The sequence below is a fragment of the Achroia grisella genome, unplaced genomic scaffold, assembly GCF_030625045.1.
Source record: "Achroia grisella isolate CSIRO2021 unplaced genomic scaffold, CSIRO_AGI_Agris_v1 utg900, whole genome shotgun sequence".
NCBI lineage: Eukaryota > Metazoa > Arthropoda > Insecta > Lepidoptera > Pyralidae > Achroia > Achroia grisella.
Window position 1 is genome coordinate 2,792,270 of NW_026713059.1, and position 60,948 is coordinate 2,853,217.

General features: G+C 30.5%; 1 protein-coding gene across 1 annotated transcript; it reads right to left on the minus strand.

The window, feature by feature from the left end:
• Nucleotides 1-38,708: 38,708 nt before the first annotated feature.
• Nucleotides 38,709-49,760, minus strand: LOC131853350 (trimethyllysine dioxygenase, mitochondrial). The gene is made up of 8 exons (XM_059204217.1): nt 49,754-49,760; nt 48,774-48,873; nt 47,416-47,528; nt 46,631-46,851; nt 45,631-45,806; nt 40,530-40,757; nt 39,781-39,914; nt 38,709-38,882 (listed from the first exon to the last, which is right to left on the minus strand). The coding sequence occupies exons 1-8, from the start codon at nt 49,758-49,760 to the stop codon at nt 38,746-38,748; spliced, it is 1,116 nt and encodes a 371-aa protein (XP_059060200.1). The 3' UTR covers nt 38,709-38,745.
• Between the last annotated feature and the right edge of the window lie 11,188 nt (nt 49,761-60,948).

The following is a 60,948-nucleotide window of genomic DNA, read 5'->3' on the forward strand; positions in this document are numbered from 1 at the left end:
CTAAGCTTTTCTCAGGTTTATTAAGTTGCTCAAATTTCAATTGGAATGTATTATTAAAAGAGCTTATTGACTAATAAAAAAAAAAATCCGCAGCTACAACGAAAATGCCGAAAATTTTTTAATATTGTTATTCATAATGTGCAGCGAAATATAATATAATATTAAAAATATATCCATTACTTTAGTTTATCATATATATGTGGAAAGTCCATTAATAAATCTAAGATTAAAATAAACAATCTCTATTTTATACGACTTGATATTTACCATGATTTTATTTTAGTTATAACACGACAAATAAGACAATATTACATAATTGTAATAACTGTTCATATCTCTAAATACCACTAAAACATTACTCGATATGAGAATGCTTATAACAGTGTCGAAATATCGAAACTTGATAAAAACAATAAGTCAGACAAAGTTTATTCTTCTTGTGACTTTTTGTTTTTGTGAATTTGTGAAGTTTATTATATTTTTGCAATATTGTAGACAAATATGCAATATTTTTAATTGCTTATACATAAAAATTAAATTCGAACATTTTCAGTATATTCCATATGTACTCGTAAATTTTCGATGAAGTAACAGTAAATCACAATGAGAAATCACCCCAGTCTGCAGCAGATATGCGGACATTTAAATATCGAAATAACTAAAAAACCGAAATAAATCACATGAAGAATAAACTTTGACTGTTTCAGCCAAATTCAAAATTGCTCATAAATACGGAACAAACATTTTTGATTTTCCATATATACTCGTATGCTTATGATAAAATAACTTTGTAAGAAGTTAATAAATGTAAACGCAAAAAATCGTAATAACACCGTCTGCAGCATATATTATTTATTTTATGGACATTTCATCAAATTTCATTCAAAACTTCTGATAATATCAGTTTCCTATATCCAGTAACCAAGACATCATAATCAGAACTACATACAACCAGGTTATCTGTAAGACACATAAATTAAACATATATTAAACATATTAGACCACCTAATATTAAACATATTCTTACTGTGTCTACAGTACTTATCTGGATTTTGTAAAGAGTTCTATTATTATTGCTTATTATTATTAAAATAGCAAAACTTTTAGGAATGACAACTAATGCCAATAATTTTAGTAACGCGAAAATTTGTAAGTATGGATGTTTGTTACTCTTTCACGCAAAAAAAAAACTACTCAACGGATTTTGATGAAACTTTACAGTAATGTAGATTAGGTATCAGAATAACATATATGCTATATTTTTTATTGAAATTTAACGCGGGTGACACCGCGAGCACAGCTAGTGATTTATGAAGAGAAAACACAAAACCCGGATTAGGTATACAGTGCAATGTCCCCACATCCAAAGAATATATGAAAGCCTTATATGACAACAAAGGAAACGTCAGTGTGGACGTCGAACTAACGACATAGTCTAAAAAGGTTTGCGACCACATCACCCTTCCATCTCCAAAATGTCGTCAAATAATAAGCAATACCATTACCGTTATCCCCGAGACGTCTGTGAGGATTACAGGAACGCACCTCACACTGTGGTATAACTCATGTTGCGTATACCACTGTTCGGTTAGGAATATAGAGCCTAATCATCCGAATAAATTACGATTTTAATAATTTGGAGATTAATAAAATAATAATATTTAGTCCCTCAAATGTACCACATATAAAGTTACAGTAAAGTTGATAGAAATTTCAAAGTGTTACGTACGCTTAGATATTTTTATACACACACTAGTTTATAACATGTATATAAACTAGTGTGTGTATAAAATTATCTAAGCGTACGTAACACTTTGAAATTTCTATCAACTTTACTCGAGATTTGTTTGTATTTTGTTTATTATTTAGTTTATAACATATATATATTGTATATTTTAACAACCCATATTCATAATTATGTAGACATTTACAAAATTAAAACTTCGATGTTAATGACAAAATAAAAACGACGTTGTAATCCGACATTTAAGAACTAAATCACGTGAAGAATTCGTATAAATAATTACAGACGGGATCAATTTATAAATATCTAGTATTGCTGTAACAACTTGTTAACATAATTCCGTATCAATTAAACTATAATTTTGCTATTGAACTGGGTTAAACTATTAATTGCCTGCAGACTGTCGACGGAATTACAGATTCCTTTTAGTTTGCTAACAATTCGCCAGAAATGATTTTAATGAAATGTAAAATACATTTTCTTTTTGAATCAAACAGCAAAAAATTTTGTTCTAATTTTTAATTGTCGTTTCTGTTGTAAAAATTTCATTAATTTTAATGAACATAAACTTATTCGGATAATTATTTGTATATTTATAGCAATTATAGTTTAATTTTAGCACGAAAATTGTTTTAGATTTGGAAAATAAATTTTACTGGAATAATATTATTTCTATACTTAATACCAATTCGAATATAAATCCAGCGCCAGAGGATTCAAATAGGTAAATGCCTATAAAATATAACTCTGGTCTAAGTTTTCCTTTCCAACGTGTTTAATGTACAAACATTTGCACTTTGCTGTGCCATGTTAAGTTTTACACATACGTCAAAGCTTTTTGAAGTTCAAATTTGTACGTGTCGTGCTTTCAACTCTCTGAAGCCGCGACTAGTGCAGGGGTAATAAAAATAAATTTGTACCTTATTGTAACTTATTGTTGCATTATTTTCGACTTTCTTAAAAAACTTTGTAGTCTCTGAGGAGAACTTGAGTACAATATAATAATATCGTATGTGTGAGTAACTCAGTCTCACTTAATTCAGCCATGAAGTAACTTTCTTTGAAAACTGTCATTCGCTTCAAAATAGCGGAGATAAAGCACTGAAATTACAGGCTAAGTGACACCTTAGTCATCCGGATGATCACGGGGGTCACAAAGTAACGTGAAAAAAAATTAAATTTATTTGTGAACGTTTTTAAGTGGCATGGTTCATATATATAGGTGACGGTTGCCACTTACCATTAGGTGGGCTGTTAGTTAATTTGTATAAATAGAACATCGTGCCCCAGCCTGGAAGACGTCCACTGCTGAACAAAGGCCTCCAAAGATCTCCACGACGATCGGTCCTGCGCTGCTCGTATCCAATGCCTTCCAGCGATCTTGACCAGATCGATAACATATTAGTGCAGTTTTAATGACATAACAGATTTATTGCTAATAATACAAGGTTAAGTTTCAGCAAATGGACATTACGCATCGGTGTCACACAGGATAAGCGCATTAAACGCGGGCGAGACGTGCGCAGCGTTCGGATAGCACTAAATGTTTTCCGATAACTATAGATTCTTGATCGGAAAACTTGCCTGATATAAAAAGCTATATTATACCTGTTTAAGGGAAAGTCCTCACCAATCGAGCAGTCCCATATTTTTAACCTCATTGTGGAGGTAAGGATAATAACAAATCAAATTAAAATACTTGTATTTTATAGATACGTGAGTATATGAGCAACTGTATTCAGTCAATCAGTATGCAATCTTAATATTTCGGATATATTCAAAAATGTGTAGTACTTAATGCTTTAAAGGAGTTCATCTACATAGATAAATTCGCTGGAAAACCCGCAATTTTAAATTCACAAAGCATTTTATAAATATCGCTTTTCCTAAATAGCGCCATCTCGTAGAGAGCAAGTGAAACTTATTGGATGAGATTCTTAATATTTAATTGTACTTGATAAGTAGGTACACGTAATTATGTATACTCAAGATTCAAGCAGGTAACATCTAAGTATTATTTTATGTAGCAGTTAGGCTACTGGAGTAAGTTTGCATTTGTTTGAAGTTAGCGGGCGTCGGGAGAGAGGTAACGCAAATTGGATTTGCATACTTATTAAAGAGCCTTTTGTGTTAATGTTTAGGTACTTTGATCGTGTTCCGATTAAAATAAAAAATGAGGCAACTTTAATTAAGTTTTAAAAAGGTTGTCGACGTGCGAACCATCATTGTCAGGAAAAACATTTACGAAGAAAATACTACGTTTTTCTAATAAAAAGACTTACTACTTACTTACGTTACTTTTAATGATAAAAAAAATAATTAAATATTCTATAAATAAAGAATCTGATTTTGTACATAAATCTGTCAAGTCTATCGCCCAGTATTCAGGCCTACTATGCTGCTTTTTGTCTATCACACTAAAATGTCTCTCGTGTTCAAAGAGGCTTCGATAAGTCTGTGTAAATAAGTAAATAAATAAGTATAAAGTGTAAAAAAAGAAGAAACCCCCAAATAAAAAAAGTCTCATGAATTAAAGCTCTCCAACTCGATTACGTCAGATTTCAATCAAATAATAAAAGAAACATCCATAATCAGTCGGGTAAAATGAATGGCTAAAACTAACACAGACACATGAAACTTACAATCTAAATATCTTTATGGTTAAATACAAGTTCTAAATATCAATAACAATAAACTTAATTTACATCAAATTTATGAAAATTGTCATAAGTTTTGACAACGGATTATATTATTAACTATCTGTTATCCGCGACTTCATCTGCGTACAATTAAATTGATGATTTAAAAAAAATAAAAGTAGCCTAAATTACTCCTTATAGCATTTAGCTATTCAAAATGTGAGTGCAAATCCCGTCAAAATCGGTCCATCCGTTTCAGAGATTAGCAGGCACAATTAGACACGTTTTTTTTGTAATTACTTTTTTATGTAACTACCATCTTATATATTTAGTGAAAAGCTGTTTCAAATTTGAAATTACAGACAGACACTTCAATTTTATTTATGTGTATAGATAGTTGTTATTAAATAAACCGCTATGAATCAGATAAAATGTCGGCAATGGCAATAAAGGCTTATGAACTCGGCTGTCTGAAATGTAAGTGGGTGTGAATGTTTCTCAGATCCCTTAGAGCTGTGAAATGTTTAATGAATTTCAACAAATTACGCCTGTTTCATATCATGCTTCCTGACGTACCATGCTTCATTAACAATATCACGTCGCGTAAATTGAATATGGCGAACGTGAGATTAAATTTTCTGTTTATTTTTAAGCGAGGCGATTGAAATAAACTACATATTTCAATTTCAACAGAGAGGATGGCTTACAATTATTTGCTTTTTTTTATAACATACGGACAAACAAACATGCGGCTCACTTGATAGTAAGTGATTACCGCCACCCATGAGCACCCGCAACACCAGGGGAACTGCAAGTACGTTGTCGGCCTTTTAAAAAGGAATAAGCTCTTTTCTTGAAGGTTTCAATATCGTATCGGCTCAGAAATACCATTGCTGGAAGGTGATTCCACAATTTGGTTGTGTGTGGCAAAAAGTTTTAAGTTTTTTTTGCGTAGAATCCAGTCATAAATAAATTCAAGCAAAGTTCAGTACTATTCAAGAGAATCAATATATGTTTTTGAATTACCTAAGACATGATAAATGTAAATTACCTATGTAAATATGTATTCTATTCTATTCTATGTATTCTTTTACTATTTTAATCATAAAAACGGAAAACGTCCTATCTTTTTTATGATGAAATTCGATAATTAGACGTAAACCATCGTGATAAAACTGAAACTATTTGGATAATAATTTTTGAAATTTGTTGTTTTGACACCTTTTTAAATAATCCGTAGTAATTATTTTATTTGTATAAAGTGCATTTTGTTACAAAATGTATTTGTAGTTGTTATGGTTTGTAAAATGTTGTGTTCAAATTCAGTAATTAAATTAAGAACTCAGTTTCATCGATTGATCTTTCGTATTATTTAATGATGATAATAATAATCTAGGTGTATTGACTTCGAATATTATTATTACCATTCGCAGCGCCACCTAGTCCCATGATAGCAGACCTTGTTTCATGGGTACTAGACAACTAATAGAAATATTAAAATACATAGAAAGCACCCAGACCAATACAAATAATCATACTCATAAATAAAAATGTTTGTACCATGTGAAGAATAGAACCCGTGATCATTGGAAATAAGACAGGGACTTAAAGTGCTAGATCATTGAGGCCGTTAGTGTACAGAGTGAAAGCTTTTACAGACTTAATATTGGTTATTTTAGTCGGTAACAAGTATTACATATGTAACGATTTGAAGGCAGTTTATTTTTAGATAGTAACTATGTATATACTATACACATAAAATAGGGCCATTTAAATTTATCATATAGCAATACGTCAGTGAGTGTACTTCATAAATTTCATGCAGCAATTTTTGCGGGATTCGTGTACAGTCAGATAAAATTTCTAAAGTTATTGGTCGAATAAAGATTCCTGCCCCTCATGTTATGTTTTCTAGTGGATAGATGGACTGTGTGAAAGATGATATGGATATAGGAAGAAAGGGAGTAAATAACGAGATGACAGCAAACAGGGATGAATGGAAGAGAAAAATATATTACACTGATCCCTAATAACTGGGATAATGAAGAAGCAGATCATGATGATGATGACGTTATGTTTTTTAGTATATCCAATATAATATACAAATCGGTTTACAATTTCATAATCGGTATGTATAGATTTGGCATCAACGTCGAGCATCGATTGTCGCAAAAATCGTAAACGTATTTAGAATTGTATGCCGAGTGTCATTTGTGTGGCGTGACCATAAAACCTCCTGTGTTATCGCATTTTCGATAAAGCGTCCGAACCATTAACGAATATGATGCTTTCCAACCTTTGTAAATCGGTATTTGGAGCCGTATCGTAATGGGCACTTAAAAATAATCTGATGGGGCCCTTGTTCTGTCTCAATTTTCTCTTTGAATTTGTATGTAAAATGCTATATCTAGAATATCTTATACGTAAAAGAATCAAATATTTTTATAAATGTATATCTAAATATTTATATATTAACATATCAGGTTCTTCTAGATATAAGATATGCAATTGGAAGTCTTGTAAAATGAGTAAAAATATAGAATCTATTTTCAGTATTTTAGTTTTAATGACATGTAAAGGATTTTACTTTTAATTTTTTCTTTCAGTTTCGTCTATTAAAATACAAGTAACATTGCTTGTAAATGAAGCTGATTGACGGCAGAATTAAATGAAAGGGATAACTTTAAATATAGGATACACACTCTCTGAGTCCGCAACGACTTCGTTTCCGTGGTATTTGATGTAATGTAGTTTACAGCTTTTATGTTTAACATATGAAGCGACTGGAATAAAACATACCAATAATACAATTTTAAGAGAAGCTTTCCATAATCTAAGTCACTTAATACACTATTAACTACTGTTTTGGGATACGTCACACTAATAAAGTAGCTCAACAATAGGTTTTCTCATATATTTTCCACGTATTGACACCGCTCGCTCACGTAATAAACATAATATTATATTTAATATACACAGATTAATAGATAAACATATGATATAATAACAAACACAACAGCACATACTCGTATGTTGTGTGTACATGAGAACTCAAATATTGCCATAAAAACGATCGAGAATACCTCCACTTGTATTACTTATTCTCATAAATTCTTTCATATTGACACTGAACCGTGCCCCCAACATGGGAAACCCTCGTATCTTCTGTTGAATGTTTCCCTAATATTAGGAAAATTCCTAAAATGCCTCGCCAAGATTCAATATCGAAGGCCCAAGGGTCATTCCGAAAACGCATTGGACACAAGAATAATGCTCGCATTATTGATTTATCACTTACCATCAACCGTTTTCGTTTGTTACAACTGCCAAACACTATCGGGTTCCTCAATAAATATAGATTTTTAGAATTATGCATTTTGTACATATAAACTAGCTATGTCTTGTTAATATTTATGATTTTAAAAAATTACTTCAAAGTAATGGTGAGTATGTGAGTACGTGAATACATAAGGGATGAGGGCGAACCCTTTTTACTCACCTTCAGACTAATATTAATATAATATTCAAAGTTTAGTAAGTAGTTAGTAATTGTAAATTTAACAACGTTTCTATTTCTCTCAATCTCATTTTCATTGTTTAAACAGACGTACCAAAACTGTAGTCAAATCTATTAACCTTATATAAATGATAACCTGTCACCTAAAAATTGGTTTTTGTAGAAGTCATTTTTACGTATATGAGTAAATATTTAAAAATTTTAACTGTTAACCTCACATTATCCCATTCGACGATTATTGACTGAAACACAAATGTCAAAGCCCGAAATCCAGAAATACAACCGTCGAACCTTACTCAAATCAATTAAAAAAAATATTTCTTCATATCCGACCTTGCTATACTTATGGATACGTCGATTTTTTATTCTACCTAAGGGCAAACCATTCTGGAAAAAGTGTCTCGACTGTTGCACTTTTTCTGTAATATATTTGTTAAAATCACACTGCCGCAAGAAAATAGGATTGTCGTGGACTTATATACTTATTTAAAATTTCAGCTCGATAAGACGCCAGCAAGTGCTTGAAAAATTGATTACAAATGGACTGGAAAGACAGACGGCCGAAAAAATTATATGAAAGCAAGTACAATAAAAGTTTTTTATAAGATTTTATTCATACAATTACCTTTTTCTAGACTCTGTTTTTAGACTTATGTTCTTCATTAGTTGTCTATGAAGTGTATTAGTATTTCTTTTTTATTTTTACTTACAATACAATTATAAGGTCTAACGAAGCGAAAACATTTTGTTTGTGTGTACCTCTAATTTATTTAATAAGTGTATTAATAACCATATAGGCCAAATAAAAAAAACTGAAAAAAGTTTTCTCCTAAAGGTAAAAATAATTATTTCAATATAATTTTAGTAATAATTATCAAAATGACATCAATTAAATTATTCATAAGTAGATATTCTCATATATAATAGATGTTTTATTTGTTGTTGACGTGTGATTATCATCTATAATAAAGTCTACAAATGTACACATGCACGAAGTCACGGCCACAGCTTGTATATTATATTGTATTAAATTAAAATTAACAAAACTATACTAGTTTTGTTACTATACTATACTATACTAGCTAAATAACTGATAGTTATACTTGCTTACTAGTAAATTATTGAAAACTTAAAACAACCAGAAAAATACAATAATTGATATCTCTGGTTCCTATAAAAATTCTGTATTCATAAATGTATTCCTAACAATTGTTTGTAGATTGATATGCATATTCGTTGATTGAAATACACGCATACATTTTGAAAATGAGTCTTACAAATAATACCCTATGTCAAATGTAATATTAAATTATTGATGGAACTCATGTCATTTGATTTATACAGACGATAAAACAAATTCCATCAGTAAACAGGAAAGTGAAATTGAACGAAAGAACGAACTTCTGCGTTCAATATAAACTCGAGCAAGATTGATTGTCTACCTTCAAAAAAGTTACGAAAAGTACATTTTAGGCAAGATTATTTTAGCTTGAGGTATAAACTAGATTTCTATAAATAAACACTAACTTCACTCTCTGACAGTGGATATTTCACACATTTACAATCAGAGGGTGAGTTTAGTATTTTGAATATAGAAAATCCGTCATCTTCTTTATTATTTTAACATAAAATAAAATCGTAAACTAAACGAAAACGATCTATTTCTTTATTCATATAATTATCTTCAAAAGAATTCACGTAAAAATTATTGGAGAAATTAAGATTATTATTTCACAAAATAAATGAAAATAAAAATTAACACAAAAGCTAAAACACCTGAAACCATTTAGGGGGTGAAGTATTTTTTTGGGAATATACACCACTTAATATTTAATTAAATAAATCATTGGTGGCATCATAAAATTTTATATATAAACAAATAACATTATAATAACATTACATTAAATGTATAGATAAAGAAGATAGATACATAATACAGATAGCTATAACTAATGTCAGTGATATTTATGGTACATACTATATGATTGCTTCCAGCGTGTACGAAGGAAGAAGTACATAATAAAATCAAACAAGGGCGTGTCTTATTTCCATCATCCGATAAACCACTTTCCGTTTATTGTAGGTAGGTACGAAGAAATGCGAACCAATAATTCAATTTTTCATCATATCCATCGAACAGCCTGAGTACATATTTTCCAGGATATTGACAAGATAATATTGAAAATCTGCTTTTTACAGCATTTATAAACTTCCAAGTGGTATCTGCGAGACTATTAAAAGGTTGCTGATTGTGTATTCTTCGTCTTATTTATTCAATAGCAACTGTGCCCGCGAATTCGTCTGCGTGTTGTAGTAATCTTGACCAAATTATGAAAAAATATTAAATAATCAAATTAATTCAATTAATTCAAATAAATAATAAAAAAGTTTCAACATTCAGCTTCAAAAATGACAGATTTAATTTTATCCCCTTAATGTAAATAAAGATGATATGAATAAAAGAAGAGTATGTTTAGATATGACGACTGATAGAGAGCAGTGGAAGAGAATGACATACTGCGCCGACCCCAAATAATGGGATAAAGGCAAGGCAATGATGATGAATGTAAATTTTTAAAAACTTTGAATGTCATTTTTATACATATCCAATCAATAAGCTTAGAAAATAAATTTCAATCTTCTAGCTTTCAAAATACTTTCATATAAACTTTCATCCCTCATTTGAACCCTTTTTTCGCATTAAAAACAGCCTATGTCCGTTCCTTCAATTTCATTGCAAACAGTTTAGTAGTTTTGTGAAATCGAGACAGACAGACAGAGTTACTTACGCATTTATAATTTCATTAAATTAAATATAAGCACATTTGTTAAAAAAAAACTAATCACAGCGTACAGACTGTTATTCGGATGTGTTAGTCAGAAGCGTAGTTATTTGTCGACATCATAGTGAAACCAGCAATTAATATATTCATATTTGGAATTTGGAATCTGACGTGTCAAGGAGCGAGCTCATCGGCGCCGTCTCTCTGATTAATTTAGTTATTGTTTTTAATGTGTTTTCTTCACCAAATAGTCGGTTAGATATATAAAATGACACAAGAATTTTTTTTGGTATCGACCAAAGAACTCACGATCTTATTGGATGCAAATCAGTGTAGTAGACAACATTAATCTACAATGAACACATTTTTAATTTATTTTTAATAGTTTGTAATCAAAATTGTTTCCGTCTGTATTGTAATATCTACAAAAATTTGATTAATTATTTTAAACAATGAAGTAATAAATAATTCAATTAAAGTTGCAGTAGTAAAACTGAGGAACTGTGAATATTAAAAATGTGCTTTACATAACCGCGTCGTTGTCGTATCAACGACAAAGTAATTAAATTTAAAAAAATGTTTCTCTTACTTTCAACCCCATTGGGAAATACACGTAATTTCATTTTGAATAATGCCACTGGATTTTGGATTATTAAAACCTTTCACTAATAAAAGACCAAGTACAGATTGTAATTTTATTATATATATTTTCTACCATTTGTACTTTTTTTATTTAACTATATAAAAATAACATATAGAACTCTTCTAAGTTTTATTTTTTTAACATTTTAATATCAAACTGCCGAATATAGTCATATATATGTAATTACAAAGCTTATGAAGGTTTGACTAGTTGTTTATTAGTAAACCACCACCAAATTATAATTTTTAAAAAACCACAGTCATATTTCGGTTGGTGATAGAAAAGTGAAATTACAGGATAAAAGGCATGACATCGTAGTCTTCCGGAATAGCAACGCATGAGTGGTATGGCCGGCGACACATAATAACATAATATTCGTAGTGCTGTTATGTACTCGTATGTAGGTGACGGTTAACATTCACAATCAAGTGAACTGTCAAACAAAAATATCTTTTAGTATCATATCATATTGTTCAAATTGGACAGCATATAACACTAGCAGTTGGCAGCATAAGTATAGTACGTACTTAGTTCAAAGTACAGAATATTGTCCAAATTGAACATAAAATCGTGTTGCCAGTAAAATCTTGTTCGCTTCAAACTAGAATCATAACATCATAACGAGAGCAGTTCTGAAGACATCTACGTTCGAAATCGGGACACGCTCATAAGTTTCTCAAAGATAGATTTCATAAAGTTTACTTCCGGAACTTCGGGAATTCCACCAAGTTTCCGGCAGCCAGGTGTTTAATATTGACGTTAGTAAGAGCAACTATCTGAAATTAATTCACCGCTCTCGAGAGCTGAATGCCGTCCTCCATTATCTGGCTTGCTTTAATATAATGGTTGCTTTATTGCCATTGTTAGCGGAGTGGAAACGAACAGTAATAGGGGTGATAATTTCTTCCTGTTAACATTTTTAACCGTTTTCAAAATATGTAAAAGTGACTGATTCGTATAAAACTGTTAACCTATCCTTATACCGTAGTACTAAATGGTTTTATACAAAAAATGTGATTTGACTAAAATAATAATGAAACAAAAATATTGATCGGTTTTATAAAATTATATCACCTGTAAAAAATACTACGTTTTTTAATAAATCATAATGCAATGTTTCACCCGACTGACCCAACAGATTTAAGGTAAACGCTGGCGGGGAATGAGTGAAAAATGAAAAAGCAATTCACCAGTTATTCACTGTATGGTTATATAGTTAATACCTTAATTTCTAGACTGAACCACATGGCAGTAGACCGGACGTAGTATGTATGTATATGTACTATTAATAGGTTTTGTAATCGAAGTTATTAATGGTAGAGGTATAATTATATATATGTCACAATCACAGAAGTGTGAATCACATTCAGGAATAGTGTAATTCCAATTCGTGGTGAGATAAGTTTGCTTTCCAAATAAACGGTAGAGTAAAGAAATTACATGACTATTTTTTTTCTATTCTATTCTGTTCTGTTCCAATTATAGAACAGAAAATAGATTACAATCCTAAAAGAAGCACATACAATATTACAACCACATTCTTACAAACTGAGCGTACCTGCGTGCTTGAATTCTACATGCACCGTCATAACATAATATAGAATTTATTAACTTGATTTAGTGGAAGCACGTCGCGACGGCATCGCCACAAAGTTCCATCTTTATGCCTACTTTACATGCTACGAGGAAAATATGTCTAGATTTACTGCTGTCCATAGATACGAATACTGAATAACAAAAGATTCCTGATATTTCAAATCGAACTACCAATATACAGGGAAAATAATATAAATTCTTATTATATTTGTTTTATTATATCAAGGTGAGAATATTACAAACTACATTAGGTTTACAAGTACCCTTGAAACATTTTATTCATTTATTGAATTAATAATTTAAAATATAAAAAGAAAGAATTGTATTGCAATTCTACGTTTTTGTGATTTTAATAATTTAAAAGGAACTCGAGGCGTAACTTTATGTTCTTTATAACTTTAAATACTATTTTCTTGTTTACTTAATGATTCGATGAATTGAACACTTTAATGTTGTTGTTTTTATGTAGAAAAATACAAAAAAATCAGGTAGGCAGATTTCTCAACTCTTAATATTTGTTTACATCCACAGTCATCTGCAGTCGACCCGTGATTAATTATTTTTTTCTATTAAAAATATCTATTGAAATAATCTAAAATTTTGCTATACGTATACCTACATTTTATGTTTTTTGTCTGACTAATAAATGTTAGCTATCGTATGACTGAGACCTGCGTAGACTGTCATTCAAATGTATACGTTATTAAGTTGACTGAAGTTATTAAGCTCCACTGAGCGTCTTATAGTGTGGAGAAAAATTGAAGACACTAGACCCCCTGCGAGTACCTACGAGAGAAATCTAGAACGACCTCCACTTTTGTAATATAGAAACTGAGAATGTAATATTAATAGCATTTAAGTAAGGAATTAATGAAACAGTACTTTTTGTATTTAGTAGTGCAAATACAGCTGATAGTCTTCCTAATTAAGACAATTCTTATTATTACTGATACTTGACACACTCTATCCTGAGGAGATGAAAACGACCGTTCGTAAAATCCTTCAATTCTTATCCCTGATGGGTCTAGGTAGCGGCACTCATGGCGATTCCATTTCGGAGGACTATGACGTCACACCTCTTATTCTATAATTTCACTATCTTATTCTACCCTTGAATCGAAACCGCTTATAAAACAAGCTGCTTAGCGCTGTAATGGGTAGACAGCGGTACCTCTACTTTTTACACAGTCCACCTCGGGCAAATATATTGCCATAATAAATCTAACAAAGTAATTGAAACTATAAATTGTCAAGTGGGAATACTAATGTTACCTAGACTACTTAGGTCACTTTACTTATCTATTAATTCCACCACAGGTCAGGGCGAGACAGATAGCGCTCCCAACTGTACCACGAACTTAAATTGTAATCCTACCATTCTTACTATTAATATAAATGTTAAAGTTTGTGAAGACATGTAGGTCATTAAGTATTTAGAGCTTTGTTACTTAGTTATTTACTTAGACGATTGAAGACATACTAATGCAATATTAATAATATGAATGAATCTTGTTATATCATAAGGATTTTGTCTAATTAAATAAGAGGCGTCCTGGTGGTAAGGGTTTTTCGGATGTTTTTTTTATGATGTACTGATGCTTAATTTTAGCTGTCATGTCATAGATATAAGAGCATTATTGATCGACTTTCAGTATAAGTAGGTCAGAATTTTGATATTATTAGTAAAATTGTTTAAAAAACTGGACCGATTTTAATAATAATCAGCAAATATTCTTGATTTTACTATTTTTTTATCACAATAATATTATGTAACCTTTACAATTGGGAAAGAATAATTAGGATTAAAAGATAGTAGAGTTCATAAGTTTATGTAATTATATTCAAGATAAAACTCAAAATCTGATTGGTAGAATAAAAAAATATGACTATTCAAAAATGCTTATATTAAGATTATTTCAACAAACATATATTTTCTATGTCTACTGACTACGGCACCGAAAAATGTTTTGTTATCACTTCCACATATATACATAGATATTACATGTACTTAAAAGAGTCATCGTGGGTGAGCGTACACAAATTTGCGGAATACGACTTGCGTTGTAATAAATATTGAAGCACTAAGAGATAGATACCTAAGTATGAAAGATACTTTTATAATAAATAATACTATAAGAATATATACTTTAAGATATCACAACAAAATATTTCCATTTCCTAGTCTTAAAATGATCTGTTGATTCCGTAGATATATCTTTATTTAATATTTAAATACACCTAGAATAAAATTACTTTATTTTTCTGATTAAACGAAAACATTCTTAATTTCATCAGTACAAAGTAACTTTTAAAACTCGGTCGGTTGTTTCACTAAATATACTTCCATTCGACACAAAACGACAATTTCACTTATTGTTTAACTTCAAAATTTCACAACTCCAACACTCTTACCATTTATGATAATGAGAAGTTACGCATATAACAACAATATTTTAAAAAAACTTATTATGAGACTCTACCACGAAAATCTTAAAATGACATAAGGTTAGGTTTTTGTTGTAATTGTTTTAAGTGTATGTGTATACGAATAATATATGTCGTCTTTCTGACGACAGGTAAAAAGTTTCAAATTGCGGCTAACACACCTTACCTAACTCTGCGTTAAACTTCTATTCATAAGGACTTACCTGTTTCTTACATAACAACTTGGTTCGACTAATGAGGCGTATATTCCAACGCGAACTTTGCAGATTAGCGGTGGTTCAGACTTCAGAGGGGCAAGTTTGTCGGCAACTTTCTACAGTTGTAATTTTTCCTCGGGCAGGTTAATGCGGCAACGGTACCCAAAAAAGTTTAGCTGTGGTAAACATTCGATGCCAACTACATTACCTGATCATGTTGTTTTCGTGGGAAAACTATACACACATAGTTTTCCCACCAACGTTTTGTTTGTGATGACCTAAACAAATATATTATTGTAAGCTTCTTAAATTCTTATAATTAAAAAAGGTAGTATTATTTTAGTTTTACTACAAAAATGTTAATTACAATCTGGTTAAACCAAAAAAATATAAAACTAAATTAATCTGAGAGACAAGTATATCCTCTACCACGATGTATTCAAATGTACTCAACGAATTGAAGCTTTTAACTATATAATGCCGAAAAAGTACAAATATGGTAAACTATTTATTCACATAGGACCTTTCTCCTTCTTGAACAAGCCATATTGTTTATCCCTATCCCTACTATTCAGCTCGACTAGCTACTTCAGTTGAAAAGAACTAGCAACAAATTAGTTCATTTTTTAAGGTATTATTTTATTTTAGTCAGTTACCATTTCTTTATATCAAGCAGACCGTGTGAATATGTGTACATAATATTTAAGTTGATTTTATTAAAGACATTACAACTTAAAATGAAGCAATAATGTCACTACTAAATATATGTGATAATTTAACTTATAATTCATATAGTATATATATAGATATTTTTTATCAGTAAGTCTTTCTTATTAATATTTAAAACGCGAAATTTTTTGAGTAAGGATGGATTGATATATGGATGAATATTTTTTACTCTTTCACACAAAAACTACCGAGCGTATTTTGGTTAAAATTTACAGTAATATAAGCTATATTACTCTAAAGTTTAATTTAATTATGTTAAAAATACATCAGAATAACACATAAATCACAAATTTCATGCGGATAAAACTTCGGCCACAACATAAAATATTTCAAATAATCATAGCTCAAAAGTAGGTTACTGAATAAGTAAAACAATGAGGATATTCCAAAATTAATGGAAGCCTTAGGGGCAACAGGCATTTACGTGTGATATATACGTGTAATTATTGGGTTGTGATTAATTACTTCCTACTAATTCCGGGCATTGACATAAATATTGATATATCAGCCAACAACGTAATGGGAATGACGAATTGTGGAGAGAGCTGTAAGCATTTGAATATAAAACCTTAAGAGAGACTTAAATATGTACTTGTATTTATATACGAAACAAATTAAGTAAATAACTTTGTCTTCAAAAGAGTTCTTCAAAAAACTAATGTACCTAAATTTACTTTGAAAAAATATTTCGAATTCTTGAGGCGGTGGCAGTTTTGAGGGTCCGTGCGACATCTTGTTACACAACTTTTAAAATAAAAACACAAATTTTCTTGCAAAGGTACGGAAGTGTTATTACACAATTTCAGATGCAAAAACACTTTTGATCTGCTTTTCAACGGATTCGACAATATATTTTTAGGGAACCATGTTGAAGTAAAGGCGTATGTTTTTTTATAAATAAGTTATTAAACACTGAGATATCGCCCTATAGTTCTGTTAATACCCATTGTATAATAATAATACACTATACTAATAGTACATATAGTTATTGAAGTGTTAGATTAGATGTTTAGAACGTTGATATTATTAATTTAAAAGTTTGTTATGTTGTAACTTTTTCATTACTAAACAATTAAATGAATGTTAATTTATTTTGTATATTATTCTACACCATGTGTGTGTGACCTATTACGTAAATAAATTATACCTATGTTTAGAAATACATCTTTTATCTAAAAGAAGCAATGAAAGTTGCAAGTAATTAATAAATTACCGAAAAAGCAACGAAGATATTTTATCTCCAAATATTTTTTTTTCTAGAGGTAGTGACAAAGGAGGATGTAATAGTAAGAGTTTTAGGGGCGAACATGATGAACTTATTGAAGGAACGCTAATAATCTGAGACACAGACTACTTGATGATAAACAGATTTCCATTAAATTCTGATTCTACTGTTTAGGGAAAGACTTAGTTTAGGAAGATATTTTCACAACCAAAAATATTAAAAAGAGAAAATAAGTGTAAAAATGGCCTGTCTAAATTATCCATAATTTTGTTCATGAATTCACTGCAAATGGATCAAATAAATCTGATTAAATTCTGAATAAAAGTCGCTAATGGAATTAATTTAATGAATTTCTTTTAAGAGCAACGTAAATGTCTCATTTATTCAAGTAAGTCAAAGTCAACTTAACTAAGTCACAAACTTCTAAATTCATAAATTCTCAAACTTTTAAGATCATTATACTGAATAAAATTAAAGTACGTATAAATGGTATTTGTGTAGAGTTAATTTGTTAGATTACTATATTCATACTTGAACGTGGATCTATAGCTGCGGCTAGCAGACTCCTATCAGATTTCGTTGGGTAGGGAGACAAACACGAGAGATAAAGGCGAGTACTAATGTAGAACGGCAAGAGGCCTCTTAAAGCTACACCTGCGTCACCAGTCTAGGGTACTGCTTGAAGTTTCCCTCTCTGCTACGCTATGGACTTGGCTGCCGTACGGTGAATCAATGGAATACTAAGAAGTTTCTCTCTGTCTTTATTAATAGAACGAACGAATGAATATCATAAAATTTAATTTAATGCTTGTCTATTGATTAGTCTATTGAATTTTCTCAATACATGAGTTCGAACACATTGCGTACATCATTAAATGAGTACTACTAAAAATACTGGTCGATATACAATTTTGTTACTCACTATAACATCACTACTAAAATATGTCACTCATGCCTTAATTCAAGTCAAAGCGTACCAGTTTTCATAAAAATGATAGCTCATTTTAATTTGAAATGGGTTAAAATCTACCCAATTTTGTCTAATTATTGCTTTTCACATAGTATTTATAATATAATATCTTTCATCTATGTGTACTATCATATAATACCCGAATTTACATTATAATAATAGTATCTAGATGCTATGTCGTAATTCTATTATTGAAATGCAAACTCTAGGTAGTTCTGAGATGGTAGATATATGTATAATCTTTATTCAAATGATCTATGTCAGTGTTGCCACCTTATTATTCTTATATTATTCTAATCTTCTAAATTAAAACTAATATTATAAATGCGAAAGTAACTCTGTCTGTCCGTCCATATCGCTTTCACACCAAAACTACTGAACCGATTTAAATGAAATTTGGTACAAAGATAGTCTAGACCCTGAGAAAGAACTACAAAAGAACACAGTCTACTTTTTAATACAAAAAAGGGTTGTAAGGGCTTGAAAGGGGAGATGAATGATTGTATGGAGGAATCGTCATTTTTAAAGTCTGAAAACATATTGTTAGGCTGTAAATCAACATATATATAAAGAAAAAGAGTTGTTAAGGGTTGTTAAGAGAAATATTTTTTCGTTATTTGGTCACACACAAGGTCACTACTTTATATGGACGATGTCGCGGGTACAGCTATTGTACATATAATAGATAGTAGTATATTATATAATAGAATAATTATCGTACACAAACTTGGAATTAATTGAAAGTAACATTTTCTAGTACGTATTTTTTATTGTTAATATGAGTAGTAAATAAAATTGTTCTAACATTCCAGACTATGGCAGTACGTTCGTTGTACCGGTTTATTGGACTGTACAAATATTTGGCGCCGCGTTCCATATATTCATGAGGAACGCTATTTGCCACACCTGCTCATAATGTACGGGTGCTAGTCGTGCCACTAATGTACTTAGCTTAGTTACATACTTATTGCATAGGTATACATTTTGAATAGTTTTCAAAGTGTATTTTATTTTTAGCGAAGCAGCAAGTTATAAAAAGTTGTTTCCGTGGATACTCAGTTTCACCGCCATGCAGTTTGCGATGTAAATGTATTTCGGTTGAAGATTATGTAGTCAAATCAGATAATGGTGTTTCCCGGAATTACACTATGAGTGGCATCATGTACAGCTTACTATTAGGTGAAAGGACTGCTGTTTACTTGCCATTCTAATTACGTTAAAAATAGATATTGAAAATTTCTTTTGCATAATCTCTGATCAGAGAGTGACAAACATATAATAATAAATAACAAATATATAATGGGAATGTAGAAGAATCTAGGTTTCGTAGGATGCTTAGATTGACTGGTTAAATATATCAAATATTTCATGTTGTCTCCTCATCTGATGAGATATATAAGTGAATGAAGTGAGAGTTACTTATTAGGATAGAAGTCAATGCCGACAGCTCTCTCTCTTTCATTCAATAAGTCACAGAACATGTAAAATGTAAGCGATGAATAGAATAATAATAACAGATAATGATTATGTGATCAAATGAAATTAACCGTAGATACGAGTATTATTAACGTAGGTAGCATGTACCAAACGTACTGGAAACTATTTTATCGCTTATATAATAAATCATTCGTAAATTAGTCAAATTAAGGTCGTAGAGAAAATAATAGAAATCAGTAATGACACATTTAACAACATAATAGGCAGTTACAATTTACGCTCATTGAAGCACGTCATTATACACAAACGTTTTCATCCAAAAACGTTCATTCAGCGACACGTGATTTATAACTGCGGACTATGAATCATTCCCAGTCGGAGGAATTTATTGGAATAATTTTCTCTGGTGCACGTTGAATTAAAATATGTTAGTTCACGAACAATTTCATTGAACGTACAACAGAATTAGAGAAAAGTGAGAGAACTGTAAATGATTTATATTATTTATAGCTACAATTATGAGTAATGTCGTTTTTCAGTCTTACTAACACAAATCTCATAATATAAAATACTGCTACTTATGACTTTTTATGTTTTTTTAAGATAAAATGTAGGTCGTCATGTTTTTTTAGATACGATCCGTTCCGCTTTTTTGTGAAAAGGTAAATTATTAAAAATTAGTAAGAATGTAGGAATCATTGGACTCACATCTCATCTCTCCTGGATAAAGCTTGATATTATCAGTTATCTGTGACATTATACAATGTCACAGATAATATCAAGCTTTAGTAGTATAAATTGGAATGACAAATATAGTACAGTTTTTCGTATACCCATACATACATAACATCTACCAAGAGTTAATTCTGAGAGAATAAATTTGTAAAAAATAAATCTTTCGTATCTGTATCCTGTACCCGCATCCTTTTATTTAGAAAAAATAAATAAAACAAATCCAATATTCGTGCTATCAGTTTGTGTAAATAAGGCCACGGTTGTTGCTATCTGGGAGGGATTTACTTGGTCCAGTGTAGCTACTCTGTGTTTTCTTCCAATTTATAGTTAAAGCATATCAGATAAATCTATACTTTATGTACTTATATATATATTTTTAGTAACTGGAATGGCAAAGAACTGACGGCCACCCTGAGTGAAACGGGAACCGCTAGAGATATGAACAGCACCACGAATGTTACGGTAATATAAGACGCCCGTGATGCTCATGCGTTACTATTCCGACCTAAGGCGTCATGCCTTAATGCCCTGTAATTTAATACCTTATTAACCTTTAACTAACAAAGTGCGCTGCATGACAGTTGAAATGGTAAGATATATATATGCCTTTGTACAAAGACTATATTGGTGAGTTCATAATAAAAAAAATTTATGTTTCTTAATTGTTACTTCATTGAGCATACATATACCTTGTTATATTTGAAAAAATTAAGGTAAATTAACTTTGAACTGAAACAAATCATTATAGAACACGGGTGAATCACAGATGCGTTCTTAAAAATCTAGCAGTATCCCTCGACAGTACTAAAGTGGATATCTTTTTTAATTTTTAGTAGTGTCATTCTTTCTTAGTTACTGGTAATATGATTTTCTATATAATTTAAATTTTCTAAAAAAAGTCTAATTTTAAAACAGACCAAGTTATTTTTTAGGCTTATATATTATAAATTAACATCACTTTTCTTTTCCAATTTATTTAAGAATTTGAAAATCAACTAATGTAGGTTTAGTTGTACCGTTGTGACTATTATAAATACATAATGACTCTGTTAAATTTTCTTAAAAAGCTGTGTATTTTTTTTACTGTAAGTGAGAGGACATTTCCATTTTATTATGCCTCCTTTTACGAATACCTCACCTGAATTTTAGCTTCGTTACGGGTAATGTGTTTTGGTTCACTCCCTTGATACGGTTCGCTTTTTCCAAGTAAAATTCTGATAACAGAGAAAATTAAGTGCGCTTGGTCTATTTATCTGAAATGTATTCAGTTACAATGAAAAAACGAGATACATTCCGCTCCAATTACGATAATTAACAGCTGATTTTTGAGGAACAGGTTTCATTTTATTTAATAATTGAAACTATAAATAACAGTGTTATTCAGTGTCAAGCAAAATATTAAAGGGAATATAGCTAAATATTACGAAGTCATATCAACATTCGTTGTTTTATGTAGCCACATAACTGTTCATTAACGATACTAACACCTATAAATAAAAATATCTTATTTATTTTTATCACTGTAAATATACCTTTTCTTCCTTGTATTTATTTATATATCTAGTAATAAAATATTGTTTCTGTCATACTCAATATCCAAAGCAGTATTTTGTTATTTATTTAAATACTAAATTAGAACTATTTTAGGATTTGGTCCTATAAACTCGTAAAATATATTAAATAAATAAATTGTATTAAAATTAAATGATTGTAGCAGGTTAAATTGTATTCAGACTGTTTTGTATGGATAAATATACCGAAGTGTATTTCAGCTGTATGTAATGTCATTTCCATGAGATAGACAGATACACTTCTGGCCATTTCAAGTTGCATTACAACCAAGTGTGATGTAAGAATAACAGCCTACATATGGTGTACCAGTTTTGTTTTTGTTAATAACAAATATTATTTACAAGCAATGGCTTTGTTATTTTCTTTCTCCGCATTCTCAATTTCCTGTTGGGTGTAACAAAATTTTCGACAAACAAGCCTCCCCGAAATCAACTTTTGATAACAAATGAACAAATGTTGGTTGTATTTTATCGTAACGAACTCTCTAAATTCATTTCCTAAGTGATTGAATGCACCTTTTAGTGAAGTTCTGTTCGAAAATGTGTACATATTTTTTATATATCCTACTAATATTATAAACGCGAAAGTTTTTGAGTATGGATGGATGAATGTTTGTTACTCTTACACACAAAAAGTACTGAATGGATTTTTATGAAACTTTACAGTAATATAGCTTTTACATCAGAATAACACATAGGATATATTTCATGCGAAAGAAACCGCGGGCACGGCTATATTATATGTAAGCATTTAATAGAATTAAGTCAACAATAATCACAAGATTATTAACTTTGTATTCTGTGCTTTGTATTAATTTGTACAATGTTATTGCATGAAAATTGTTTAGACTTTCTGTAAATAATCTATTACCTAATTTCTTAACCATATCATTTTGGCTGTATACTCAAAAAAAGGTAATGAAGTCTAACTATACCAAATTTAATTAGGAGTCGTTCTGCCGTTTATACTTTAGAAGATCAAAATAGACAGACAGATGTTGTTTAATCTAATAACTAATATTGTAAAATATCTTCGAGGAGGTGTAATGCTGTGGTTGTTGAATATATAATATATACATATATAATATTGGTATAATATTATGAGTAAGTAAGTAATAAGAGTATTATATAAGAATATAACATAAGAACTATTGTTTATATATGGAAGTAATATAGATATATAACCTTACTTAAGTCCATTTTGTATCTGTTTTTTGCACAATAAACTTATTATTATTATTATTGGTTTTTTATTATACAGAATTCTGATTATATACCTACTTATTTTAAAGTTACTTAAATAAGAAGAAAAAAACAAGAAACAATCGTAATATCGAGAGTAATACACGGAGTTCTATATTTAAAAATTATAAAATAACACAGTAAGAAAGTTAATATAATTATTTTTGTAGCAGTTGGCAACATAGACACACAGTCGATTTTATAAAATTAGAGTGTTAAATATGATGTAGTAAATGTTAGAAGCCCAGAATGAATTACGATAAATCTATAGGGTTTAATTGTCACTTTAGGTTACATACGTTAAATTTATAGGAATTTGTTGACACTTTAGTTCGGTTTATATTACATTAGCTATTATTCATAGGGTATGTTCCATGGTACGAATCTAAAATGAACACTGATTTACTGTTGAATTTTGTATGTATCGCCGTCAAAGAGAGCTACGTCAAACGAAACGGAACTAAGGCGGTGCATTAGCTTCTAGCTGTATGTCACCTAATATGCGACGGATCCCGGATAAAGAATCTCATGTTCATATAAATGTCATTTAGAATATGTAACAACTAATATTCATCAATTTCAGTGGTCTAGCGGTTTAATACGTCGTCTTACTTCCCATGGTTTCAGGTTCGATTCTTCGCACGATACAAATTTTTATACAAAAGCATGATTGTTTTCTATGTATATTAAGTATGTATTTACAAAAAAATCTATGTATTTATATCAGTTGTCCAGTACCCATAACACAAGCTCTAATTAGATTGTGACTATGTGGTGCTGCTGGAGTTGTGAGAGGTATTATTATATTATAATAATAAAACATCTTATAACATACCTTAACAAGCTGAATTAAAAAAATAAGTGATATATGCTTAATACTATATTCTTTTTTTAATTCAATGTAGTGTTGGGATAGAGTCCTAATGTAGTATTTGTGTAGAGTCCTAATTCAGCGTTGTACAGCGCGATATGATCGACTTAATCTGAAAAATGCCACACAAACAGAATACCGACGCTAAATCTTCTAATAGGAGGTATTTCTTTCCTAATCTAGCCTTCTACCTCTAGTATTAAAGGTACTGATTGGTAGCGGCAATCAAATGCCACAAGTTCACTTGTCTCTATACTCTACTATGCTCTACAATATTTCAACACAACGACGTAAGAGCCGTTGTATTGAAATATTGTCAATTTAACTTATTTCAGTTGATGGATCTAGTGCTCTACTTTAGTATAATTGTATAGTATCGTATAGGGGAACAATAATTGAATTGCCTGTCAGTACATTTTAGTGTCTATTGAGATTATTCCGGAGGCAATACAGTACTACATTATAGCACTGTATTGGAATTGTATATAACAATTATTTCATTTGTTTATTTATCTATCTTATCACTATAGGTTTATTATAATAATATTTATTTATTAAGAAGGCAGTCATATTTTCTAACTAGTGAATTACCTAATAATTTAAATTGGTATTATTTTTATAACTATATATACCTACAGAAAAATCAACTTTCTCATTCTCTTTCTTTGACTTCTCTCAGAAGCAACTACACATTACATTACTACATATTATATTAATTACTACATATTATATTAATTGAAGCTTTATAATAAGACTGTCTTTTGGTGATTCAGCTGATTGATGATGGCTTATTATGGTACCGAGTAGTATATATACTGCCGAAGTAAGTATAAATAATAGAATTTGTAAACTACTTATCTGTTGTTAAGGCAAAATTTAAAATAAACTTTAAATTCATGTACCTACTAGATAAAAAATTAATTAAAGCAAAAGGTCAGAAAAGCACAGAATGTTAAATTTCCAACTCATAAGCATTCGTTGATTAATGCAGAAGATTTAGACTATGAATGTATATTAATGTTAATGATTCTCGACATTTCACAATTTCTTATCCATAGAACCTAATGGTTTATTACTCTGATTTGGACACCAAATGTCGTAAGTCTGGACAGTACTAAGAAAACTTTATGTCAGTTTATACTTATAACTGACTCTCCAAAATATGAAGTACCGACAGCAAAGAAACAACAATTCAGAGCGATTACAATAGGGCGCCCCCTACCCCGTATTTTTAAAAATCCAAAATATACTCAGATCAATATGGACAGGAAAAGTGTTGCATTTACCTGGGTTTCTCTCACTGAGGAGAAGGGGATTGTTAGTAATATGGATTGGCCTCCACGCGGTTCCCATGGTAACTATTGTAATAAAGTCCTATTTATTTTATCCATCATGACGAAATTAATAGGAATTTACTACAATAGTTTTCAGATCTGACCTCGTGCTCATTTTATCCATCCATTAAAAAAATAATAATGATTTCTGAATGTTGTCTCTGAAACCTCACAGGGTTCGAGGAGGTATATTATCATTACTATAAATTTATAGAAAAATAGTCGATATCTTAGTCAGGTTTTTAATTCATAATTTCGTCCTATAAGAATAGTATTCTAAAGTATACCTACTATCATATACAAAGTACTAAAAAGAACTACCTACAATTGAATACAGTGAATAGTATTAGCATTGTGTAATTCTGTTAAAGTAATACAGCCCGAATTTGGGTTAGCCAACACAATTGTAGGTCTCAAATTGCAGCATTGTGTTCAGTAACGGCGCTACTTAGTTCTGAAATTTGAAATGTTGTATTTTGATCGAATTTTTATTTTCATTTATGAAGAACAAGGTTTATAAAATCTTCGAACCATTGTGGATTTTCATGATAGTAATAATAATTATTATAATATATAGCAGAATACCAGCGTCGTGGCACCCCGTCACGACATATGCTGAGCGGAGACCTATTTGGTACTATAAAATCATTGAACAGTATGTAATTTAAAATCTAAAAATTATTATTGTTGTGTACCAAATAAACTATTTTCTTTTTTTTTCTAATATCTCAGAACAATTCACACCATTGAGTCCCAAGTTAAGCTAATAGGAAAATCACAAATATAATAGGTCAATAAAATATTATAAGTCAATTGACCAGTGGTAAATAAATTTGGACATTAAATAAAACGTGTTCTCATTATAATGAATTTAATTCCCTGATTCAATTTAAGCTACTTTTTTTCTTAATCTACAATAATAATTATAACTGATGTTAATTTTAAGAAATATTGATTAGACTTTATCTAATACAAATATACCTAGTAAAACAACTTCTAAAGTCATCTATATTTTATGTGTATTCCGTGGCTAAAGTATTCTTTATGGCATACCTAAAGGTTCCATATCTTGTCATACGTAACTTTAGAAGTCATAAAAATGTACTATTTTTAATAAGAGATAAAAAATATGGGAGTAATATTGAGCGGGTGCACTCACAGTTATTCATAGTTGCGACTTTATTTTTGCTCTAACGACTGTTTTATTGTCGCCCTCAGCGGTCCACGGATCGAGAAAATTACAGGAAAGATAATCCTCTTTTTTATAGCTGCCGTTAAAGTATTGCAGTGGTTTTCTGAGATAATAAAAATACCGAGTTCCGAGATCGCTTTGTTCGGATTTTTTTCATCGCTATATATCATATACAAGGATCCTGTTAATTCAATAATAGACCTCTTCTTACCTTCGTTTTGTACTTACGAGTTAGTAAATCATACGTAATTATTATGACTTTAAGTTCTAAAACAATTAGAAATAGTTAATTGAATATTTGTTTTCAAAATGCTAAGAGTTTTTTACATTAAAACAATTACTTGCATTTTAAATTTTATAAAGTTATATATATTTTATATATTTGTTGTAAACAGGTGCTTATATAAATAGCAAATAAAGTTTCTGTACTGAAAGAAGTAAGAGGAGAACATGGCCACCTGGGTAGTCTAGCGGTTATCATACCGCTTTACTTCCGGTGGTCGCGGATTCGATTCCTCGCACGGCACAAACAATTGTATTCATGAGTATGATTGTTTGTGTCGGTCTGGGTGTTTTTTATTGATAATAAGTATGTTATTACGAAAAAAAATATCAATATATTTGTATCAGTAATCTAGTATACAGGCTTTCGCTAACTTAACTTAGGTCTAAATGTCGCTGTGTGATATGTCTTAAAAAATAACTAAAGAAATAAACACTATTTATAAAACAATGCAACTAATTTTATAGATTTTGTAGGGCTTTTACAGTCATTTCGAGTGTTAGTTCTGGATGATTTATATAAAAATACATATTAATCTTCCAGAACCTTTTGTATGTCGTTAGAAATTTTATTGTATGAAACCAAGAGCCTCGGTGGGTAAAACAGTTATTTATACGACTACCGTCACTATTGTTACACATATAAGCATATAATATTATATTATATAAAACATTGGATTGAGTATACTGACATTTAGTTACATATAATACTATTTTATTAATATAGTTTTCCTAAGTACTTATTTTTAAATTCAGTGCCCGGCAGTAGCAGGCCAGACGGCCGATACGAAAATATAGTCACGAACATGAATTCTATAATTGTTCGTGTTCAATGTCGAAGGAAATAGAAGGTAATCTAATAATCTTCTTCATACTTTATAATCGTAGTTTTTGATGAATATCCTATAGCGTTCGAAGTATTGATATTTACTAAGAGGAAACCGTAGGAAAGTAAAGAGTATAGATAATTGAGACATAGAAAATCTTTAAAAGAATTTTTTTTGTGTTTTTATCTATTTAATTTTTTTTACACACTCATGGTCTAATTGATGAGCAAAGCAAAAGCCCTCTTACAAGAGTCAAAAAATGACAAAAATATCTTTCTGAATTACTCTGTAATAATAACAACAAATTGATAGGTAAAATAATTTGACTATAGGCTGGCTTCTATGCTGGATTTAAATATAGCTAAAAGAACTAAACTAAGCTCACAGGAAATTTCATAAGGCTTTATTAAATTGGTCTGAAGTAACTGAGTTACAGATGGTTAATAGTAGATCAGAAGCCAGTATTTGCTTCGGTCGTTATGAGCTCAAAGTAAGTATAGTATGTCGCAAGTCTTCACGTATATGAATATGAAATTTGTTATATTTTTAATAACTTAGGAAAGTACTCTTAGTCACATTAAAAATGGCAATTCTAATTCCAATTCAGTTTCTTACCAGTTCTTCTCAATAAGTAGTTTTATTGAATGGTATGGATAAAAAATATAACTTGCATAAGTGTCCTAAAGTACTGTAGCATATGAATAAATAATTTCGTTAAACTTGTATTCTTATATATTTTCGATAACGAATAATTTATCCTCAAGTAACGAATAATAATACAGACTTTACAAAACGAGATATTTACCCTAATAAGCTTTTTGTAAACATCCATTATTTAATAAGGATAAATAATCCCTTATTTAGTGTGTTAAATTGTAAACAAATGTAATAGCAGTCAAAAGATTGTAATGAACATCTTCATTAATAAATTACCCAATGTTTCACCATAATACATAAGTAAATCCATTTACATTGTAGCAAATCTACCATTCCTCAATTATAATGTACACTGACTATAGTGTAAAAATATTTGCTGATACCGAGTATTTTGAATTATTATTAGTTCTACTATAGAAGAAATATGTAACACAGTTTTATTGAATACCTACCATTTCTAGTCTCACTTTGTAAATTGAACAATTTGACTTTCATTTGGAAAGCGTTGGGATAAAATATAGATCTGTGGATTCAAATAAACGAGAGCTGCTCAAGGCGAGAGTTTGGTAACCCAAAAGGTTCTTACATTATTATATTTAAATAAATTAGATAGCCTTACGTACCGCAACTGTGGACAATTTCTATTACTTAGTGTTGGGACCACATTATATGATGGCCTATTCATAACGACATAACGGCTGTCACGAATATAATAGTCCATTATAGTGGTGCATAGGATTTGATGTGTGTATTAGTGGTATAGTGATTCAACTCCTACACTACAGTTGTATTATATTATATTATACTTAGTATACGGAATCAAGAACAATGATTTTTAATATCTTTTTATATCTGATAAAAAGATATTAAAAATAATGTAATGATATATTCACCGTACATGAAGCTAAATATAAATCACCATATAAGTTCCATAACTTACTACCATTAGTTAGATATTAAAAAAAAGGCTGAGTTTCTTGCCAGTTTTTCTCATTTGAATCTGTATACTGAACTAGACGGTAGGGAATAAATATTAATACAAAAACTTTGACGTTCATAAGCGACCAAAATTTCTGACATAAATAATTAATTTTTGATTTTATTCGAATTTGATTTGATGGAAAGGTTTAAAAATGGTGTTAAGTACAATATTTATAACTCCTTTTGACAATAGAATACTTGTAGATTTACAGTATTTGTATGCATATAAATTAATGTTTAATTGAGAATAGAGATAAAAAAAAACTTTATTAGCAAAAAATTATGTGTAATGTGTAACGAAGCGATATTATTAGTGTAAAAGTGGCAGGAATGTTTCTAGTTCCTTACGTAACAAAAGCAAGTTTGCTTTGCTTTTACCTAATAAGACAAACTCTAGATAGAACTTCTAATTTTTAATGAAACCCAGAGCCATGTGCTTGGAATTTAAATGACTGTTACATATACATATATAAAATAACTCTTTTAGATACAGTACAAGTTAAATCTCTTAATACTTGTGATATAATTTTATTTACCTATTTTCATACAATAATTTTGTAATTTTATGTGTATAAATGGTAATAAATCACGTAAAAGCGCCTGGAGGAATTCTCTAATTCTATTTTTTTTTTATACAAACAAGCATACGGCCCATCTGGTGGTAAACGGTTATCGTATAACTAACGCTAGGAATATCACGTCTAGCCGAACCTTAAGAAACCTTAATGTACCTTCTTAGATAAACCCCATTATTTAAACACGCTATACACTATTGTAATTGTAATTAATTTTATAATAAAATAATAGACAATATAATAATAATAATAAAATAATAGAGAAATTTTTGTCGTATGACTTTTGTCAAATGATGCGTCCAAAATGTAGACGACACTGGTGCAATCGTATATTTTCGTATATTTAGTGTTATTTATTTATTTTAGGAACATTAACGGTGTAATGTTATTAGGCATATTAAATTGTTATATGGTAATAAATAATCTTGTTAATGAACCAAATGATAATATAATAATTCGAAGTAGTATACGTTACGGTGTAATAGCTATATTATCAAGCTGATTAATATACCTATAAATAAAGATACTAATAGACATAATAATCTATATTATTAACTTAATTAGTCCTTTTTTGTGTGTTGCTGGTATATTTAAATATATATCTTTAATTATTCATCTTATCATCAATAATTATTATATTAGTAATTAGTAATGTTTTGTATAGACACGCCTGTGGTTAGTTTTTGAGAGCTGCATAAACAATGGCATATTATGAGAACACTTTATCCCGTGCCCGTCCGAAACAATAAACTCACGCAGTAAGCTTTCATTTTGATCCCCGATAAGGAGCCTTCAAACAAATGCTGAAAGGGGATTAAGCCTCTAGCTTGTATAACGAACGCCCTTTTTGTCGGCTGAGTGCCAGCGGTCACGACTATGCTAACTCGAGAAATCTGCCAAGTTTGGAAAAAAATACCACTCTACTGGAATGAAAGGCTTATTCTTAATAATTTTATAAAAGTACTGGCTTTAATTTGCTGCGAGTGCAATTATTATAAGAATATGTAATTATTGTAAAATAAAATGTAGCCTAAATCTGTACTAAGATTATGAATGTGTAAGGGTATCTAAATAGGTGAGACAGACACTTTTTCAGGAAAAGCTAATCTCATTATAGTGAAGTTTGACATCAAGGTAGATTGCATCATGAGTACGGACATAAGCTGTCTTTTATCTCAAAAAATACTCTTGAGAGGGGATGAAATAGGGATGAAAATATCTGCAGACACAGTGGGGAGTTACAGCTACTTATAAATGTAGCCTTAAATAGTTGGGACATTTTTGAAAATTGTTTTAGTTAACTTTAAGTTTATCCACTACAAATAAAAAAAACTAAATAGAATAGAGAAATTCTTTATTCAAATAAATTTGAATACAAGTAGTTTTGAATAGTTATACTTATTTTATTCAAATCTACCACTCATTCGGAAAGTTCACATGAAGAACGCTCTCTTCTTGTTCTTAATTTTGTAATTTTACATTTTTAAATTAAAATATGTGAATGTGTGAGAACCTAAGTGTTTTCGAGTACACTGACCCAAAAACCAATGAACGTAAGACTACTCTGATGTAATTGGATCTGATGTTACTCTGCAAAGTGTGATAACATGTTAGGTAAGAGTGTTGTTTCCATTGAAACGTACGAACATATAGTGAACGTAGGTTGGTTGTTTTACTGTTATTTTGTTACAGTTTTGCTGCAATCTAAGTAATGCTACACTGCTCTGTGTCCTGTTTATTATCTATTAGATTTAATCGCGACTTCGCTTGCATCGAATCCATTGAATAATTGTTTTATAACTTTATTACTGGCTACTAGATGGTGCTGAAGTAGAAAAAAGTTGATATTTTATTTTTATAAAAAGTATCCTATGTTCATTCTAATACCTCCAAAAAGATGTGAATAAAATTTCATGTTGATCGGTTCAGTAGTTTTTGCGTGAAAGCGTATCTAATAAACATCCCTACTTTCACATTTATAATATTAGTACGGATATGAGAATTTAATAAAACGATAAAAGTATGAAAATATAGTCGCACCTTACACAACTTTATTTTCATCTTTGTAATATTAGTAAGAATTATTTTAATTATTACTACTAGCTACTAGGTAACTCTGAAGTTTGATAGCTTTACGTCAGATGAATAGAAATTAAAGGATAGTAATATTGGAAAATCTCGGCAGTTGAACTGTAGTAATTCTATAGAACGGATGGGAATAAATTAGTCCTTTATGATAATATGACAATCGACGAAATCTCTTTATTCCGAATGAGAAAAGAAAATGTTAATCAGCAGAATAGGTACGCCGTTTTGAGGATTTGTTGAAAAAATTGAGGTAACATCTAAGTATTTGTAGGAAGTTCGTTATTTCTGTTTTAAAAGCCAGTAAGACTGTATATATATGTATAATTTGAATACTGTAACATAATATTGTTTTCATCTGTAATAATTGTATTATAGTTTATATTTATTTAATGAGTATCACAAAGAAAAATTATTTTCACTTTTATCTATAGTTGTAGAAGTGTATCTATTGAAGTAACTATATACAAAAAATTCTACAAGAATAATAATAAATAATTGATAATAAAATTACAAAAAATATGTTGTACCTATGAGATAAATATTTTAACGGTCACTGGAGAGACATCGAGTTGAATATAAAGAATTGTTTTATAGTTTCGATTACAGCATAAAAAAAATAAACTTGAAACATATTATATTAAAGAGGTCTTTCAACAAAATTCACAATCATTACCTACACTTGTAATCCGTTTTGTAATAATTAAGTGTTTGGAACTCAATTTGGTAACTATTGGACTTTGTGGTTTCAACGAACTGACTAAGCCTTATAAACATGGATCCATAGACTTAGCAAAGAAGTTAAACTAATTGCTAACCGTAAATTCAATTAATACTCAGTTTAATTTGAATCGCATTAGAAATCCTTACATAATATTAAATAATCTAACACATAATAGAGTATCAGTCTTATATCTTTTAATTGTTTCACTATATTAGGTATGATACTAGGGGATGTATTTATAGTCGATTTGTTGTGAATAAAAGTAAATTGTAGAAATATAAAGTTTTGTAGAATGGAATAAAATAATTAGGAATCAGGAGTACAATAGTTTATCATTATGTCAGCAGAAGAAGCCATTTTGTTGTCTTGTAGTTTTCCCGCGCAAGCTTAATGCGTCACAGATGCACATTGTTGCACGGTGCGCAGATGCAGTAGGATGACTAGCGCGTCATGGCAGTATGCGCGATGTTAATACTATGAGTAATTATGTTATCTGTGCTATGAATATTAACACACTGACACCACCCTAGCTTCTCTCTATCTGCGTTCTCTCCTAAAGGTTGTCTGGATTTTTTTACCATTATAATACATCATATAATATACCATAACCAGGTTGTCATTTTTTACTCTATTCTAATTCCTGTAATATATTATACCTGTCGAAATAAAGAGTAAATAAATCAATAACATTGTTAAGTCAATTATTGCTTAATATAGGTAAGTTTCTAATAATTACGAAATAATTTACATGCATATTTATTCCATACATTACAATACGCTTATGCTTGTTTAATAGTTAGGTATTACAGAAACAATTTGTGCTTGAAAATATAAATATACACTTATAGCTTTACATCTGATGGTCGCGTGTTCGATTCCTCGCCAATACGATTATCTGTATCCATAAGTAGATTGCTTATTGGTGTTTCAATGCACATTAAGTGACGTTGAAGGGGCGAGCTGTTGTACGGCGGATGACATATGCCTCTCACTCTACTACATAATGACCACGACCGTTCTGACAAGAGCGAATCGAATAAGAAGAAGAATTAGTCGTCCAATACTCATAATACAAACTTTGCTTAGATGGACCTAGATATCACTGTGTGAATTGTACATGCAGGGTAATTAATATTCTTATTATCATGAACGGACATTTGCATGGAGTTAGTCATAATATACCTTTACATATCTAAAGTTTCCTGCTTGAAAACAAAGTAATAAATGTTCTGTGGATCGCTTTTCAGCGATAAGGCCGCCCATTGTTGCCCCTTTGTCTCGTTTCATTATAGTTTGTGTATAAGCTATCCTTTTATGAGTTGAACAATAATGTTTTTTCATTAATTCGCAAAAAGTTTCTATTGAATTAATGTTATATAGGAAAGTGTAATATAGTAAGTATGTAGTAGATTTACAGTGCCATAGTTTAGTTCGATATAGGTACACCAATATCCATATAGACTGTGATGAATTTATTAAATTGTCTTTTACACACAGTATGGGATTTCAGAATGTTCTTAATTTTTTAATTATGATAGAATTATATTTATCTATACATGCTTAGTATATAAAAAATTTAAAGTATGACAGTTTTTCTATATACTTATTTATATTAACAAAACTACACTTATCAGTTGCATATATTTCAATATATGCAACTGATAAGAGTAGTTTTGTATCCAATGCTTTCACTAAATAAAAGGCAGGCCACCAGCCACTTTCTGGAATAATATTAAGACGCAGATGGACCAGGAAAATCTTACTCCTCAGACAACCCAAAAGAGAGTTCTCACACGCTGTAACGCACAGGTACAGGGAGACCGACCCCAGATAATCTGGGAACATGGATTGCACAGAGAGAGAACTTTTACTAAATAATAGCCAAAGGATTAAAAATATCTATATTACAAGTAAATAATAGACGTTACAATTGATACTATAAATAAAATATACAGCCAGTATAAGTTGTAAGTGTAATATGGAAATAAAATATTTTTGTTTTATTATTTTACAATATTCGCTATAATTTGAAAAAGGAAATTATTCAACCACGGCTTAGTTGACAAGCTTCTTTTTGTACTTTATCCCAAAGGCTCCCACAGGACACTACCGGTATGTAATATGTATGATCCATATCATTTTGACATAGTAATATCCTGTGGAATGTTTTTGACAACGGTCGGTGGACAGCACGCATTTGAAGTCGATGATGCCAAGAAAATGTCACAATACTTTCACTTGATTTACTATCCACGGGTGCTGATTTATAGGAAAACGCCGTAAACATAAATTGAAACGATTATCATATTGAAATATGTATTTCTTTATTTACCCTTATAATCATGTCATCGCATGCCTAATCCTTGTTAATGTGTATTTATTTACTTATGAACATATAATTAAGTTCGTAAGTTTCTTGCGCATTTTTCTTGTGATGAGAAAACGCGGAACGTGGTCCAAATGAGTTGTAGAATAGAAAAAATATGAGTATTATAAGTGCTTATATTAATATTAATTTAATAAACAATATTTCTATTTCTCTTACAAAACACTGTGTATACTGTATGTTATGACAATTTTTGTTTTTGTTTGTTACCTTTTTATGGGTAAATAGACCTACTAGGATGAATATAGCATATTGTTTATCAAAAATATAGCAAACGAAATAACAGCTAGTTACACATAATATGTAATTAAAAACAGTATTCCTGTGTCGTAAATATAAACAAATATAGTGATAAGCGTCTCTTGAACAGTACAGTTTTACATATAAGTGTGCTTATTATAAAACCTACTATGTTAAAGGTCAGGGAGTGAAGGGAATTTTGCAAAGAAAATCCACTGACCGAGCGGGACTACGGCTACGACCAAATACCTCATCAGTGTTTCTTTACATTCAGAAATGAAATTTGAATATTTTTTCTTATTCATATTGTAATTTGCTTAGTTAAATAAGCAAATGTTTTCAATGATGGTTTTTCTATTCAACCTATGCTGTAGACATATATTACTTATGTTATCTGTTGCGGGATAGTAATACCTGTGGTAATACGATGTTGCTGGTTGAGACAATGTATATTGCAGATGATTACTGACTATTGTTCAAGAAAAGAATATTCTTATACATTAAGTAACAATAGTAAAATAAAAATAATGATTAATAGAAGTACTGCACAAACTGTATGACCCCACCTTTCATTATATTGTCTTTAATATACACATATGTTAATAAATGCGTAGGAACGAGGATAATATTTTAAAGCATCAAAAAAGAGATGGATGGACTGTGTGAAAGATGATTTGCGACTGCGAACATGAATGGAAACGACCCCAAATAAATGGGATAAGGATGAAGCAGATGATGATTAAGTAACAATAGTAAAATAAAAATAATGATTAATAGAAGTACTGCACAAACTGTATGACCCCACCTTTCATTATATTGTCAACGTCTTCTGTTAGCGCATCCTTTGCGCTAACAGAAGACGTTGATAGCCGTGATGAATTACCAGAAATTAACCATGATACTTTTTATGGAAGAGCATGAGAAGGTTAACCTATTAGAGAATTTTGTTAGTGATGTGACCACTTGTCGTAATAGATACCACTCTAAAGCAGCGCTTTTGGGAGGAGCTTGGCTGGCTACTTTAGTAGTCTGGTTCTACACGCACAATGGCCCAAATGAGAGGCTAATTGGAGTCCAATTTACATTACATATATTTACCACTCTAAAGCATCTTTTTGCGGCATTGCCATGTGATATATTGTAAATGATTACTCGAATGTTATAACTATTCATGGTATACTTGTATTACAATATCAGTTAAATGGTTGATTTTCTATTTTGCGGTGCTTTCAATGCAGCCGTTAGAGATCTAATGTCGAAGTTATTATCACCTAACTCATGAACGGCTATTGCTACCTTAGTCAGAGCAACACATTCTAATTGAAATATTGAATTTGAATACCGAGAATACTTCTCTGACCTCGACATAGTATATATTTATATTAAAGTCAAGGGAGTATGCTGCAGTTTTGCCTTTCCTTATACATAATATTAATATACAGTTCTCGCTCATATACTTCATTACAATAATTGATAGTTGACTCCATATTAATTAATTATTGAAAAAATGAAGGTAACACTTGGACTAACACTCATATTTCTCAAACGTTTTATTTTTAAATAACTTCTTTTTTATTTATTAATAATAAGATATAAATATTATATTTTTAAACATGCAATTAAAAATAGTAATATATAATATAATTTCTGATGCATACGCTCTCCTTGCACTTCGCTCATATCTCTTAAATTTACTGAAAACCTGTCCAGTTGACTATAGAGGAAGTGGTGTTTTATGCACAAATTGCATCCTATTTTTTTTAAATGTGGCAGAAAGTCTTCTACGAGATCAATTTATTTTCAGATTTTTTATTTCCGTGAAAATTCTCTATCACAGAAACGAAAGCAGTCCAGGCCTAGTTCTAACTCAGTCATAGAATTTCTAAATTGAGTATCTTTCGTAAGTTGTCTAATTTAAGGACCATAAAAAATACCGGCTTTAATCTTATCCATAGTGAGGAAATTGGCAAATGTAAGAAAAACAGTTCCCGTTTTTATGTAGTTTGATTTAACAAATTGTTTCATGAGGCTCAGTTTTATATGTAATGGCAGAAGCTAGCTTTGTTACGAGCTACTAATGATTTCTGGACTATATTTTGCTTTCCAGGCTTCATATTTTCTCTCTGGTTTCTTCTTATCCAATGCTCTTGTTTAGCTCTACCATCCCAAAGACATAAAACGGGGAAATTAGTGTAACCACTAGTGGTTACACTAATTTGTATGTTCATGAAGTATGTTCACTATTTTCAAATCTACACAAATATGCAATCAACACAATTGAGAGCCTAAGACTTCTCATTTTTATCCAAGAGCATCCCAATATACGCAAAATAGTTATTTTTGATGAACTCTGATATAACTTTTCTACAATCATTGAACACATATTCTCCGCATATATAGCAAAAATTATCTGGATTGTTCAAACACCGTCTCCTTGAACTACTCATGACGCAAATACATTCGATACTAATCTAAACATAATTAAAAATTAAAAAGTTATTAATTGATATACATGCCTGATTGACAAAAATCAAAAACAAAGTAACTCGACCTGCTCAAAAAATTTTAAAAGTAAATTTGGCAAAAACAAGTTACAAGTGAACATTACTAACCTAAAAATTTATGGCAATAGACAAAAAGTTAAATTTTGTAAACTAGTGTAATAGATGAATTAATTAATGGTTTAGAATAATTGATTGGAAATATTCACTTAATCTTTTATATTGATCTAATTAAATTTATGATATAAAAGAATCTAAAATAATTAAAGCACAATCGATGACAATCATAGTTAAAAAAGAGAATTCCAATACAGCGAACTTCATAATAAAAAGATGAATTTTGTTCTTCAGAGATATAAAGTTTTCCACGATTAATAACGGTTTTCAACTTTGAACGCTCTTCCTTTTGCATTGAAAGCTATATTGCACTTGATTTAAACATACCGCGACCAGAAACCTGTTATTTAGAATCTGCTAGAGATTGCCGTGATTTAATGAGGGAATGCAATTTATCAGTTTAATACGAGTGAATAAACTAAATTTTACTTTTAAATATTTAATTTAAAACTTTATGCTCATATGAATAGAACTTATGATTTCATAAATTAGGTAGTCTATTACTGGATGAGACCTAAGACACGTGCTCTGTCCAGCCAATCAGATCGTGACACATAACTACCACCTAATATCCTCGTGCCTGTGAATCCAGTCCTGCCATGAAGTACTCGAAAGTTGTCTATTACCATCACTGTACCTGAAACACAAAACATTATATTCATAATAGACATTAAAATACAATGATAATAACAATATCACTAAACAATTCACACGTCGCCATCTACTAGATAAATGATATAAATACTTAGATGTTTTTTGTAAATGTATATAATATACATAGAAAACACCCAAACTGATACAAATAATAATCATACTTATGAATGCAGATGTTTTTAGCGTGCGAGGAATCGAACCGGCAACCAAAGGAAGTAAAGCGGTTTGCTAATCTGCTAGATAACCTAGTTCAAAGGATATAAGGAATAATTTGTTAGTTATATAGTATATGTAAGTATGTAAGACTAACAAAAATAATGCAAATCACTTTCCCTCATAAAAAAATAATTTGTGTTGTATTGACGGCCGGCAGACGGATTTGGCTGTTACGCGTGACCACCGGAAGTAAGCTAGTCTTACTTTCCGATGGTTGCGGGTACGATTGTTCATGCGATTTGTATTCATGAGCATGATTGTTTGTATCGATCTGAGTGTATTATGCATGGATTACACAAAAAGTAACATAAAACAATGAAATCAAACAATAATTTGTTAGTTAATATGACATGACACACGTTTAAGGCACGTATGTGGGATTCATTACACTACACTATGTAATATTATGTTATCTGTGACTATTAGTGTAGTCACAGATTCGAGCTATAACACTGTTTTTGTTTTATTAATTAATTGACTTTTGAACATAGTCGTTCCAACGAATAATTTTTCAGTTTAAAATCCATTACAAAAATGTAAGAAAATTCATTTTCATACTCAATTATAACAAAATAAACATGTGAGTGTAGTACTGGGAAGTTGGTACCGACCCGCAACAAAAACTAATTTAACATAGTTTCACATCCCGTACACTTGCTACGTACCTGGTTTCAATTTGAACTGCCACTGGTTCTTAGTATCTTCATAGTAGCGGCCCAGGCTCCTGAGTGATCGGTAGTAGGATCTACATTCATCGCTGCTAGCAAACGCCATCGACGAACGGTCATACACGTTATACCTGAGTTAATATTTAAATTATCATTACGATTAATTGCAATTGAATCAAAATTAAAGAATAAAAGTTATATCACCGAATTAAAGAAAAACACTGGTTTAAAAAGTAATAAACGCCAAAATAAGTAAAAAGCCAAATTTTAAAATTCGTCCAAAAAGAGTAAAAACATATATTTTATTTACAGACTAGTTAAATAGAATGTATTTTTTTCCCAAACAAATGACATTAGTAGTTTCCATAATGCAGTACTGAGACAGATCGTCAAACTAAAGGACTGAGAAAGTTACACCATAATGATCATTTTAAAATATTGGTTTAAAAAAGTCTTTATAATCGAGAACGTAGTAGTTTGTGATGCCTAAAATCATTATTTTAGGCATTGCATCGTTGACGATTCTCACACATTCCTACGCAATGATATATCATATATAACGGACATACTATAAGTTTTAAAACTTGGTATATAAATCTGTTGTAAATTATAATTTATGTGACCATTATATGTATGACAGATTAATTTACTATGTTGAATTTAAACAATTTTGAAATTTTAACTTGTATTTGTTAAAAAACAAGAGTAACTAATAAGATCCTATAAATTAAGTATTTCTTAATTACCTGATCTGCACCAAATCTCCACTTTTAGTGTCAGTCTTGATGATGGGCGCTGAATATTTGTGGTGATGCCCGTCCTCTAAATATTCCGCTTCAATATTGAAAGTAGTCAGGAAAGTGTAATCAGCCGGAATTTCAGATCGTAAACGATTTGCTCCATAAAAACCATCAACTAAAGTAGTTTCCCCACCTTCTCCGTTGGAATGCTCAAGACAATGAAGAATCTGTAATCTAAATACAATACCTATGTATTGTAGGTTGGAAGTAATTAAAAAATATGTTCTTATTCCAAGTATTTCCTATTTTAGTGGTTAGTTTCTTAATTCGATTCTATTTTTTTTTATGATACTTTATCGATAAGTATTTTTTTTAAAAGAGCTTAAACGAACTACCATAAGAACTTATTAAGAACAACCATAAGAACGTAACAATATTTACTCATTGATTTTTAATATAAGGTCAACTGCATAGCGTACTACTATCATAAAATATTTTTTTTTATTCGTTGATCGTGATATATTGCACCCGCCTGAGCAACAATTCTATCATTAACCTCCACGCGGATCTTGGAAACTATTGTAATGATATCATGCTCATCTATTATTCTGTACTGGTGCCCCGCATGTACCATTAGCGTAGACGGGTGCACTAAGTATTATCATGCGTTAAAAGCCCCCTACAATACCAACCATCTCACCTCACTCCATAAATTACTATTAATAAAGTATTATTATCAGTTAGTATTGTGAAATAATAAATTCACAAGAGAAAACAAAATTAGAATAATTCTGTTAGTACATTTAATGATTCTATTCTTTCTTGTTTCATGAAAATGAGTGATTATGCTTTTGATTGATGGAGACGCATTAAAACTGTTTTAGCGGCGTCACAATATTAAGTACATTAAAATGATATTAAGGACATTAATATGATATTAATATACAATTAATAGGTATTACGTCCTCTAGTCGTATAAGTATGGCAGGACTAATGCTACTAGGCGACAGCAGTAGGTTGAGACTCTGGAGTTACAAATCTGTAAACAGTCAAGTCAAATATATATATATATATATACCTATATATTACAGGACCGAACAAGACATTGGAATGGAACATTTTTTATGTAAATAGATAGCGATAAGGCTGACGGCCCGTTCAATGAAAAATACCCTATGAACAGCAACCGCATACGCTGTCATTTTGAAGAACTAAGGTATTATACCTTCCTATCTTATAATTTCACTGACATTCAGCTAAAATATGGCTTGCAAATTTTATTGGGGATCCCTAATTCTAGTAATATATATAGCCTATCTGAACTATTTTGTCTTTCAAAGTATATTAAACTGAATACAGTGTGCAAAATTTCATTAAAATAGATTCAGGCCTAGTAGTTTAGGATTCCATCGCAGTCAAATAAAGTGCGGCTAAAATAAATGATATAGACATATCTACGAAAATAACAATTTCATACAAACTCTAATTATGTTAATATCATTAAAAATTAATCATGATCATTAATTTGATCATGACGCTCTTAAATTAATATTAATTAATAAGACATAAATTGAAGTAGCGAAGGATCGTTTTGACATTTCATTACATTCGCTTTGTCCGTTACAGCTGTCAATTAGTGTAATATCTTCCATTTTATGATACCATTATTGTAAGATTGCTAAAATCCAATTTCATTAATGATTTGATAGGTGCAAGACAATCTAATTTTATAGCCGTTCACTTTCACGGTAGACGCGTCCGGAATTAATATTACTCTAAATACCCATCACTTATCTTTTTCAAAGTAATTTAGTCGGTAAACGTTATAATTTTATGTTTATTTTATACGGAAATGTTTATTTTACTACAAAAATTTTATATTAATTATTATATAGGTAATAATACTAAGAACAATATAGCAAATATAAACTGTCTTGTCATGATTATACTTAAATGATTTTTTTTTTTCGATTAATTTATTCACACAATGTCACTGAAAAACAAGTGAACGTTTGATTCGTATTGGTATTTTAAATGCGAAAGTAACTCTGTCTGTCTCTTTCCTTTTCATTCTTAAACTAATGAACATATTTTGGCTATGAGGCCTCTTAACGTAAAGAGAGATCGGATCATCGTCGAGGATACCTATGTGCTATTATTTATTTAAAAATAAAAAATTAAGATTTAAAAAGATTTAAATAATGGACACATTTTCTATGGAAATACTATAATTATCGTGACAAATTATATGAAGCTTCGAGTAAAATATTGTTTATTCAAAATCAATTAAATTCTCCGTAAAGACAAAGTCATGTGACTTTGCCTTAGCTAAAATAACGTACGAAAAAGAGTTAAAATTGGTCAATCGCAAATACATATAAACTTGAAGGAAAATGAAGTAAATCCTTTGTTTTAGTCTTATTTGATTTGACCTAACTCGATTATATACAACAAACTTCAATTATCATGCATATACGTACAGAGGAGAACAAAAGTAAAATCAATGAGAAACCCTGAGTGAAATGCTTAACAGAATATGAAAGCAAGCAACGAGCGAAAGCTTTTTCGAATAGGCCCTGAAATAATAATGACGAAGGATCCCATCTAAAGTGGGTACCAAGCAAACCCTTGAAAAAATAACTAACTTCATTATTGTGCAAATCAGAATGGTTTTCCGTGTGGAATCGGATGTCGTAGAATATAATTAATTATCATTAAATATTATGTTAGCCACATTTATTATACAACCACGTGTATCCGTGACTTCATCCACGTAAAATAGTGACCTAGATCAAATAATGAAAAAATATTTAATAATCTAACCCAATAAAAGCCAAATAAAAAAGATTCATCGTTCTAGCTTCAATAATGACGAAATTCATCAACAACCTTTCATCTCGCCTTTCAACCTTTTTTCTTTATTTATATTTAATCAACAGCTTAAAAATAAGTTTCAAGCCTCTAGTTTTAGAATATAATTAATAATTATATTATCAACACATTATACAATAAGTTGCAGTATAAAGTGGTAACTTTACAAAGTAATGATGATCTTAACTTAACTTATTTTATTTTACTGTGTAACTAATATTATAAACAACAAGAAATTAAATTTCAAGCTATAGATAGAATAAAACAGAAGTATAAGACTCGATGACTACAGCGTCAGGCGAAGAATGACAAGAAGAGCCGACCTCAAGTGAAATGAGAATAGCTAAGCAGAGGGAGAGTGAAGCAATAGATATAACAAATAAATAAATTACATATTAGTTGGCAATTTCTATACTCCAGTATTCTATATACACCTTGGGTGGTAAGTGGGCATATAGAACATGACAACTGTTATGATATCCGTTGCCTTTTCGGAGGAGTCAAATATCGTGATGTTCTCTGTAATTTCACTGCAATAAAATCTTTAAACTGATACTGATTTCAAAATAAGCCGCTTCCATTAAAATAGATAAAACAGAGGTATTGCATAGATAGATGCTCACTTTGTACGAAATAAGCCTCATTATTGTTAGTTCGATTTGGGAAATATTTTTTCTATAGTTCTTCGAGTACTAGGTATTCTGAGTTGCAAGAATAAACAACATAAACTTTTCTGTATTAGACTTTTACAGTACCTACCGGCAGCAAATAAGGAAACTTTTCCTTCATTTTCGAAACTTAGTAAGCCTCCAGAAATATTTTGGAATAAGAAAAAAGAAATGTTTTCGCAGATCAGCCACGCGGAAGAATAAACGGCGCGACACGAGACTGACTGAAATTAATGTGGAAAATCCTTTTTACATTCTCTACTCGCTTTTGATCCCATTTCATTAAATGTAACTTACGCGTACTTACTATCTTTTTGTATACGAAAATGAATTGCCCGTAAGCTTTGACTGATACCATGTAAAAAAATTGATACCATATATAATCCTATAGTCGTTTCTACGTAATTAGAAAATAATTATTTCTGAGGACTATTTTTTCTCAAAAATGAAGATTTATTGAATTAAAAGGCACAGACAATAATTGTCATGGATAATTTTTGTCACAGTTTTTCGCCGTGACTGCCCTACAACGCTTTTTATTTATACCTAAAGGTTAGCTGATAGAGAATGCCATATAGCATTATGCTTTTCACACTTTTTATCGTGTAATAAACAAAAAATAAAATAATTTTCTTCACCTGCACCAAATTGATTTATATTTGAATAATATCAACTCATAGGCTGCTGATACATGTGTCGATCAGATTTCAAGGGGCACAAAAGAATTGGTACTTTTGGTTGCTACAGAGAATAGCCCATGTCCCATTGGACCATTAGCCCATTTGGACACCTTAACTACAGACCAGCTGTATATCAGTAGCCTATATGTTCAAACATCATTTTGAAGCAACGAAAGGAAATATTCAATATTCTTAAGAAATCATTCGAATGAAAAAGAGTAGTGAAAAAATACGTTCTAGAATATTTTATATAATGAAATTATTCATACAATAATTTATAAATTAATTACTTACACAAATTTATGACCTCACGAGATGCAGCGAATACATCGATCAAGTATATTAATCAGATAAGTGATTGTGTACTACTGGTTTAATTTTTAAATTTCTATCCAATACTTAGTTCATTTTATTTTTGTACCGTGAATATTAACATATAAACGCTTTTATGCATGACCTCCAGCCGTCGAGATACTTTTTATAGAGCTAGCGAATACTCTTTTCTGTTTTGACCCTTTTGTTCACTGATTTCCATTCGATATAAATATAGGTAACATTTATAGAATCCGTTAGAAATCTTCGTAATGCCAAATTTGTATATGGTTTTCTTTCCGTTTAGTGACATATTACCGTCTTTCCATGTCCAGAATGTTAAAATAATAGAGTGGTTTATTTATACATATACTACATATACTATTATTAAAAGATGGCTATATAATAGAAATGTACTTTAGAAAGTTTAATACATGAACAGCATTACGGATATTACTTTATTGTGTGATACTCATGCATTAGCATTCTTACGAAATATGATGTCATGCCTCTTATCCTATAATTTCATGTATGTATATTAAATTATAATATAGAGGTTTAATTTAATTAACTTACCCTGTCGATTCTGTAAAGTATGTACTGTCATTGTGGAGTGCAAGTGGTAAATTTGTATAAGCGGTGTCAGCGTGGTCTGCTCTCGTGGTAAACTTCCACATGCCTCCAAAGATTGTGTGTTGTACTCCACCTAAGGCTTTGCAGACTACTTCAGTAGCTTCAAGGGTTGCGTCAACCTAAAAATAAACACTTCTATAGCCTATATGTTATCCTGATGTATAAGCTATATAACTGTAGAGTTTCATCAAAATCCGTTTAGTAGTTTTTGCATAAAAGAGTAACAAACATCCAGTCATCCATCCAACTACAAACTTTCGTCTTTATAATATTAGTAAGATAAATAAAGTAAAAGTAACTTGTATACAGTTATTGTGTCTTTACCAAAAGTACCCCCTTGACAGCTGGAATGTCGTAAAAATCGAGAGAGTGCAAAATGAGCAAAGCATATGTTGAAGGTATAAAAGAATCACCATAAGAGCCATCGTGGTAATAAGTCGGCTAGTGTATCGTAAAGGTCCCTCACCTTAATAGATTGTTATAGTACTCTATTACACACAACCATTTTACAAATATAAAACAGATTTTTTTCCCGCATTAACTTATTTTACCGCGAACATACATATCTGACTTCTATAATATTTATAATAATTTTCTTACTTATCACGGCTTATTATCAGAATATTAGTTTAAAATGTAGAGCACTTTACGTTTGCCTAACCACCTTCTGTCCTAGGGATGAGGGGATCAGATCTTTTTAGCCAGCTGCTCTGTTAATATATAATAGTTTCAGAGGGGGCGGCAGCCACCCTATCCCACTCTTTCTCCTCACCTCTGGGTACTTACATGTCACATAGTAATATAAGTATATAGATATTAGGATTGAAATCTTAAAAATGTATTATAAATATCTTCTTATGACCTTAACAATTTGTTGCCTTATGTCTAATTAATTTCCACATTTGCTTTAAAAAAATAACTTTTTCGTTGTACAAATATTTACCTCTTCTATTAAAGCAACTCCGTAGTCTAAAAGCGACTGAAACACTCTTTTAGCTCCATCCGTAGTGTTAAGAAACTTGTCGACATTTATTCTCGTTACTTTGCCAGCAATTTCATCGCCATGCCAATATATTGGTTTGAGTTTACGTCCATCACTCCACTTTGTATAATCGAACTGTGCTAAGAAACTTGCTTCGTAAACCGATTTGTGGTCGTCATCCCCTGATGGAAATATAACGTGTATACAATATCCACTAATGTATTTATAGTTGGATATGGTTTTAACATAAAACTAATGTAATAATTTCAAAACAATTTTATATTTCTAACTCACTGGTGATAAAACAGGGACATAATAGGGAATGTAGACATACGCTGCTATTCCGGAGAACGTTAAATACGTTATGTACATATATGTTCTCCGGAATAGCAGCGTATGAGTAATATCACGGTTAGCACAAGATGAAGGGATATGAGTTATTCTGTTTATGTATATATAGGTGATGCCTACCATCAGGTATGCCTTCAGTTTGTTTACTATTTAATTTGTATTAAAAAAAAAACAGCAATATTGATACAATTACGATAAATCGAATATTTATTTGAAAATAAATTCAGATTAAAAACACTGAATGAAATGTGGACATTTCAAGTGTCATATATCCATCTATTTATCTATATTTTCTTACCATGAGTGTATTATAAGTAATGTAGTATATTAGAATCTAGTTTTGTACACTTACAAGGACATATTGATGTTATTTAATTTACCATACGTTGACTTACATATAATTGTGATTTGTGTCTCGTCGTACTCCATGGACACAATTTTAGAATCCGGTATTTCCAAAATGTGTATAGCCCGTTGGAACGTGTCAGCGTGGTAACAAGAAGTACATCTTAAACAAATTGAATAACATGTTGACAATCTTTAAGTGATAGTATGTCGTCAGATAGAATAGTTGTCTTCGCTATATCGTCGGTTACCTCACTCATCTCATCTTACAATGCAAACATAGTGTATTATTGGTTTAATACTGGATGATTCATTTTATTATTATTAACTCCTTAGTGTGGTGGCCTACATAGAAATAAATAAATTATACAACAAGTTGACAGTCTGTAAGCGTTAGTATGTCGTGAGACAGAATTATTATCTTCGCCATATTGTCTGTTGCCTCATCTACTCTCTCAACTAACAATGTTATTTTATTATTAATACTAGCTGTTCCTGCGACTTCGTCCGCGTGAAAAATAACTTAATTTTTCTAAAATAAAAGTAGCCTAAGTTAGGGAGTAACTCCCTATTAGATCAGTTACCTGCCAAAAAAAGTCCCGTCAAAATTGGTCCAGCCATTTCAAGATTAGCCGAAACAAACGGACAGACAGATAAAAATTATAAAAAATGTTATTATGGTGTATGTATCGTATTTATATTCATATGCATGTAGTGAAAAATAGTTATTCAATATTACAAACAGACACTCCAATTTTATTTATATGTATAGATTATAAATGCAATTTTTGTAAGTGTGGATGTTTGTTACTCATTCACGGAAAAACTACTGAACGGATTTTGATGAAACTTTACAGTCATTTAGCTTATGCATCAGATAGCACATAGGCTATATTAAAATTTGGCGCGAGTGAAACCGCGGGCACATCTAGTATACAATAAAATTTGATTTTACAAAGAGTATCTCTTGCCTAATACTAGCTGATTAATTTTATTTTATTAACCACTAACTTATTACTGCGGCACTGCCCATATGAATATAGCTTATAGTACTCAAAGGTTATGTCGCTATCTATGTACATATAGATGAGAGAATTGTTTTAAGTCGACCAAGTACTTGTTGAGTTTGTCGCAAACACATATGTAATATAAAATATTTCTATGTATTTGCATATAGATGAGATAAAATTTCAAATATAATATATTGTTTTAATTTCGACCAAGTAAATATATTATCTTTATAAATTAGTTTATCATATAAAATTGACTATAAATTTAATTAAAAGATAAATTATGGATATACATTTACATATATATCTTTATATTATTTCTGAATAAATTTAATTAAAAGATAAATTATGGATATACTTTAGACATATTACATGCTCGTATGTACATAAATACTCACCTACAATGATCTCTAAGCCAACAATCTTCAAACTTTATAGAGTTCGCTTCTACTAATTGGATCTCCAGCGCTCTTTCTATAATCTTCGCTCTCTGAATAGCTATATCATTAAATGTTAGGTATAGGTTAGTTATTTAAGTTATTTAATTCATTTATACAGTTTAATATTATATTTTTAGATGATATAATTGTATATTATCTAATATTGATATAATTGTAAATTTGATTTACTACAGTAACGTAGAATTCTTTAATTCCAAATGCACTAGTAACTTTTTCAATTGTTTATACAGTAAGAAAATAAACGTCAGGTTGTAAAAATATTTGGTTAAATGAGTCTCATCACGTTTAACTGAATGCATTTATTTCTATCATATTTGATAAAGGATGTCACAGAATACAACTTTTATTTTATTTAACCTGAATGACAAAGTCCACCCACGGTGCATGGGGCAGCCCACCTGACGGTAAGTGGTATCTATAGTCAGAACGAACGTCACGTCATTATATGGCCGCTCATTTGTTGTCATTCCGGAGAGTATGATGTCTTGACTCCGTATTTTATAATTTTAGTTGATTATTTCAACTTTCAACCGAAACATCTTATAATCAAGCTACTTAGCAGCTGAAATAGGCGAGACTGAGGTATCCACGCAGACGACTCCAATGTCAATCTCGATCACTTCAGATTCGCTTAAGTGGTTTGACAAATTTAACTACTTAAATTAAAATAAAATTAAAGTTATAATATTATACTAAAATTACTGCTGAAGAGAATGACACTAACGCAAAGATTTTAAGTATTCTACGTGCATACAATGTCGAGCAACTTCGTTTTTATATTTAAAACTACAATGTTCAACTAACTATATACCTAACAAACTACATACTTAGTATGTATGGCTATGTAGTTAAAATATTTTTTATATTAGTTTGCATGAAGAATGTATTTAATTTTTATTATAAATAGATTCACTTACCAGTCATTTTCTTAAAATACACTAAACTCCTTTATTATAATAGAACGACTATACAATCTATTACTTCGTTTAGACTTCTTATAAGTTGCTTACTGATTGGTAATGATGTTTGTACTAAGATTTGTCTTATCTACTACCTACCTAAACATATTATTCAAAGTCATGTTTATCTTCAGGTCACTGTCACATTTGTCAATTGATTGGAAAATAATTATAAATTAAAATAGGAGTATAATATATAATTTGCATCAAATATATATTGTTCAGCACTACTTCTCAAAACAAAGTTTATATAAATTTTCGTTAGTAAACTGTGATTAACGTAGTTGGTAATACATTTTAAAATACTTATCATATATTGTATATATATAATATAACTGTCTATTTATATGTGTAGTGTATTTGTATTTTAAGGTTTCAGTAAGTCGCAAAACGGCTGGAGCATATAGATTAAAATTATTACATAATATGTTGATAAATTGGAGTTAATATATGAGCTAAAGTAAAACAACATGCCGTCCAAAATAGTAAATTAATATTATTTTCTCATCAATTTTAAATACGCTATCTACTACTGTTAATGAATTTATTAATAGAGTAACATGGCGTCGTATAAATGCTTTATTTATTTTTGTCGCTTGATTATCATTAAAATAATTGGCCACAAATGTACACGCAAAAGATATCGGGGATAACACTAGCTGTATATAATATCACTAACATCTACATTTATACTATTTTGGTACGTCTTGTTTCTAATACCAGATACTTATATTTTCTTTTCTTTATTTTACTTAAACATTTTTGAGAATATATTCATGAAGAACATATGAAACCTATAAAATATATAATTATATGTATACAATAAAATTTTGATATATATATGAGTAAAAAAATATTGGCGTCATTAAGACATAACATCAGACGTAGACTGTAAAAGTATAACTATTTTAACCACCGAGCCGCTTGCTTTGTAAGCTGTTTTGGTAGTAGGATGCAGATTAGACACTTAGTGAAACTGCTGGATAAGAGACATGATATCTAAGTCGTCGAAATGACAATGTATGAATGGTATCATGGATATCACACGATAATGTGACGTCCTTGGTGCTGTTTGTAGAAGTTAAATACGCAGTGTTAATAAATATAGTAAAAGTCAACAGCCAAATTCACGAACAATAGACCCCGAACATACTACCGCCGGTCAGATATAAAATTAATAACCAAAGTTATTAAACTTATTTCTGGTCATATTAGTTAATACTGTTCATGTTCATAAGATACGGTTATGGCTCATCATCAACTGGTCCGTCAGCTTGCTGTACAATTTTTGTTGGCGACGGACCGCCGCGAACTCTTATGATATTTATATTATTTTTAGAACTGTTATTTTTATGTCGAGCTTTTTGATATGTCAAGCATATTCCATTAAGTATAAAAAGGTTCATATTGTGTGGTATAGAAAAAGTATAATAGCTAGTGTGTTGTATTTTTCGAAAAAAAAAACACTCATTTTAGGCTGGCTGATCATCTGGGTGAAGGATAATTCTGATCTTAAAATATAGTAGAACATTTACTAATCGTCTGCAGCTAATACAATCTAAAAAAAATGTACTACTAGTTACTAAAAGATACATCGAACAAAAGTAAGTAGTAGCCAAGTGCGATATATCAAACTTAACGTGTTAGCATTCAGAGGAAACATTCGTACGACTTCGAGGTTATGTCATAATAAAACATATTTCTGTAACAAGATATGTAGTTCGAAAACATTTCATGAAAATATATCGCGAATTCGGCTTACGAATTGTGGACACACAGATAAGTATACACCGTTATATACTAAACTTCGGGAACATATAAAAGGCTCTGTCTATACGTAACTAACTAGCTGTGCACGGTTCCCCGTGCATGAAATTTATAGCCGATATGTTATTCTGATGTATAAGCTATATTACTAGTCTAGAAATTTCATCAAAATCCGTTCAGTAGATTTTGCGTGAAAAAGTAACAAACATCCATCCATCTTTCCATCCGTACCTACTTACAAATTTTTGCGCTTATAATATGTATAAGTAAGACTACTGAATAATGAACTAAAAAGAATAAAGTACCATTAGCTCAAAAAATATGATTTCTTACTTTTTCTTAAAATCATCATGTGTAACAAAACGTTTCAATTAGTACGTCTAATAATTACAGTACCTAATTGTCAACAATATCGTTTTTAATTTAAAACTTTTGTTTTACTTTTAGCACAGATTAGATTCACACTGTACCTATTGATGATTATAAGATATCTTTATTTTTATGTAATTCGAATGGTAATCATTGACACAGAAGCATCAAGGACATCACATAATCATGTAACATGTGTTGACATTCCAGATGACTAGAGCTTCATGAACATATACCCTGTAATTTCACTGTCATTTCTCATCCTTCAATAGAAGAACAGCTTACATAGCAAGCTGATATTAGGAGTTTTATATTAAGCGTATTTTGTTGAAATCGAATCGTTTTGGAAAAGACGCTGTAAAATTACTTACAATGTAAAATTATTTGACATACGTATAGTAAATAAAAGTAGTATATAAAATTATTTGACCAATACTATATATTATATATTGATCTCACATTTATGTATGTTTTTAAGCAGATCGCATACAATTAAATAGTCTTGAATTTAATGATATGTCGTCGTGTACCTATCCCAAAACGGATTATACGGATTTAGATACATACGTTTTTAGTTCGTCAATATTACATCAGTTTTCTGGTATTAATCCGATTGTTTATTATATGAGATATATATTTTCGGGCCTCATTGGATAGCTGCCAGCCTAAAGTGGACATAACATTCACTAAATTATTGACCAGAACTCTAATAACATAGGTAAGTTATGGTAGAAACGTTGGACGGGATATTTTAGCATCGAACTTCGTAGAACCCTCATAGTTTTGAAAATTTGATGGTAAATAATATAAATTATTGTGGGTAGAATTAATTTTCAATTAGCGAATAAATTGCATGTTTCAAAGACGACATTGTAGTAATTAAATGCCCGTAATGTTGTGTAAAAAACGAAATGGGTAGGGATTTACAGACATTTTAGTAATTCTTACATAATAATATCTTGCGCGATCGATCGAAATTAGTGATTCTTTTTATAAATCTATGAGATTTATCCCTTTGCCGCAAGGCCAGGGTGGTTACATTGACCTTAAATCATTTTATTATAAGTAGAGTTTGCATGTTCACACTGGAGTTATGACGATAAGATCAATTTACATATGTATAGTTGGGTATAGATAAAAATACAAAGTAAATATTATCCATTCGCTGCGTGATGATAACCGTATCATATAACAAAGTACAGCTTAGAATAAAGTTACATAGTAGCTCCAACGAATATAGATATATAACGGTTATAATTTTAGCTAGTGTAACGTCATTCTTACCAAAGTTAGAAAAGTACAGTGTAGTTATTTGGTAATAACTATTTTTTTCTTTAAATTTATATACCTAATTACAGTGGCAACTAAACAGCAAGGGAATTACACATATACTCATACGTTCCCCTTCCAGAGAATTAAACATATATGCTATAATTTTACTGCATTATCTCAGATAAATTAATGAAATTACTGGAAAATTCAACTGAAACACAGCTTACGAAGGAAGCAGTTAGACGATTGCCATTTATCAGACTGTAGTACATAGACGAATTTTTATAGTCTTAATCTAGTCTGCAGACCAACATAACATTATAAAAATAACACAAGATAATAAAATCGATATAATTTCAAGATCTAACCCTGAATAAGAGAGATCAATCCGTTTCATGCTTGTCTTTATTTCTCAGGATTTGTAATGAAATGACGGGCGGACGCACCATCCATCTGAATTGTAAATGTTATTATTTCTGAACGGGCATCACTAACCCAGCGAATCAGCTTCTATTCTCTCAGTGGCCGGCGAAATGAATAATTGGTGAGCATCACATTCGTATATGAATATATACTGTTGATTACAAACAATATAAAACTGCAAATTAACTTAACTTTCTGTTGTAAAATCATATAAATGAAAATAAACATTAATATAAGTGTGACAGCCTCGGTGGTCTAATGGTTCAGCGTACCGCTTTACTATCCGATGGTCGTGGGTTCGAATCCTCGCACGGCACAACAACACTTTTGTAGTCATGAGTGTCATTGTTTGTAACGGTCTGGATGTTTTCTATATATAATATGTATTTATTTACAAAAAGAAATATCCATGTATTTATATCAGTTGTCTAGTGCCCATCACACAAGGTCTGTTTAACTTGGGACTAGATGGCGCTGTGTTAATTATCCTGAGATATTGATAGTTTTAATGTACAAACCATTATAGTACAGTAATGTACTACCCTAAATGACACATAAAAAGTGTCGAGAGTAAAACTAGCCGTAAAGAGAAAATAATTGCGTGTCACTTCATATTTCTGACTAACTCTCCGGTGAAGGAAACACCGATATTATTAAACAGATAAATCCTAGTAACGACCAGAATCTAGAGCTCTGTCACGTAATCACGTTGGAATTAAATAGACAGTTTTGTACAAAATCTATTTTGGATTAAGGGAAATAAAAATAATATTGCTATTTAATAAACATCACCAAAATGGTGCGGGAATGGATGCAACGACTATTTAAAAATGAGGCAGTGTATTAAATCTTTGTACAACAGCTTTTATTTGTTATTAATTTTTGTTTTTTTTTTTTATTAATAATCTATATCATTTTCAATAACATCCATTCATTTAGTTATTCATTTAATCGTAAAATAAACAAAGATACAGACAGACGGATATACTCCTACTTTTTCATTTGTAATATTAGCATGGATTAGTGTGAATACAGTCTTAATTAATATATAAGTAAGCTCTTTTTACGATATAAACGTAGTTTTTATGGTTATAACATATTTTCTTCAGGAAAACCTTTTTCGTTCTGCGTAATTTACGAAACTTTGCTACAAACATGAACTTATACAAAATCTATTTACCCTTTCATAAAACTTCTTTGCACAGTATTGGATGAAATGTAATGTTACTTATAAGTTTTTGTGGCTATACATTTTCATTGAAATAAATAATAATATTGTATGAAGCTTTCGGTACTATGTTAACATTAGGACTAACATTTATTTCAGTACGCAGGTAATATATTCATCATCATCTGCTTCATCCTTATGTTTTTCGTTTCCATTCACTAACATTTATTTCATCTTTACGCAGGTAATATATTAAATAGATATAACCTCTCTTCAACTCCATTCTTGTCACACAATACATAAAATTTCCAGTTGCATGCAGTCGTCTTTCATCCGTCGCCTTTACGCAGGTAATATATTAAATAGATATAATTCAACTAGGACAGTAATAAAATTTCCAGTATTTTCTAGAAAATATCTTAAAAACTATGTCTATTAGTTCCAATTACTAAAACATTCGAGAAGTGCAAAATTCATAAAAAGAAGTTCATGCCCGACGTTCTATTATTGTTATCTGTCTTTACAGATTGCTTTAAACGATTAGGACTTTTGCTAGCGTATTTTTGTAAATTATTTTTTTTTGTAAATATTTTTCTTTATATACAATAATGATTTACACTACTATTATTATTTTTTTCCAGAATTATGTCCATCCAACGCCACTCTAGTTTATTTCTTGATACTTCTGTAGAGTATTTCGCTGGTAAAAGATGAAATATTAACATCAATATTACCTACATAATTGGAGGACTTAGCATTTAACGAATTGGGGCATAGCCAAATTGCAATTCAATCAAATTGAATTCTGAGTAGATTTAAGCACTAAATTCATGTTTTAGATATAGAATTATTGGCAAACATATTTCCTTAATAAACGCAAATAGGTATACCCACTATATGGACATACTTTATGGTCTCTATAAGTTATATGCATATCATAACACAGTACTTATATTTAAAACCGTATTTTGTAAGTAAATATAAAATAATACGAATTTTGGGTAAGAGCATCCTATTACAAATTACTGTGTAATTACGTATTGATATAATACTAAATAGGCTTTATCCCTAAATACAATCGGTGTGAAAGATTTCTATTTAACAATTTCTTTTTTCCTCAGTTATCTGTATCCAACGTACACAGCTACTAGTCAGTTCCTGAATATTTATAATAATACTGAATGCAAGAATGTAGAATGCAATTCCGTAAATAAAATTTTGTCGCTACTAATATGTCTAATATTCTTCCATCTTTTTTACGAATAAATTATCACGAATATGTGTGACATTATAATTATACTACACAAATGTATGACAATTAAAAGAATTATATAAAATTAGTTGTAGATACAACATATCGTAACTTCATCGCAGCCCCGATGATGTCCACTGCTGGACATAGGCCTCCCCCAAAGATCTCCATGTAACTTATCTAATCATTTTGATTTGCTTCTATACACACAAAATAATATTTAGAAAACCTTCCTTTTAGAAATCGGCGCAAAAATTAACATAATAATAATGTAATAGGGACGATCCTGTCTAAAACACCTGATACCCCCACAGTCACCAAAGTGTTAATGTACATTAGCCACCTCTCTTCACAAAAGATATTGGGGTAATGGGATTGAAACTTCCATCATTTGTCTGGTCCCCGGCCATTTGTGCCATCTCTATACTAATTCCGTCTTTAGTCACATCTTTTAGTTGTTCCAGTATGTTAATTTATTAATATTTTAAACTAATTTAAATTTACTCAGTAGTTACGTTAATTTATTCCATAATCTTATAAGTACTTATTTAAATACTCTAGACTCATCGACGATGAGACAGTCTGTCAGGAGTTACCTAAATCTAAATAACTCTACAGTATATTAATAGCACTAGCGACAACAACTCGAAATGTTCAAGATGGTGCCTTTTAAGGGGTATAAAAGCGCGCGCAACTTATTATTTAATCATATTATGAGTATATTTACACGTACATACTTTTTTACTTATATTTTATGCAATAGTTCTTGATATTTAAATTTAAGTAAAACGTGTGGCCAGTATGCTACAAAAAAATCTATTTTTGAAAACCTTTTTTGTACATTTACTCACATCACTTAGAACAAAAAAGTACCTACATATGTTAAAATTTTTTTAGCACGCTATATTTGTAATCCTTTTATGTATATAAATTCATATTGAAAGTTTTGTCATCATGCGATAAAATGCCTTTTTTATTACAAAAAAATTAGTACGAAATTTTTCTCTTCTTTAACATAAGGGGAGTGCCAACTCTCATAAAACGTAGTGTCAATTGTTCTGCGCCTTCTAAAAATCATTATTTCACTTAGCTCTTTATTTGGTTTGAACTTCGTCAAATAAAATAAATAGATTCCAGGCCAAATAAAAGGTCTATGTCTGACGTCAACTAAGTGCAGGCCAGGTTTACTTTTTCTATTTAACGATGTAGAAATGTTTCATTCATTATGTCTAATTAAGGCTGTCAGTCTTTCTTCGCAGGAGAGTTTTTTCACCAATGAAGACAGATGGATCTCCCTTTACGCAACCGGGTAACGGCAGCATAATTAAGTTAAATTTCGCCTTTTTTCCGGTACGTTTTATTTAGAAGCTGAGTCAGTAATTCTTCTTGTTACCTACATGTAATGCACAATGGTAACAATACTAATTGGTATAACCCATATTTTACGGTTTTGGTAACTTAATGATTTGGTTCCTCGCACGACACTAACATTTTGTATTTGTGAGTATGATTGTTTTTTATATTTTGGGTGTTTTTTTATGTTGTGTATATATTTATAAACTATGTATTTCTATCTGTTGTTTAGTACTTATAACTATTAATTTGGTACTAGACGGCACGATGGTGTGTGAATTGTAGTGGGTTAATTGTTACTCGCAAACTCCGCTAGTATCAATTTGTTAGGGTCAAAGTACTTATAATGAAAAAATAATAAATTTTTCAACGTTATATAGCTACAAGTAACCCCAATGATCTCATTTTTGTACAGGTGTTCTGTATGCATCTCGAGGTACGAGGACCTACCTAATGCATGTTTTCGGTATTTTTAATATTTTTAGATTTTTAGATTTTAATTTTAATATAAAATGGGTTGTAAAATATTACGTTACATGTGTCATTATAAACCTCTTTATATATTATAAAATGTTTTGGAATAATGCAGTTAGAGTCATCTTTGTTTGTATCCTCATTATTATTTAACATCTAGCGGTTTAGCACACCGCTTTAATTCCGAGGGTCACAGGTTCGATTCCTAGTACCGTATAAACATTTTATATTCATGAATATGACTGTTTGTATTATATTATGCATGTATTTAAAAAAGAAAATAAGTATTTATATCAGTTTTCTAATACCCATAATACAATCTCTGCTTACTGTGTGACTAAATGGCGCTGTGTTAATTGTCCAGGCTTATTTATTATTATACACCCAGAAAGACCAAACTTCACACGAAAATAAGACATTGCTCCTTAGAGCTGGAGAAAGGTAAATAAATTAGTAGTGTTTATGTAATTGAAGGGACGTGATGCGAAACCCTAAAACATTATTCTAAGACCGGCCTTTTGTGAGTTCCAAAGCTACGTGACTGAGCTGTAGTGAAATTCGTAAATATTTTTTAAACAACTAAACCAGCGGCCCACGTAATGGAAACGAGAAACGGATGTCCGTCGCCCATAAACTTGGACGGTATAATAGTACAGATCAGTGTTTCCCAACGTGGATCCCACGCCCAACAGGGGGCATTTGATTGTTAAGGGGGGCAATTCGAAAATGGATTCTTTATTAAAATGTAAATTTCAATTTTCCATTATATATTTTGATAATTTTCTTACTGTTTCATTAACAATTTCCTAGTGATTTCTCCTTAAAAACCTATTGTTTAAGTTTCTGAAGCGAACAATTCTATTTTTAACGTTATAAATTACTAGCTGTTGCCCGCGACTTCATCCGTGTATTATACTGATACTCAATAATATATTACTAGTTTACACTTACGGCCTATTCTAAACTTTTTTGCTTCAAAAACACAATATATAACCGTTATTCAAGTGATAACAGAGTTTCTAATTATGTACAGGCATACATAAACCTAAAAAAATATAAACTATAGAAGAAATTGTAGAAAATAATTTTTAGTAAAAATATATTGCAATAAAAAATATTTTTAAATAAAAATATTTTTTTTTATATTCTACAATTTCTTCTATTTTCAATAGATTTATATATAAGTTTATTTTCATATAGGTATGTAATTATTAAAGCTATTTTTCTGTAATTATGTCACCGTGTACAATGCCATATCGATATAATCATAACTTTATGTTTTTTATGTATAAAAAATCAAGGGTCGTCACTGAAATTCACATCAATAATAATAATATTCTCTGGCTGATTGTCTGTCTGACTCGTGTCAAACTCGTATGAATTCAATGATATATTAAAGACCTCTCGTGTCGAGCGACTCATGAACGACATAATGACATGTGACACTTTTGACTACTTTCTAACTGTGATTGACATAGTAAGAATGTGTGCAGTTAAGCGAAAAGCGTTCAGAATAATTTTGTATGTTATTTACTCATTTCATTCGGATTACATCTATATTATATTAGTAAACAAATAAACTATGTTAGTAAATTATAATTTAAAGAGATATTCTCTCAGTTCATATATCTGTGTCCACTTCCAGAAGCACTGGGTCCGCAGCAATGCAACGATGTCCAGTGCCTTTGGAACCGACAATCTGACATATTTGCAATATTTGTTAGGAGGCTGTTTGTGCTCTCCCGAATTCTAACCATCAGTGATGCAGCTCTATTGCGCATTATGGCTTGAATTATCTATACGCGCTGCTGCAAACTTCTCTGATTCACTATGGAACCCCAAGGGAGCCCCAACAGCATCCCAAACCCACTATTATATTGAACTCGCAGGTTTATGTGTATGAATAGGTTTTTAGTGGATAATAATAGAATGGTACAACAGCACAGACGGATTGCACCATATCAATCAACTAAACAACCCACCTGCGCTATCGGCTTACGCTGGTGGGACACCGCCAGCCACCTTGGCAATTTCACCAGCAATTTATCACAATGGTTTCTATAGCAAATCGTGTGAAAGTCAACCTAGAGGTACATTTCTAGCCATTAGGTTATTAGTCCACATTGTTAATAACCTAAATTTCCTTCGCACATGGTATGAAGTGTGGTAAAAAAATAATATACACTATAATAATTAAAATCAGTAGTCACTAAATTACCAATACAGTACTACAATTATTATATGAGATAAGTGAGACGCTTAGTGATTTCCTATAAATCGGTAGTTCGTTCCTGATAAACAACGCAACTTTTTATCAAATTATACTACTGACTGAGTCTGGGATTCTGGGCAAAACTTAATAGGAATAATTTAAAAATAGTGAGATTAATACTATTAATAAACAATTTAACAATATTAATAAATACATACTCGCTTATTAAGACTGAATTATTATATGACCGTAATTAATAACAATCTAACAGACTCAGGTACCATGTCGTCATGGTACCTCTATGTGTAATTTTGAAGGACTAGCAATTAGTGTCGTCATCATATCACTCATTTCAAACTGTTTGACAGCTTACAAAACATGAAATAAGTCAAATAGAGGTGCTCACTCCATATTCAAACTCTACTGATGGTATTTAATCATAATAATCTCAGGACAAAAAACACAGCACCATCTAGACCCAAGTTAAACTAGCTAAAGCTTGGGTACTAGACAACTGATACAATTACATAGATATATTTTTTGTAAATGATATATTAAACATAGAAAGCACTCAGACCGATACAAACAATCATACTCATGAATACAAATGTTTGTACCGTGCGAAATATCGATCCGCGACCATCGGAAGTAAGGCGATATGCTAAACCGCTAGACCACCGAGGCCGTCAAAGGTAAGTTTTATATAAATTTTAATCTGGTCCATTTAATAATATTTTCAAGTACATAACAGGAATACCGCTTATAACTTATGCCTTGAAGTATAGAAGAAAATACTGCCAAGAAGGAATGGCGTAAAACCGTCAATATTCACTTTTCTCAATTATATGTTCATGTCAGTCTTC

Excerpts from the sequence above, each read along its gene's own strand:
- LOC131853350 (XM_059204217.1), bottom strand. Across the intron at positions 40,758-45,630 it reads TACTTTACAGAATCGACAGG|ATTACAGATTCTTCATTGTC; the intron begins GTAAGTTAATTA and ends TATTGTATTTAG. Across the intron at positions 39,915-40,529 it reads GGAGATTTGGTGCAGATCAG|GTATAACGTGTATGACCGTT; the intron begins GTAATTAAGAAA and ends ATATTAACTCAG.